At 47.5% G+C, this 72089-nt stretch overlaps 3 protein-coding genes across 9 annotated transcripts in view; all 3 read right to left on the bottom strand.

Moving 5' to 3' along the window:
• The window catches only part of tnfsf11 (TNF superfamily member 11), a 17292-nt gene extending 11919 nt beyond the window's left edge, over positions 1 to 5373 (bottom strand). The window contains exons 1-2 of the mRNA XM_083922051.1: positions 4946 to 5373; positions 637 to 672 (exon numbers count right to left, since the gene is read on the bottom strand). Of these exons, the coding sequence (XP_083778177.1) occupies positions 637 to 672; positions 4946 to 5146 (237 nt within the window). The 5' untranslated portion in view covers positions 5147 to 5373. The remainder of the gene's footprint in view (positions 1 to 636; positions 673 to 4945) is intronic.
• Positions 5374 to 28850: 23477 nt separating this feature from the next.
• akap11 (A kinase (PRKA) anchor protein 11) lies at positions 28851 to 57628 on the bottom strand. 4 transcript variants are annotated; one of them, XM_083921974.1, is made up of 12 exons: positions 57549 to 57628; positions 54074 to 54162; positions 52410 to 52520; positions 52185 to 52238; positions 50545 to 50676; positions 47794 to 48058; positions 43160 to 47552; positions 42501 to 42641; positions 37878 to 37964; positions 35638 to 35684; positions 34034 to 34233; positions 28851 to 33031 (listed from the first exon to the last, which is right to left on the bottom strand). In XM_083921974.1, exons 2-12 carry the CDS (start codon positions 54134 to 54136, stop codon positions 32846 to 32848), a joined length of 5679 nt encoding a protein of 1892 aa, XP_083778100.1. In that variant the 5' UTR covers positions 54137 to 54162; positions 57549 to 57628; the 3' UTR covers positions 28851 to 32845. The 4 variants fall into 4 exon arrangements, with proteins under 4 accessions (XP_083778100.1, XP_083778103.1, XP_083778101.1 ...); XM_083921977.1 differs by having other exon boundaries at positions 37878 to 37961; XM_083921975.1 differs by having other exon boundaries at positions 57529 to 57616.
• Positions 57629 to 64714: 7086 nt separating this feature from the next.
• dgkh (diacylglycerol kinase, eta) overlaps positions 64715 to 72089 on the bottom strand; it is a gene marked incomplete at its 5' end in the record, with an annotated part of 70257 nt that continues 62882 nt past the window's right edge. For 3 of the 4 annotated variants that reach the window (XM_083922010.1, XM_083922009.1, XM_083922012.1), the window contains 2 exons: positions 64715 to 65449; positions 70224 to 70354. In XM_083922010.1, the coding sequence (XP_083778136.1) occupies positions 65363 to 65449; positions 70224 to 70354 (218 nt within the window). In that variant the 3' untranslated portion in view covers positions 64715 to 65362. The remainder of the gene's footprint in view (positions 65450 to 70223; positions 70355 to 72089) is intronic. The other variant, XM_083922011.1, reaches the window with a different exon arrangement.

Here is a 72089-nt window from a genome sequence, read left to right as displayed (position 1 = left end):
TCCAGGGACCGGAGGCTGCGATCCGACTGTTTCCATTCCACATAGATTGACCAATAAGAGGGGAGCGGTCTGATAATGGATTCAGAGATAAACAGACACCAGTGAGAGGTTCTGTGTGTGGAGAGTGAGACCAGTGTGTGAGAGAGTACGATGCACAGGGATGTGTGAGGGGTTTACAGCCAGTTATGGATCTCAGGGCCCCGTGATATGAGTGAGCAGAGGCATTTATATATATACACAACATTAAACTACAACTATTAAATTGTTCAGCAACTAATAATAACCGATTATTCAGTTTGAGTCATTTTTAAGAAGAACACATTTGTCTTTGAGACATTTTAGGACGTCATTTTCACATTTTTCACTATTTTATCATATTTTCTAAACCAAACAACTCCAGAAAACAATCAAATGATGGACATTTGCAGCCCTGCATCACTGACAACCAGTCCTGATGATTAATAATGAATATCCATGTTTTCTGCAGCAGCAGGCGTCTGGCTCTTACTGTAGAGACCTGCAGGTATGTGCATAATGTCATAGCAGGAAGGACACATGTTCGAATGCCGTCTGTGTGAGTGCACGGTGCTCCAGTGGGCGTGTCGGTGCTCGGGGTTAACCGGGGGTCAAACTCACCTCAATGGGCCGGTGCGGAGCCGAGGACAAATCCACCTGGAGACACAAACACAAAGAGGAGGCGAGGTTAGAGAGGTCGGCGAGGAAAACACCAGCGCGTGCAAAGGTTCCTCTGACAGGTGTGGGCGGGAGGAACGTTTACCAAAACTAACAGACGTGTGTGTGTGTGTGTGTGTGTGTGTGTGTGTGGGAGGTTAAGTTATTTTCCACATGCCACTCTGCATTCCACCGCAGAGCGAAAGTCAAAGTGATTTGAAACCTGAGCGCTGGCTCTTGTTCGCAGAGCTGTTGTCTCTGAATAATTTCATATCTGCTGCATTTCAAGTCTCCCGTCCGCTCGAAAAACGTGTTTTTCTTCGTTTTTTTGTCCTCGAACAATGTCTGACATCGACTGTACTGACTTGGATCTGAGCAAAGTGAAGAAAGAGGTGTTTTCAAGAGAGATTAGGGATTTTTTAGGGCCGTTGCCGATACAGACTGATGATTTTCTTTAGCAGATTCTGATTTTTCTGCCTCAGTTTACATCATAAAGGCGTCTGCAGCAACACGGAGCTGCCTGTGGACGCCTGTCTGTGGATAATGACGGGAAAATACTATCAGAGAACACAGAAGCAGGAACAGATGCACCGAAAAATGTGAGAAAATGCCAATAAATATAAAATAAAGCAACACAATCCATGATATTTGTGCCGGGAATTAGTGTTTACTGCCCTGGTGAGAAATAAGGGTATACAGTCGCCTGAGTTTAAAGCAAAATTTGATTTCCTGTCCGAGCCGCGTGTTTCTCCTCAGTGTCGTGTTCCCGTTGTTTGAACAGATGTGAGTTTTTAAGTCATCATAATTGACCTTTGACCTCTTTCTTCTGAATGAAAAAGAGTCAAACTAAGCAAAGAGCGTTGTTTCTGTTTTGTTTCAACGGAGCGTTTGGACCCGGAAATCTTATTTTGAAAGGGTGTTACGTCACTGAAGGTCGATTCAGCTAAACCCCGCCCACAGCTTCCTTCCTGTGTGATCCAATCAGGAAGCTCCGTCAGCATCAGTTCTCTGAGTGTCCACTAGGGGCAGGTTTCATAACAGAGCAGTTTCTCATTGAGCCCCATGTTAAACAGGCCGTTTACACAGCATCATTAAACCTGTTTAAGGACAAAAGAACATTCTAGTCTGTGTGTTTAGCTCAGATCTCCATGACAACACTGAGGGGGAGGGGAGGGGGGGGGGGGGGTTTGCACTGGATCAACACATCCAGTGAGGATTAACTAGCATCACCTCCTGGAGGAGGAGATGTCCGTGCACTTCTCTGAAATCTCCATCAACCAATCAGATGACCCATGAACCAATCAGCTGATCCATGAACCAATCAGATGACCCATGAACCAATCAGCTGATCCATGAACCAATCAGCTGATCCATGAACCAATCAGCTGATCCATGAACCAATCAGCTGATCTATGAACCAATCAGCTGATCCATGAACCAATCAGCTGATCTATGAACCAATCAGCTGATCCATGAACCAATCAGCTGATCCATGAACCAATCAGCTGATCTATGAACCAATCAGCTGTCTGATCTCTGAAACACTACTGGACAGAACGACTTGGACACAACAGCGTCACAGGAAAGGGGAAAAAGCTGCAGCTCAGAGCAAAATGTGAGTACAGAGAGAAACCACACTGACACTTACAAGCTAACATGCTAACAAACAGCAGATGCTAACGACACTTGTACCGTTCTGATGCGTCTGCTGATCCAACGTTTTAGAGACAACACACTCCCCATCTGAGTCTGGGTCTGACGGACACCGGGTCTAACATATAAAACCTTTTCAAAATACCATTTCCGGGTCCAAACGCTTCACGGAACAAATCAAACAACGACGGCCGCACCTGTGAACCTTTGACGCTCACAGACCTGCGGCCGAAGCCAGGCTCGGACCCTGAGACAGCACTTTCAAGGGGCATCACATCACGACTGAAAGGCCGTATAAGTTAGTTGCAGGTCGCCAACGTGAGCTCCACAGTCGCCTCCTGTCTGCAGCTCAAACATGTCGCCCTGTGGCTGATCCTCTCTGATGGGCGGAGTCATCTCAATGACACGTTTGAGCGCCTCTCTGTCACCTCGGGCACGAGCAGAGCCGAAACAGTTATTAGAGTAACTCAATTACAAAAAATCCTCAAAGCAAAATCTCTGCCCGGATGATTCCTTTACCTCCCTGATCAGTCCGCAGAGTTTGGTTTGAGTAAATGTGTCGGTGGACTTTGGTTTGTTGTTACGGTAACAGGAAGAGAGCGACTCCTGATAATAATTTACTCTAATTCATTTATAAATGAACACACACACACACACACACACACACACACACACACACACACACACACACACACACACACACACACACACACACACACACACACACACACACACACACACACACACACACACACACACACACACACACACACACACACACACACACACACACACACACACACACCCAGACAAAATGTATGTTTTGCAAAACAATGCCAAAAATAATACATCTATTATTATTATTATTTATTATTAATAAATTATATATATTTTTGCATTAATTGATGGAATAATCGGTAGAAAAAGAGCGGATAGCTGCAGCCCTGAGCAGCAGCAGCAGCAGCAGCAGCAGCAGCAGTAACAGCAGCAGCAGCAGCAGCAGCAGCAGCAGCAGCAGGGGGGGCGGGGTGAGACCTGATCCAGAGTTTCTCCAGGAGGGAGAGAGAGTCTCTGTGCTTCCTGCTCTGAGTCTGTTTGAACTCTCAGAGCAGGAAAATCACGTTCAACTAAATATTAAATCACTGCAGAGTGTTTCAACAGAAGTGAGGCTGAAAAAAAGGAAAAGTAAAAGGCCACAGGGCTTTCATGCACACACACACACACACACACACACACACACACACACACACACACACAGAGGCACATTCCTCTGCATGCAGACGCGGCGCGGTGCAGATTCCAGCTCTCATCACTGTCTCCAGGGAGTCGTTCAGGTGTTGAGGGGCAGATGATGGTCTGCTGCCAAACTCCTGTCCGCACACACAACTACTGACTCATGCTGAAGGTGCTACCATACGCAGCAGAGCACACTGGATACTGAGAAAAGCTCTGTGTTGGAGGAAGGCTTGTGTGTGGACCCGCATCCCTCTCAGATAAAACCCACAGCCGTGACATTAAAGCCTGAGTGTCTCTCTTTGGTCTGCCTGCTCTTCTATCAGGCCCCTTCCCTTCCCTTCCTTTCCCTCTGACTCACATCCAGTGCAGATCTGGCTACTACCACACTGCTCTGTGTTTACGCCAGAGACAAGCCAAAGAAATGTGACACACAAACACTGAGAAAGAGGCCGAGGCAGAGAGGGAGAGAGAGAGAGAGAGGGAGAGGGAGAGACGGATGCTCCCCAGGTGAACTCCCAGCATCCTGACAGAGCGGACATGTGGTCTGCTCTCTTGGCTTGTTGAAACACGACAATAATTCAACTGCAAAACCACCATAGAGTTACAAAAACAACTGTGGCGGAGCGTAAATGTTATCCTACACGATCACAGGCATGCAGGCGCACAGGATGGCACAGATGAGCTGACAGAGAGCACCGGAGCGTGGAGCAGACGTGTGTTTCCACAGCCCCTCTGGCTCCACTGAGCCTCTGCAGACCTCCACACTGCTCAAGAGTTTACAGCTTATGACATGTATATTACAAATATGACCCCTGATGGCGCGTAAACATGCGCATGGAGAGAAAAACCCTCAAGAGCCTCAAGTGAAAACATCTGGGTTTTTGCAAACAAGACGTGTCGCATGAGCCTGAGATGTTTTCACCGACGCGCTGAGAAAGCTCTCAGGGAAATAACTAAAACTCAGTCACGAGGGTTTTTACAGATGTTATCTGTGCACCGGGTGTTTTTACAGAACTCTTTAACTGCCTGAGTGCCTTCAAAGAGACGCCGAGAGCGCAGAAGTGTCGGCGCGCAGCTCTGCAGCTCCGGCGCGGTGCTCGCTGCTGCTCAGCCTTTTTTCACTTTACACCTCCTTTACTTCTGAGAGCTCACGCCGCCAGCTTTACACACAGCTGGGGAACTTATCAGCCACTTTATGACATTGTAAAAAAAAGAAAAGAAAGGTTGCGCAAATGCTGCTGGACTCTCCTGGAGCCGCGGCAGAGAGCTGTTGACGGTGTGCGCGTAAATATTTGGACGCGGTGTAAACGCGCAGACATGCTGACGGCAGGGAATGACTTTGCACAGTGTCTCAGGGGGAAAATCAAAGTCACATGGCGCCTACCTCTTGCAGATAACCCGTCAGGTGTAATAAGATCGCCACGCTGGAGGCCACCTGAAGCAATCCCATAACAGCGAGGGTCCCGAACAGGAGCGGCCGGTAAGTGGGCTCCGAGCTGTGGCCCGGGTGGAAGCGGTGCTGCCCTGCCTCCATGTCGACGGAGCTCCGCAGGTAGCCTCTGTACTCGCTGTGGGTAGCTGCCATGCTGCGCTCGGTGTGTTTGTGTGTGTGTGTGTTTGTGTGTGTGTGTGTATGTGTGTGTGCGCCAGGTCCCAGACTCACTGCGAAGAAGGAAAGAGAGTGAGCGAGAGTCCCTATAATGAGCGGTGGGTGGGCTGAAGGAGCGCGCTCCTCTGCAGCCAATCACAGGGATCCTCCGCGGCTCTCACACAAACACACACACACACACACACACATACACCGACGGGAGAGACTGAATCCCGACCGACAACCAGTTGGACCCGAGCGCACGACGGGTAAAGCGAGCTCTGTTTGGCTCCACGGGCCCCGCACAGGAACGCAACACACGCGGGATCCACCCCTTCTGCGCGTCCACACCCCCGGTGACACACGGGCTGCAGAAAAGTCAACTCCGTGCACATCAGACTCCAGTTTACAGCCCAGGAACACGGACACGGAGCGCGCTTATCAGCCCGGACAGAAACAAACACACGGAGTAAAGTTCCCTCCTGACGCGAGTGAACCCTCTGCTTCACACATCAGCATTATTCACCCAAAACAACCTGTTTGGGAAGATGATTTTCAGGTTCAGAGCATGAATTCTGTGAAATCTCTCCCATGTTCACGCGCTTTTAGTGCCTCAGAGCATTTGTCCCGTGCAGCAGAAGCAGGTTTATTGTCACAGATTGTGCAGAACACACACATCTGAACTTCCTCTGGGGTGTTTTCACAGCAGGTTGGTTTTCATTTCTCAGGTGATGCATCAGCTCCTTCACGTGCACTGAACATGATCATTTATATTATTTGACCTCCACTCAACACTTGGTTGCAGCCTCTGTCACATGGGTTCATGCTCAGTTTGATGCAGATTATATCAGATTATATAAAGTAAGACATCAGAGACTCAAACCTGATCCTGATGAATTCTCCCTCGGTGTCAAACTCACCGTCGTCACCATCAGAGTATATTTATAATAATAACAATTATAAGAACTTTATTTGTATTGCACCTTTAAAAACAAAGTGTTTTGACAGTTTATGGTCTGGAGGTGTGGGGGAAACATATCAAACTAACACCAAACCATCAGTCTGATCCAAAAAAGGGCAATAGAAGCTGCATATAGGGAACACACAAATACACTTTACATCCGAACAAAAGCCTTGAAATCCAAGACCTTAGTTTACTTTCGAGCGGCACAATTTATGTTTAAAATAAAGAATAATCAGTTCCCCGTTCTGATCCAGAACCTGTTTCAGGAAAGGGAAAGGACCCGTGAGAGGGCGAGACGTGCTAAACAAGCCCAGTGTTAGAACTAAAGTGTGTTTCTGTTGTTGGAGTGAATGTTTGGATGATTTGGCCGTAGATTTAAAAGACTGCAGAACATTAATTTACTTTAAAACTGTTCTCAAGTGGAACATGATTCAAACAGATGTTGATTGTGTTTTGCTGACAGCAGCAATAAATTCATTATTAGACATTTTCTTTTGACCTGTGCAGCAGCTGCCTACGTTTATGTGTTTTTAAGGGTCGGCGTTATAAACTTTAGCTTCTGCCTGTTCACTTTTTTCAGACCTTATACATTTATTTTTTTTGTGTTTGTCTGAAAATAAACTGAACTGATCAGCAAAAATCAAAACACACACAAATATGACTAATAATACTAATAATAGTCAAATCCAGTGAGGTGGAACATGACCATAAATTAAGCATCATTGTGTAAAAGTGTTCAGAGGACAAAGGGAGTTATTAAGAACCTGTTGGTTCATTAATCTCAGGTGTTTGCAAAGAAAGAAGAACAATGAGATAAAAAGATAAACGGACGACATCACAGGAAGAGAAGTCATAAAAACGTGATTTATGGTCCTGACTGTTGGATCAGACCCAGATAACGTCCCTGAAGGCATCACATGTGCCCCTGCTTTGTGTTGTAACCGTGTTACGTCAGAACTGCACGCTGTCGCCCCGAGGCAGCGAAGAGAAGCCCCTTTATTTTATTTTACGCTTCTCTATCAAACATGTGTCTTTAGGTTCAGTCCGTGCAAAACAGTGAAATGCACCGAAGCTTCTGCTCAGACATGCACCTCACTCGTCTTCCTGGGACCTGACACACACACACACACACACACACACACACACACACACACACACACACACACACACACACACACACACACACACACACACACACACACACACACACACACACACACACACACCTGTTTTCACCCTTAAAGGTTGGATCTGTTGAATCTTTATTAAAAGTTATATTTAAAAATAAGAATCCACCCACGGGCTGATTTCATGGCAGCAGCCAATAGCGTTGGGCGTTGCTGGTTGCCAGGGTTGCCTGTTGTTGGGTGCAGCTACTGTAGGCTGGCACTGGGTGAAATGGAGTTAGCCAATCCTGCAGCTGCTTGGGAGCCTCATTGAAGGGGGCGTTCTTTGTCCCAGCAGCTGAGTGAGCGGAGACGGGCAACAACCAGAGTCACTATAGGCCGAGCATTCACTCCATGGACTGAGAGAAAGGAGAGGAACGCCATTCAAACGCACGCCCACATGGCTACGCTGCTCCTGGATGCTAACATCACTTTCATCTGCACTTAGCTGGAACGGCTAATGCTAACGGCTAACGCTAACTGTCAGTCAAACTCCTCTAATCCTTGTTTTGATGCTGTGGTTTTCTGGAGGGGACGGGTTCAAACAGGCTCAAACAGACTCCGGTCTCCTGGAGCTACTGGGCCGGGTCTGACCAACCTGGCAACCCCACTGCTGGACTTCTTTTTTGTTGTTGGGACGACGATCTGGAGACTCTAGACGGAGCCGTATCTGATTATACAAAAGCATGAGAACGGACTGAATGTGTCTGTAAATAATGCAGTGAGGTGTAGAAGCTTTCAACTGTAAACCCATCTGCGTTGAGAGTAGATGCACTAAACTGTGCATAAGGAGGAAGTTTAGGAGGTGGTGGATGGTAACCCGGGTTACCGGAGTCCAGGTTGCCCACACCACACTGGACTCATGGGCTCCTACCACAGCTGTGCAGATGACACCAAACTAAATTTGGTCTGAAGAGTCTCTGCACGTGCGGCTGACATCTCTCAGTGAAGCTCAATCTGGAGCTGACGGCTCCGACTGTGAGGAACCCGGGTGTGACACTGGATGACCCGCTGACCCACTGACCCACTGACCCGCTCCTGCAGGTTCGTGCTCCACAACATCGGGATGATGCGTCCGTTCCTCACATAGAAGGTGACGCAGGTTTTGGTTCAGGCTCTTGTCACCTTACAACTGGACTTGTCAACTTGTCCAGGGTGGACCCGCTTCACGCCCGGCGTCAGCTGGGATCAGCTCCAGACCCCGAGACCCCGACAGGGACAAGAGGCTGAAGATGAATGAATGAAAACTGGGAGCATCTTTCTTCTGACGCCAAAAGGATCCTGACAAAATGTTGGGATGAGAGTTAACATGTTTCCATATCCCGACAACTTTTCATGTGTAGGAACGAACCAAACAAAAGTCCTTCTGCTGCCTGAGGGCAGTGGTCTGCAGCACGGCGTTGGGACACATCCAGAGAATCTGCTGTGTGTGCAGTAATGTGACCCGTCTGCAGCGCCGGAGAACAACAGAGGGACTTTAAGAACGGGTGGAAACAAAGCTGTAAATGTCGATATCACATAATAAAACCAGATCGATCTGTTTGTCACATGATCATCAGAGTCTGCTCCTTTTGTGTAACGCTCAGTAAGTCATCATGTATTAGTCACAACAGGTAAAACCGGGTCAGTGAGCGTGTGATTAGTTTATTTTTAGCCTGTGTGATGATTTCATTTGCCTTTCCTGTTCTTTGGAGCAGTCTGATTAAAACTCAGGTGCTAGAAATAAAGAGTTATTTCTGCACACACAAGCTAAGAAATGTTGTCTCAGTGTGGAGATCTAATCTCTCCACCTGGTCCTGGGTCTTCCCCGAGGCCTCCTCCCAGCTGGACGTGCCTGGAACACCTCCCTAGGGAGGCGCCCAGGGTTCATCCTTACCAGATGATCCTGAACCACCTCAACTGGCTCCTTTCAACGCAAAGGAGCAGCGGCTCTACTCCGAGTTCCTCACGGATGCTGAACTTCTCCCCCTCTCTCTAAGGGAGACTCCAGCCCCCCTCCTGAGGAAACACACTTCACACGCTTGGACCTGGACCTGGTTCTTTGGGTCCTGACCTGGACCTGGTTCTTTGGGTCCTGACCTGGACCTGGTTCTTTGGGTCCTGACCTGGACCTGGTTCTTTGGGTCCTGACCTGGACCTGGTTCTTTGGGTCCTGACCTGGACCTGGTTCTTTGGGTCCTGACCCAGCTTTCATGACCACAGGTGAGGGTAGGAACCAGGACTGAGCGGTAGATCCAGAGCTTTGCCTTTCAACGGTGCGGTAAAGTGTCCTGAGATAACTTTTGACCAGATAAAGACCACACTCTATGACTTATTTATGAATTACAGAGAACCATCACCTTATCGTGGTGCAGAGGTTTGTGTCCCTGTGAACCTGAGGGCTATGTGGTCTGGAGCCTGGTGCTCCTGGTCTCCCATGGCAGAGTGGTCTCAGGCGAGGGGCGGACTAAGAATGGTTAACAAAGACTCAATGGACAAACGAGGAAGAGGAAGAGAGACCCTGCCCGGAGGAAGCCTGCGTCTGGGGCAAGGCTCAGACGGAGGGCTCTCCGGCGAGCGCGTGGTGCCCGGGTTTACCACGGAGCCCAGCCGGGCACAGCCTGAAAAAAGTGACGAGGCCCCTCCCTCCTCTCCATCCTGTCGGCCCACCACTCACAGGAGGACCCTCTGGGGTCGGGGCGCTGCTGCACGGGTGGCAGTGAAGGTGAGGGGCCTCGAGGGTCCAGACCCGGGCAGCAGAGGCTCTGGGGACATGGAGCGTCTCCTCTCTGTGGGGGAAGGAGCTGGAGCTTGTGTGGGAGGTGGAGCGCTACCAGTTAGATCTGGGGGGCTCACCTCCACACACAGTCTGGATCTGGACCCGTGCTCCTGGATAGCGGTTGGACCCTGGTCTTCTCTCTTCAACCATTCAGAACTCCCATATCTCCCGCTCCGGTGCCGCTCACACCATGAGCTCCATCAGTTCAGCAGATATTTCTCTCAGGCCTGCGAGGAGCCCAGTGCACTGGAACCACCTTGGCTTATAAAGCATGCACGGATATCAGCGGTGCAAGGAGGAAACCAGGTCTGAACGCAGAGCGGCTTTGAGTGGAGGAGCCTTCACACGCTCCAACCCTCACTCCTCCACACCAGGACTTTGTCGCTCCTTAAACGACATCTCCTGCCTTCCTCCGGTCCAAATCACTGCACTGACTTACCACTAATAAAATAAATGTTTTATTTCATTAAGATGGTGATCAGAGCTTTTCTCAAAGTGTCGAATGATACAACAACGTACAGGGGAACAGCTGAGAGTCAGTGGACAATGATTCACTTACTTCTCATCATGGTGGAGAAGTCTTTGATTGGTTGACACTGATGTGTGTAACCCGTGAACAATAGCATGATATTTATATTTTAATTGCTTCCATAAGACTTTGGTGAGACATCGTTGTGACAGAGAAGGTGAGAGGAAATGACACGTGTGCTCACGTAGGGAGGGATGTTTGTGGTCACGGACACAATCTGACTCACAGTGACACGCCGGGTCATCGTGTACGGTCAAAGACAGTGGGAATCAAAGTTTGTTTGCACACTGATCCCTTTGATTATGTTACAGAAGCGAGCAGTGCGCATCGTTCATAAAGCTTATCATCTTTTCTGTCAATCGCAATAACGGAGGCAGTCAACCCGCAGCAGCGCTCCACTGTGACCCGTGTGCATGTGTGCGCACTGTTGAACCTGCGCTCCTGCTCTGTAGCGGGTTTGCCAGCGGGTTTATCAGGTACTCTGTTAGAGGAGAACTTTTAACAGCGACAGCCTGGCATCACAAATCACCTGCACATGTATCGAGTGGTAGTTTTGGCGATTGATGAACGAAATCATGAAATCATTCATGGACGGTGCCTTCAGACGCACATGAGTTCAATCAATCGCTCCAACCACAGTTTTTATTGTTTTTATTGTTTTTAAGAATCTGTTTTGATCTGTTCTTAACATGTGACGGCTTCTGCTTAACGACAGCTGAGCTTTGTTCAGTAATTTCAGATCCACAGGCTCAAACGTGCGACACGACCTCAGACCAGACGTGAGATCTGATCGTAGCTCACGTCCAAACTGATAAATGCCGACGTTTGCCAGGAAATGGTCGTACGCACGTTTTTCTGCCGTACGTTCGTTTGATAAGTGACGGCCATTCTGTTTAAGGGCGTACTCACACCGTCCTTCTGCACCGTGACCCGGGCTTTAGGGTACTTGTCCCCCCCTCCCTCTCCCCCCGCGCCCCAGCCCCGTTTGTACTCACACTGCCAGGGCCGGCCAATGCTTCTTGCTGTCCATACGTCATCACGCCGTAACACGTCACACGTCACACGCATTGATCGCGTGTGTGTGGCTTTGTTTACAAATCTTTCCATAGACCTCTGAGTTTTTGTGCGTCTTGTCGACTGTTTTTGAATCTTTTCATCGACCAAATCTGCAGTAAACACTCCACCTCCGCATCACACCAACGTGAACCTTTCGCCGCCATTGTTGTTGTTGTTAAATGTCCGCGCATGGTCCCTCCTTCTATTTACATGTCCGAACGGGCGGACATAACGCTACCGCCGTAGGGCTCGCGCTCGCGCTCGTGCTCGTACACGTGCGCACGCTCGTGCTCGTACATGTGCAAACGGCTCCGCTAAAGCCCACCTCTTTCAAGCGGGCCGCTGGCCGCAGTTATGCGCGGAGCGGGTGCACTCACACTGCTTAAAGGCACTAGGCTTTAGCTGAAAAAACGGTTTTGGCCCCGGCCAGAAGGACAGTGAGTGCGCCCTAAGACACTTGATGAGACAAAGGGGTTGGGGATACATGAGATTCTTTCTTCTTCTCCTTTTCAGGCACAACTTGCATCAAATGTCTCTGTTTTCTGTGCAAATGCTGTCGTAACGAACGTGCCTGAAATAAACGAAGTCAAAAACCTGTAACTAGCTGAGCTGAAGGAAACGAGGCCGAAGTCACTTGAACTCTTGTGTCGCAGCTTCAGCTAAAAAAAGTACAACAACAACAACACCAAACTATTAATTCCTGCACATTTATAACCCGCTTACACACACACACACACACACACACACACACACACACACACACACACACACACTCCCAGAAAAGACATGCACAATAAGGTATTGTCACACGGTCCCGCCTCGTTAAGGGCTGAGTGTCCACAGACGCTGCAGCGGTCGCACAATCGCGGCTGTTGCAGCATCTAAACACGGCAGCGGCTCCCGTTGGCCCAGAGAGTGACCTCCCTCACCCCTCTCCCCCGTCCTCCCGCTGCCAGCGGAGCAACTATTTGAAAGCCCAGCAGAAAAACGAGCCTCCTTTAGAAACACGAGTTATTTTAGGCAGAGGCAGTGACAATGGGGAACGAAGGAGGGGCGGTCGTAGTAGGTCGGGTGAGCTTGCGAAACCTCGGGTGCCAGAGGAGTTCATGGGAGAAAGCTGGCGTTTTATATGTGCCCCCCCCCCCTAAACCTCATGGCGCTACGTGCATTTAATACTCCGTCATTATGGGCGCTTGAACTTCATAAAACCACACACATGATTTCGGTTATGTTGTACAACCACAGCCCCCCCCCACCGCTTCACTCTTACTCTCGTTGTTACCGCGCTTTTACAGAAGTGCCTCTGTTGATGTTGTGCTCCTGAAGTGCAGCACAAGGACTCAAGAGTCAGTCCGCGCTCCACTTGACGACGTCTCAGAGCCTTTTGGGGCTCTTGTCACGGCTCCAGCGACCTCCGCGTGCACTTGGCTGGCCGTGGCGCGGTCTTGGCACCGGGGGAGCGCTGTATGTGGCACCGCGGAGCGCTCTTCTCTCGGTCAGGAGGTCGTTAATACGCCGTGAGAAACTGTGTTCGACTGTGGGTTCACAGCGATTCCCTCACAGAGGCAGGAGCCTGGTGCGGCGGCAGGGGGAAGGAGCGCAGGCCGGTGCCCGGGATCGAACGTGTGTTTGTGTGGGTTGTATCACACTCTTATTCACGGTGGCTGGACTCTCAGGCGTACATGTACGTGCATAGATGGTTTTGGAGAGTGTTTGGAGCGTCTCCAAGCCCCTGTGTTTTGCTACGCGAGGGCTGCCAGGGAGTGGAACCTGATGCTCTCTGGGACGGTGACAGGGAGCCAAAAAGCCCTTCAGCTGCAGAGAGAGGAAAGAAGAGATGAAGCATGAATGAGGGAGGAAGGGTGGAGAGAGGTAAAGGAGAAGGCGGAGAGGGAGAGAGAGCGCTAAAGTGTAAATATAACTGCATGCAAAGATCAAACCCGAGACGCAGTGTTTACCTTTGCCACCGGCCAACTCTCTCATTGTTATGAGCCCTCGATTAGCTCTGGTTCTTAAGAGCATTCCTGGTTCACCGTGCCCTCGCTCTCACCCCGACGCTACACCCGTCGACCCAGCGCACACCCGCAGCACCTTCTGAGGCGTCGGGGTCAAAGGTGAAGGTTCAGGGTTCACAGAGAGACTGCGGAGTCACAGTGAGACCAGGATCCGGTCAGTCTGGTTCTGCCCGTGGCTATTTCAGCTTCAAAGGAAACCAGCAGGATTCCACTGGATTCAGCCCGTTTGGAAACCAGAACCGTAGCGATGCAAAAATCTGAGAGGCCAAATATGAGGAAATGGTCGAGCTGCTGCCCGGCACGCACGTGTGACGGCACGGATCCTGGGAACAGCTGCTGGGTTAGGATCTGTTAAACACAGCACCTCCAAACCATTCAGGCTCGTTCTCTGTTCTCTGTTGGTGCTGTAATTCATCTGTAATCCACGTGTTTATGACTGTGGAGAGGAGCGAAGAAGGAAGTCAGGTGACGTAGCATCAGGGCGCCATAATCCCCGTAGAGAGGAGGGTCCAAAACTCAGGACTGTGACCTGGAGGACCGGGGTTCAAGTCCTGGAAGAACTGAGACAAACCACCTTTATCTGATCTGAACCAAGTTAGAGACTAAACTTAACCTTCACCTTTAGACTAAACTTAACCGTCTCCTTTAGAGACTAAACTTAACCGTCTCCTTTAGAGACTAAACTTAACTGTCTCCTTTAGAGACTAAACTTAACCGTCTCCTTTAGAGACTAAACTTAACAGTCACCTTTAGAGACTAAACTTAACCGTCTCCTTTAGACTAAACTTAACCGTCTCCTTTAGAGACTAAACTTAACCGTCTCCTTTAGAGACTAAACTTAACAGTCACCTTTAGAGACTAAACTTAACCGTCTCCTTTAGACTAAACTTAACCGTCTCCTTTAGACTAAACTTAACCGTCACCTTTAGAGACTAAACTTAACCGTCACCTTTAGAGACTAAACTTAACCGTCTCCTTTAGAGACTAAACTTAACCGTCACCTTTAGAGACTAAACTTAACCGTCACCTTTAGAGACTAAACTTAACCGTCACCTTTAGAGACTAAACTTAACCGTCACCTTTAGAGACTAAACTCAACCGTCACCTTTAGTGACTAAACTTAACGGTCCCCTTTAGAGACTAAACTTAACGGTCCCCTTTAGAGACTAAACTTAACCGTCACCTTTAGTGACTAAACTTAACCGTCTCCTTTAGTGTCTAAACTTAACCGTCTCCTTTAGAGACTAAACTTAACCGTCTCCTTTAGAGACTAAACGGTCATGTTAAATAGGAGTCTTATTCGTTAGAGGTCGTATGAATTGTTCATCAGACGCCCTCAGAAGGTTCCGGGTGCATTAGAGGAACATTTTACGCAGAAGGTAAAGAGCCCAGATTCCTCCCTGTTGGTTGTTTCTCTCTTTTATCTGATTGAGACTCTCGGAGTTCTCTCTCTCTCCACTCCCACATCCTCTGCGGTGAGCGGGTCACTCACAGTCTGCCATAAAACACACACTCGGCCTTTTTCTCGCTCCTCGCTCTGAAACTTCTGACACCGCCGCCTCCATAGCAACCCCGATGTTTACACCCCGCTCCCCTCCGCCTCCCCCGCCCTCCTGTCACATCACACCGGCCTGCGGTTTAATCAAAACTATGCATGTGAGGAGAAAATTGAAGTGATGATCGGCCCGAACAGGGATATTCCAGACCATTAGCGGATCCCGTTTCAGTGGATGTGTGTGGGTGGAGGAGTGTGGGAGAGTCGGGGTGAACGGAGACTATCAGAGCATCTGGACTGTGTGCACGCAAATGACAAGTGACACCAGTAATGAGTACTTATCCCCCTGTTATGGTGTTAACGCCACTCCTTGGATTTCCTCCTGAGTGGCGGGCGGAGGCGGCGCATGACCACGCCTGCCCCGAGGAAGAGGATGCCCTCAGCCCCCCCCTCAGGAAGTGCATCACTGCAGCATCAAGTCATCGTTTATATAAATAAATTAAAGCGATTCTTCCCTTTCTTCGTGTCTCACAGCACTTGGCAACTTCGCCTCCCTCCAGAGTCCTGCCCTCTCCCCCCTGCCTGACCTCTGACCCTCCCACCTCCCCGACACGTGTGGTGAGAAAGTCACAGCTGCAAGTAAACAGTCCCCGGGTCCTACGGTCCCTGGTCACATAAGCCTCTTCGCTGATTTAATTCGGCATTTTGTCAGAGTTAGGGGTCACGGTTAGGGTCAGGGTTAGGGTTAGGGTTAGGGGCTAGTGTTAGGGTCAGGGTTAGGGGGTAGTGTTGGGGTCAGGGTCAGGGTTAGGGTTAGGGTCAGGGTTAGGGGGTAGTGTTGGGGTCAGGGTCAGGGGTCAGGGTTAGGGTCAGGGTTAGGGGGTAGTGTTGGGGTCAGGGTTAGGGTTAGGGGGTAGTGTTGGGGTCAGGGTCAGGGTCAGGGGTCAGGGTTAGGGTCAGGGTTAGGGGTTAGTGTTTGGGTCAGGGTTAGGGTTAGGGGGTAGTGTTTGGGTCAGGGTCAGGTGTCAGGGTTAGGGTCAGGGTTAGGGGTTAGTGTTAGGGTCAGGGTTAGGGTCAGGGTTAGGGTCAGGGTTAGGGGTTAGTGTTAGGGTCAGGGTTAGGGTCAGGGTTAGGGTCAGGGTTAGGGGGTAGTGTTTGGGTCAGGGTTGGGGTCAGGGTTAGGGTCAGGGTTAGGGGTTAGTGTTAGGGTCAGGGTTAGGGTCAGGGTTAGGGGCTAGTGTTAGGGTCAGGGTTAGGGGGTAGTGTTAGGGTCAGGGTTAGGGGGTAGTGATGGGGTCAGGGTTAGGGGGTAGTGTTAGGGTCAGGGTTAGGGGGTAGTGTTAGGGTCAGGGTCAGGGTCAGGGTTAGGGGGTAGTGTTGGGGTCAGGGTCAGGGTTAGGGGGTAGTGTTGGGGTCAGGGTTAGGGGGTAGTGTTAGGGTCAGGGTCAGGGTTAGGGGGTAGTGTTAGGGTCAGGGTTAGGGTTAGGGGGTAGTGTTAGGGTCAGGGTCAGGGTTAGGGGTTAGGGGGTAGTGTTAGGGTCAGGGTTAGGGTCAGGGGTCAGGGTTAGGGGTCAGGGTTAGGGGTCAGGGTTAGGGGGTAGTGTTGGGGTTAGGGGTCAGGGTTAGGGGGTAGTGTTGGGGTCAGGGTTAGGGTTAACGGTTATGGTCAGGGTTAGGGTCAGGTCGCTCTCTCTCACAGACCGCTCTGTCGCTAGGTCGCTCTGTCGCTCTGTCGCTAGGTCGCTCTGTCGCTCTGTCGCTCTGTCGCTAGGTCGCTCTGTCGCTCTCTCGCTCTGCAGGGAGGCGCCACTCGAGCGTTGACAGGAAACAGAACAGACGCTGAGACGTTGACCAAAGGAAGATCGACCAATCGTCTCATTCAGACCGAATCAAACGATCGGTCAGACTTTCATCAGAAACATATGAGAAGTGAACACAACACCTGGTGATATTCTGCTCCATTTTATCGCCGTACGCGTCTCAGGAGACTTTTAAGATTAGAAACGAAAAGACAGGAAGAACTGATTTAATGTGATTTGGCACTTTGAAGAAAATAACTTAAAAACAAATAGATTCTGAATAAAAAGCTGTTTAAAGTCTGCACATCAAACACGTTCACAGTGATTCACATAAAGGGAATTTAAAGACCCACTCCCGCGGTGCTCCTGCGTCCTCCCGCCCTCTGCTCCTTCCTCTTCGCTCCCTCGCTTCTCTTCTTCCTCTCCTCTCTCCATCTTACATCACGTCACAGTCACTGAACTCTGGGACGTTTCCAGTGACGCAGCGAAGCATCTGTGGTCGGAGAAGTTCTGCTCGATGACGACAAAACAACAACAACAGTGAGCTCACGATTATTTAACACGATTAGTCACCGACTCTGGAAACATCACGCAATCACTCTCAACCACAACAGATGATTTAAACATGAGTTAAACTACAACAGAGTTACAGAGTTACATAACCTGCTGAACACTCAAATATCATATGTTCATGTGTGGAAGTGCACCTCTGTGGGCTAGATGCTAGCTAATACCCGCTAGGTGTGTTGACGTCACGTAGCATATACTTAGGATTCAACAGCATGGAACCCGTCAGACACGGGCAGGAATAAGGACTCAGGTGCGGAGGTTCGCGGATCAACACTGAATTTATTAACTTGACGACAGGAACGTGGCGCAGAACAAAAGCCACAAACAAAAAATCACTCCGCACAGGAGGAACAAAACAAAAGTCGTCAGTAATAAAGCAAAGTACAACATAAAGTCGCTTCAACCAGGAGGAAAAAACCAAAGGCAAAGTGAACAAAATAAGTAATTAAACAATGGATACAAGACAATTCAAAAGTGGAAAACTTACTTGGACCAAAACAAGGAATACAAACACCTGAACGTGGAAACAAAGAACTCGAAGGCACGAACAAGACTGTGGAACAAACGCTGGATACATTCGACACAAGGTACGAAATAATCTGGCAAGGGACAACAGGGAAGACACGGACTTTATACACCTGAGGGGAACCACAGGTGGAAACAATCATGGATCAGACCGGTGACACAAGAGGAAGGGCAGTGACCTGGAACCAGAGGAGAGTTACCTTTCAAAATAAAACAGGAAATTCACAAAGACAGAAAACCCAAAGACAGGACAGACGTCACCGCGGCGTGACAGAACTGACTGTTTTAGACTTTTTTACAGCGGGAACTCTCCAATAAAGGCTTTTTAAACAAAAACTACACGATCGAACAAGTTCCAGAAAAATAAAATATGAAAATGGGGAGAAATGAAAAACATCTGCAACCGAGCTGCAGCTTTCCCTGACGTTAGCATGGAGCTAGCTACGTGTAGCAGCGTGTGTAAAATGTGAAACACTGTAGTGACGTCATTTCAGATCACATGGTTCAATCGCTCAGTTGCTCGGTCGCTCTGTTGCTTGGTTGCTAGGTCGCTCTGTCGTTCTGTCGCTTGGTTGCTAGGTCGCTTGGTTGCTAGGTCGCTCTGTCGCTCTGTCGCTTGGTTACTAAGTCGCTCTGTCGCTTGGTTGCTAGGTCGCTCAGTCGCTCTGTCGCTCGGTCGCTCTGTCGCTCGGTTTCTAGGTCGCTCTGTCACGTGGTTGCTAGGTCGCTCGGTCGCTCTGTCGCTCTGTTGCTTGGTCGCTCTGTCGCTTGGTTGCTAGGTCGCTCTGTCGCTCGGTTGCTAGGTCGCTCTGTCGCTCGGTTGCTAGGTCGCTCTGTCGCTCTGCCGCTCGGTCACTCGGTTGCTAGGTCGCTGAAGTGTTTGTACTGAAAAAGCTAAAAAAGTTTTGGCAACTTCCAACTTTCTTCCAGAACTCCAAAGTTTCACTGACGCTCCGAATAAACGCAGAACAGTTTCGTCTCAGGAGGAGGAGGGCGTGGTTTCGTCTCTGCACATGAGCGGCTCACTGAAGCACGCCATGTGAACGTTCAGCCCTCCGAGAGGAAACACGCCGCCGGTTTATCTGCAGTGGAACCGCAGGAGAGGGGAAAACAGCGACTGTGACATCAGCAGGAGATGTCTCTGATTCAGGGTCTCCCAGGCCTGACCTCTGCTTCCTGTCCGCGGTCACATCAAAGCCAGCCGGCCCCGGCCTGAGCACACAGAGCGCACTGTCATCGGCGAGGTGGGCGTGAGTGCGGAGGAAGCGCCCTGAGGTCATCCAGAAACAAGATGTTTCCTCGCTGTGAGCCGCCTGTTACACCCGAGCTCACGCACACACCTGAGTCAGTCGTGGGTGGAGGCAGACAGTCGATGAGCGGAGACACAACAGAGGATGAAGCAACCCCGCCCCGGTGAAACCTGCCGCGGTGCTCCCGCCCGCCCTGCAGGGTGGGGGCACGGAGGCAGGGTGGGGGCACGGAGGCAGGGTGGGGGCACGGAGGCAGGGGGGGGGGGGCACGGAGGCAGGGGCCTCTCACTCTCTGTTCACACCTACGAAAGGAAACGCACTGTTATTCATCTGTAATCCATGTTTTGTTACTATGGAGACGACGGAAGTCAGGTGACAGAGCATCAGAGCGCCACATAGGGTGGAGGTCGGGACCAGTGTTCAAGTCCTGGAAGAACTGAGACAAACCACCTTTATCTGATCTCAACCAAGTCCTTTAGAGACTAAACTTAACCGTCTCCTTCCTGTTTCCTTTGTGCTGCGACGAACGGCCGATCCCACCGAGTCACACGGCCCGGGACATCTCCCTGCTATTGTCTGCTCGTTTCCAGGAGTGACCACACAGTGATGCTGTAGCTGTGTGTGTGTGTGTGTGTGTGTGTGTGTGTGTATGAGTGTGTGTGTGTGTGTGTGTGTGTGTGTAGCACAGATAATAACTCAGAAGTTTCTCTCAGGGCGGCTCATCCTTTGGCACAATGAAAACTATCAGCGTGGGAGAGAGATGTGAAAGAGAGGTGTGTGTGTGTGTGTGTGTGTGTGTGTGTGTGTGTGTGTGTGTGTGTGTGTGTGTGTGTGTGTGTATGTGTGTGTGTGTGTGTGTGTGTGTGTGTGTGTGTGTGTGTGTATGTGTGTGTGTGTGTTGGGGCGGCAGGAGATAAGAGCTCATGTCGGGGGAACAGCTGAATCATGTTTGTGGGCGGAGGAGAAACATCTCTGTTTGGAAACAGCAGAGAGAGCAGAGTTTGGTGTGAACACGGTCAATAATAAATAATATCATAATAATAATAATAATAATATAATAATAATAATAATAAATAATAATAAATATAATAATAATAAATATGTAAATAACATACGGTTTTATCTGTGAACATGAGCCCGACTCACAACAACAACAGGCATCCCTCAGCTGCTGCACAGGATAGGAAATATGAGGTCACCATGACCGTTAAGTTTAGTCTAAAGGTGACGGTTAAGTTTAGTCACTAAAGGTGACGGTTAAGTTTAGTCACTAAAGGTGACGGTTAAGTTTAGTCTAAAGGTGACGGTTAAGTTTAGTCTCTAAAGGAGACGGTTAAGTTTAGTCTCTAAAGGAGACGGTTCAAACTCCTGATTCTGTTTTACTGTGTGTATTGTTGTAAGTGTGTTACGGGCTGTAGGAACAGTGGATGAGGACGGTCTGGACGGTTCGATGACCTCAGCGTTTTGCTTCCCGTCATCAACATCGACGTCCTTTACTGGATTCACTTTGGGATCGCAGCCTTCTGACTACTAAACGTTCATAATGACGCCATTTTGATTCATTTTAGCACCTTTTTTATGTTAGAAATGTGTGAATCAGGTCATTTTCATTGCGAATTAGAAAACGCTCGGTGCGGCGCGATCTGGCCCGATCTGGCCCGCTCTGGCTCGATCTGGCTCGATCTGGCCCGCTCTGGCCCGATCTGGCCCGATCTGGCCCGCTCTGGCCCGCTCTGGCCCGCTCTGGCCCGCTCTGGCTCGATCTGGCCCGCTCTGGCCCGCTCTGGCCCGCTCTGGCCCGCGGGCCATGAGAGCAGGTGGTGGAGTTGTGAAACACTAAATGACTTAAACGCTCCTTCTTTCATAAACCCCGTGGGAACGTTGGAGAACCAACTAAGTGAAAGAGTTTAATTTGTGAAAAGATTTGAATAATTGAATTTTCCGCCTCGTAAACTCAGAATCCCAGTTGGACGCTGACGGGTTTGGACCGCGGCGCTGAAACCAACGCCCCACAGAACTATTCCTCTCAAGCTCCAGGAGAACATGAAGTTTCTTATGTCAGGGACTGTTGGAAGTGCCTCGCCGCTCCGCGTGCTCCGGTACAGTAGGTGACCCGGCGTGACCCCGGGCCCACCTCGGCGCCCCCGTCCCCGGGCGCCTCACACCTCCTCTCACCTTTCAGCTCACGGTGACGCAACAAAGAGCGGGTCAGGAACAAAGGAGGTGTTCTTCACCCCCGGCAACAAAAGCCCAACACAGATGATGTCGCTGGTTTTCCCCTTTCCAGCACAAAGCCGAGTACAGTCGATCATGGATTCCATGCGCTTGAGTCAAACACCCCCCCCCCTCCTCCCCTCTCCTCCACCCCCCCGCTCCGCCAGTGGACTCTCCCAACAACCCGCCGTTTGTTGCTGTTGGGAGGGAAGTGATGTCAGTGACTCACAGATCGACGCGGCGGGGGGAGACGGGCAGCGACCGAGCCAGGACCCAGCCTATCTGAAGTCAGAGTGTGTGTGTGTGTGTGTGTGTGTGTGTGTGTGTGTGTGTGTGTGTGTGTGTGTGTGTGGCTCCTGTCTGTCTTATCTAAGGATCATAAGTGCTGCTACGTCAATGCTACATGATGCATCCTTCATTGTTAAGTTGTGCAATGTGATGTGATTTAAATTGTGACGTGTGTGTGTGTGTGTGTGTGTGTGTGTTTGTGTGTGTGTGTGTGTGTGTGCGTGTGTGTGATAAAAACGTCACAGGTAAAAAGGGCGCGTTAGGGGAGAGCGTGGTGATTTGAGCCCAAAGACTGTGTATAAGAGACAGTGGCGTGCACAGACTTTTTGAAGGGCGAGGGCGAAAAAGGAAACAAAAAGGGTCCTCGCCACTGAAGAAGACACTTTAACACACGTTTATGCTCCTAGAGGACACTTTAGCACACGTTTATGCTCCTAGAGGACACTTTAGCACACGTTTAGGCTCCTAGAGGACACTTTAGCACACGTTTATGCTCCTAGAGGACACTTTAGCACACGTTTATGCTCCTAGAGGACACTTTAGCACACGTTCATGCTCCTAGAGGACACTTTAGCACACGTTTATGCTCCTAGAGGACACTTTAACACATGTTTATGCTCCTAGAGGACACTTTAGCACACGTTCATGCTCCTAGAGGACACTTTAGCACACGTTTATGCTCCTAGAGGACACTTTAACACACGTTTATGCTCCTAGAGGACACTTTAGCACACGTTTATGCTCCTAGAGGACACTTTAGCACACGTTCATGCTCCTAGAGGACACTTTAGCACACGTTTATGCTCCTAGAGGACACTTGAACACACGTTTATGCTCCTAGAGGACACTTTAGCACACGTTTATGCTCCTAGAGGACACTTTAACACACGTTTATGCTCCTAGAGGACACTTTAGCACACGTTTATGCTCCTAGAGGACACTTTAGCACACGTTCATGCTCCTAGAGGACACTTTAGCACACGTTTATGCTCCTAGAGGACACTTTAGCACACGTTTATGCTCCTAGAGGACACTTTAACACACATTTATGCTCCTAGAGGACACTTTAACACACGTTTATGCTCCTAGAGGACACTTTAGCACACGTTTAGGCTCCTAGAGGACACTTTAACACACGTTTACGCTCCTAGAGGACACTTTAACACACGTTTATGCTCCTAGAGGACACTTTAGCACACGTTTATGCTCCTAGAGGACACTTTAACACACGTTTATGCTCCTAGAGGACACTTTAACACACGTTTATGCTCCTAGAGGACACTTTAGCACACGTTTATGCTCCTAGAGGACACTTTAACACACGTTTATGCTCCTAGAGGGCACTTTAGCACACGTTTAGGCTCCTAGAGGACACTTTAGCACACGTTCATGCTCCTAGAGGACACTTTAGCACACGTTTAGGCTCCTAGAGGACACTTTAGCACACGTTAGGCTCCTAGAGGACACTTTAACACACGTTTATGCTCCTAGAGGACACTTTAGCACACGTTTATGCTCCTAGAGGACACTTTAGCGCACGTTAATGCTCCTAGAGGACACTTTAGCACACGTTTATGCTCCTAGAGGACACTTTAACACACGTTTATGCTCCTAGAGGACACTTTAACACACGTTTATGCTCCTAGAGGGCACTTTAACACACGTTTAGGCTCCTAGAGGACACTTTAGCACACGTTTATGCTCCTAGAGGACACTTTAGCACACGTTTATGGTCCTAGAGGACACTTTAACACACGTTTATGCTCCTAGAGGACACTTTAGCACACGTTTATGCTCCTAGAGGACACTTTAGCACACGTTTAACACACGTATATGCTCCTAGAGGACACTTTAACACATGTTTATGCTCCTAGAGGACACTTTAACACACGTTTATGCTCCTAGAGGACACTTTAGCACACGTTTATGCTCCTAGAGGACACTTTAACACACGTGTAGGCTCCTAGAAGACACTTTAGCACATGTTTAGGCTCCTAGAGGACACTTTAACACACGTTTATGCTCCTAGAGGGCACTTTAACACACGTTTAGGCTCCTAGAGGACACTTTAGCACACGTTTATGCTCCTAGAGGACACTTTAGCACACGTTTATGGTCCTAGAGGACACTTTAACACACGTTTATGCTCCTAGAGGACACTTTAGCACACGTTTATGCTCCTAGAGGACACTTTAGCACACGTTTAACACACGTATATGCTCCTAGAGGACACTTTAACACATGTTTATGCTCCTAGAGGACACTTTAACACACGTTTATGCTCCTAGAGGACACTTTAGCACACGTTTATGCTCCTAGAGGACACTTTAACACACGTGTAGGCTCCTAGAAGACACTTTAGCACATGTTTAGGCTCCTAGAGGACACTTTAACACACGTTTATGCTCCTAGAGGACACTTTAACACACGTTTATGCTCCTAGAGGACACTTTAACACACGTTTAGGCTCCTAGAGGACACTTTAACACACGTTTAGGCTCCTAGAGGACACTTTAGCACACGTTTATGCTCCTAGAGGACACTTTAACACACGTGTAGGCTCCTAGAAGACACTTTAGCACATGTTTAGGCTCCTAGAGGACACTTTAACACACGTTTATGCTCCTAGAGGACACTTTAGCACACGTTTATGCTCCTAGAGGACACTTTAACACACGTTTTAGCTCCTAGAGGACACTTTAACACACGTTTATGCTCCTAGAGGACACTTTAACACACGTTTAGGCTCCTAGAGGACACTTTAACGCACGTTTATGCTCCTAGAGGGCACTTTAGCACACGTTTAGGCTCCTAGAGGACACTTTAACACACGTTTATGCTCCTAGAGGACACTTTAGCACACGTTTATGCTCCTAGAGGACACTTTAACACACGTTAAGGCTCCTAGAGGACACTTTAACACACGTTTATGCTCCTAGAGGACACTTTAACACACGTTTAGGCTCCTAGAGGACACTTTAACACACGTTTATGCTCCTAGAGGACACTTAAACACACGTAAAGCATCTGATTTCTCTGTACAGTGAGTCGTCCTGTTGCAGTGTGGTCTTGAACACACACTCTGCTCTAAGTGTCGGCTGACGCACTCGCTCTAAAGTCGTGTCCGTGGTAATAAAACGTTCTCACAATATCCAGGAGAGGACACGAGAGATTACATATCTGCCTCTGCCTCTGCCTCTGCCAGGAGGAGGAGGAGGAGGAAGCTGTTTCATATGAGATCAAATAATAATAACAACCATAAAGATTTGGAGCCAGAATCAGATCATGGAGACGTCTGTATCAGCTCTGAAGGGGAGGGGCCTCGTTCTGCTCCGAACGCATCAACATTGTTTTTTATTTCTTTTAAATGATGAAATCACCAAAACTATTAAGTCCTGCCCCGGTTCGATGTCTGATGTTTGAGGTGGTGTGAGAGCGTGTGATGGCTGTTATTTGGCTCCTTAAAGGGACAGTTTGGGTGTTCGGAGGTGTGGTTGCATGAGGTATTTCTCCACAGTCGGCGTATTTGATAACAGATAACAGTCGAGATATAGAATCATAATAATAAAAGGACTGATGTTGACCTCAACACGAGTTTACTCCACGTGTGATACGACGGAGAGCTCTGGGGCGAGACAGAGAGTTTGGGCTTTGGTTTGAATACTTTGTCAAAGGTTGAGAATTAACTTTTGAACTTTCCCAAGAAATCCCCAAACGCATGAAGTCATAGTTAGTTGTTTGCGTGTTACAAGAGAGTCAGAGGAGGAGAAGCTGGAGCTGTTGTTTCCTCAAACCTGAGCTCAGAGTTTAACACTGGTTTCTATGATAAAGACTTGAAACATGTTAAAGCTGCAGTCTCCTTCACTCAGGGTCAGGACTCATTCCCTACCTGGAGAAAGCAATCCAGCGCTTTCCTGCTGAGAGCCACAGGTCGGGAATGAGTCCTGACCCCGAGTGATGAGTTCAAGGACCTCGGGATCTTGTTCAAGTAGTGAGGGGACGATGGAGCGTGAGTTTGGCCGGAGGATCGGAGCAGCGGGGGCGGAGCTGCAGTCGCTCTGATGACAGACCTGTGCTGAAATCACGATAAATCGAGCAAATAAAAGAATGAAAGATCTAAAAGTGCACGTCGTGAATCCTGAATGAGCCGATGAAGGCTTTTAAACGTTAGCATGAAGCTACATGTAGCTTAGTTAGCAGCACTCTCCACTGTCAAACATCACCAATGATGATAACCGTCTGAACCAAAACCAACAGGAGTCAGATCTGAAAACGTCAACAACCGAGACGCCGCTGCAGCTACACCCAACGTCAACACACGTGCATCTTCTCCCGTCTGTCCTGTCGCTCAGGAACAGGAAACAGGAAACAGGAAACAGGAAACGCCAATCTTGCCATTTCTCTCAATGGGCCTACTCTTCTTTTTCACCAAGAGGGGATCAGCCATCAGCAGAGACCCCCCCCCACGTCTCCCCTGATGTGAAGCCCCCTGGACATGACCTCACTGGGGCAGGTCGCCCACAGGCCGAGCCGACCGCATCCCCGCGTACGGCCTCTTCCTGCCGCTCAGATCAAAGATGTGCTTGTCAGACACATTCCTCGCCTCCTGTATCACTAAACAGCCCGCAATTAGGCTTCCCCACCTCCCCTCCTCCTCCTCCTCCTCCCTTTCTTCTCTTCCCTCGCTCCATGTCAGACAGACACCTCCATTCATCCGCGGCACACATGAGATGACAGGCACCGGCCGTTGTAGCGCACATTACCTAATTATATATATGTGTGTGTGTGTGTGTGTGTGTGTGGTACGGTGTAATCACGCAGCAACAATGGCTGTGTTGTGCAGCTGTATCCAGGCATTAGCCAGAAGCGCAGCACTGTTATTGAGACCGGCTCTAATAGACACACTCTTGTTGCCTTTGGCACCTGCAGGGCGAGTTAACAGGAAAGAGGCGGAGCACGGCGAGCTGGAGAAGTGACGGCCTCGGAAAAAGGTGCGGAGGAATCCCTGCAGTTAGCAGCAGGCTGTTATCAGTGGGAACCCCGGCCTGAAGACGCCCTTGATCCTGGATTAACGAGCAGAAAAGAGACTTTCATGGAGGTTCTGACGTCAGTGACAGTAAAGACTCTGATGTGGTGAAGTTTCTCACACGGTTCATCACAGAGACGCTGAATTCATCGACTCAGATCAGAGCTTTGATGAGCTGAAGCTTGGACGCACAGGAAATAAGGAGCCCTAAGAGCCAATAACTGCTAATGTAGGAGCCTAAATACAGTTGTTTGTTGTTGACAGAATCATTTCAGTTCATTAGAAGGATTAAAAACAAGAATATTGACATAGTGTAAAGTTTATACATATGGTTTTTGCTTATGATGGAGCATTTTGTTCATGCTTTGGTGAATACAGATGTACCTGCACCTTTATGACGTCACTCTCACGAGTGTTTAACTTTGTGGTGAGTGAGGACGAGCGCAGAGTGGAGCCGTAAAGTTCTCTGACCTCTCTGAAGCTCTCTTGCTTCAGTCAAAGTCAAAGTCAAAACTGAGGCGTCCTACACCTCCTTATTTGTTGTTGACAGAATCATTTCAGTCATTAGAAGGATTAAGAATAAGAATATTTACATAGTTTATACATATGGTTTTCTTATACTGGAGCATTTTGTTCATGTTTTGGTACAGATGTACTTTTGTTTTGTGAAGACTGCACCTTTAACACGTCACTTAATACGTGTTTTGGGGGCAACGTGAGCGCGGAGTGGAAGTTCTCTGACCTCTCTTAAGCTCTCTGGCTTCTTTTTCTCACTCATTTTGTGCACAGGACGCCATTCATATTCATTTTGTGACAATTTATTTTCCTGCAGTTTTGAAGTTAAATATTTACAGCTGACCAGTTGGCTCTCGTGGATTATTCGGATGTGGACGAGTGGACGAGTCAAACCGAGGCCTCCTACACCTTTAAAACTCTGCAGCCAGCACACGATGATAAAGACTGACAGCACTAATTTAACCAATCGTCCTAACAATGTGTGTTGCATTCATTCGTAGAGATAGTTTAAATTCTAGATGCTTTTTATTATGTGACAGTTTGAAAAGCATGCACTGACGTTAAAGCACCTTTAAAGCACCTGTATCTGACCGTTTATCCTGGGAACACACACACACACACACACACACACACACACACACACACACACACACACACACACACACACACACACACACACACACACACACACACACACACACACACACACACACACTGAATATTTATCTCATCTCCAGCCTCTGATCCTGGATCAGGTCTCAGGGGCAGCAGCTCCAGCCTCTGATCCTGGATCAGGTCTCAGGGGCAGCAGCTTTAGCAGGGACCCCAAACTTCCCTTTCCCGGGCCACATTAACCAGCTCTAACTGGGGGATCCTGAGGCGTTCCCAGGCCAGTGTGGAGATCTAATCTCTCCACCTGGTCCTGGGTCTTCCCCGAGGCCTCCTCCCAGCTGGACGTGCCTGGAACACCTCCCTAGGGAGGCGCCCAGGGTTCATCCTTACCAGATGATCCTGAACCACCTCAACTGGCTCCTTTCAACACAAAGGAGCAGCGGCTCTACTCCGAGTTCCTCACGGATGCTGAACTTCTCCCCCTCTCTCTAAGGGATAGCTTTCTGTATATTTATATATATATATGAATGTTATGCTGCACAGGCACACAGTTTGTTATTTTACTTATTTTTAAATGAGATGATAGAACGGCACCTCATGATGTCGGACACACAGAGGGAGCACAGAAGGAAAGTCCTTTAAAGTAAATCTTTCCTGTCCAGTTGTTTCCTTCGTCTCTGTTTAAATATAAATTAACATTTGAACCTTTAACTGACTCAGGCTTTTAAAAGTGTTCCAATGACACAGAAAGTCCCGATGTGTCCGTGCCCCTCTTGTTGCGTCACGCCAAACGTCACAAACGCTGATTTAAACCCACGGAGGCGAAGGCCTGAGCGCCCGGGGAGCACAGGGTTGAGCGTGCATCAGTGATCCACACTTTGACAGATGAGGAGAAACAGAGGAGATGAAGAGTGAGAGCACATGAAAAAGCTTTTTATTGTCACACCGAGCTTTAACACAAACAGATTAGGAGCTTTTGACTCAAGCTGAACACGTGTAAACTATCCAGCAACGCCACTAAGGAGAACAGGAAGTGAGCTCACGTATAACTTACATAATTTATTAAATATCTTCGTTTGGCAGGATTTCACAAGGAAGCGGGGGAAATACAGACGCGTGGAGGCGCGGTGCGTGCCCCTCTCTCTCTCTTTAAAATGCTTTTATATATATTTATATGTGTGTGTGTGTGTGTGTTCCTGTCTGTGGTCGGAGAGAGGCAGGAAGTAACACTGGGAGCGACAGGAGCGACAGATTTACAGCATCTTTGCAGCTTCAGCGTTCACAAACACGACGACACGCAGCTGCGGCTCCTTCGGGACGTAAAGGAATGTAAAGTCGACAGAAAGCAAAGAGTCGAAGGGGCTGAGCAACAGAAAGAACCTGGGAACGACGACGCGTTCACACGGGGAGGGGATCTGTACAGGGACGCGCCGTCCTCGTGTCACGTCCACGACTCTTAATACATTCTGTTAAAGTAAACCCAGACCTGCGTCTAATCCCTCTCTCCTCCCGTTAATACTTCTCTTTTTCTCCTGCCGTCACTTCGACAGTGGGCGAAACTTGGGCAACACTTTGGATTCTTTCTTTTTAAATAAAGGATGTTGTGATATTTTCATCTTAGCGTGTAAACAGATCAAACAGGACAAACACCTTTAAGGGTACACGACCGTCGGGCGGCCGGGAGGCGAAGCAGCAGCAGAAGCCGAGAGCATCCCGCGAAGTGGACGCTCACGTTAGCGTAGGCCGAGACGTTAAAGCCGCATCCACGCCGCAACGTTTCCATTCAAAAACGCAGTTTCAGACACGACCTGCAACGACGAGAGTGCTTGAGCTCGCTGTGTGAAATGATCTCAGCATGGAAACACACGGACGGCTGCAGGAACGGATCCTGACGGAGGAGAAAGAGTCTGTTTTTACGCTTCCTGTTCGCTCGTCTCAAAGATGCCGTTTCTATATTAGTAAATACCTCACTCGTGATTATTGAAGGCTGTGTGGGGTCTTAAAAAAGGCGGTTTCTAAATGCTAACGTTAAAGGTTGAATCTGTAGAATCTTTATTAAAGTTAGATTTAAAAATAATAATGCACCCACAGGCGTTTTGAGGGAAACAGAATCAAACTAAAAACTCTCTTTAGTCTGAATGAATCTTTGAAATGTTTGACTTCCTGTCCCGTTGTGTTTCCATGGCATCAGCCAATAGCGTTGGGCGTTGCTGGTTGCCAGGGTTGCCTGTTGTTGGGTGCAGCTACTGTAGGCTGGCACTGGGTGAAATGGAGTTAGCCAATCCTGCAGCTGCTTGGGAGCCTCAGTGAAGGGGGCGTTCTTTGTCCCAGCAGCTGAGTGAGCGGAGACGGGCAACAACCAGAGTCACTATAGGCCGAGCATTCACTCCATGGACTGAGAGAAAGGAGAGGAACGCCATTCAAACGCACGCCCACATGGCTACGCTGCTCCTTGATGCTAACATCACTTTCATCTGCACTTAGCTGGAACGGCTAACGCTAACGGCTAACGCTAACTGTCAATCAAACTCCTCTAATCCTTGTTTTGATGCTGTGGTTTTCTGGAGGGGACGGGTTCAAACAGGCTCAAACAGACTCCGGTCTCCTGGAGCTACTGGGCCGGGTCTGACCAACCTGGCAACCCCACTGCTGGACTTCTTTTTTGTTGTTGAGACGACGATCTGGAGACTCTAGATGGAGCCGTTCTGCTCATTCTACAGATTCCACCTTTAAGGCTAGCTCGCTTTTTATTTCCAATCCAATGGAAACGTCCTGTTAGCTGTTCGTGGAGGGAGCCGGGACGATGCTAACTTGCTAAGTGCGTCACTCTTGCAGCTCTCTACACGTGCACGTGACCTGACTGGCGTGGGTGTCTGCGACATCGTCCACGTTTTCTGCCCGTCCCGACTAAAACACGACCCCGGAGTTTTCACACTAGAACATGCTCGGCAGTACGGCGGACGACAGGCGTGAACGCAGCAACGGTTCAAGCTTATAAACGGAAACACAGCGGCGTGGACGCATCGCCTCAGGAGAACGGCGTCGAGCTTTAAAGCCAGTGAAGACTGAGCCATGCAGGCGAGCACCACCGACAACACTTGGTTTATAATGACGGATGCGAGGCTGTGGTATATTACAGTGTTTCTCACTCAAGAGGGGACGTCCTGACAGGAATGTGAGGACCTCACAGCGTCTCGTCGTCCTTCGGTCCCTCATTAAACAAACTAACAATAAATACTAACATCATAATGTTTCCCCATCTTGCAGTCTTTCTTTGGGGGGGGTCCTGTCCTGTCTATGGGTTCACAGCGGGGGCCCGGAGACGTCTGAGGGCAGGGCTGGAAATGCCCAGTCTCTCCTCGGTCAGTTTCAAAAAAGTGCATCTCAGCATGAAGCTAGCAGTGCTGTGCGTGTGTGCGCACACATGGGGGCTGGTGAGTAACACGGGCGTGTTGGAGGGCTCGGGGCTGTGTGGAGGTTGTGGTATTCAGAGTTCCTTCATTCCAAGGTGACTGTGGCGCGTGGGTGACGCCGTGAGAGTCCAGGGTTGAGCCATGCACACGCTGCTGCTGTGTGGTTTAGAGGTGCAGACAGGAAAGGGTGTTTTTAATTACTGAGAGATCCACGACCTGCGTCACTGGATCTTCCCCCGGTCGCTGTGCTGCTGACGGGAGCGGAGCACAGTCACATCATCACATCATCACGGTATCACCGACATTTGGCAACTCTCATGGCTTCTTTCAGAGCTTTGAGCAGCATTTCATGTCCGGTTAGAGACTATACGTTCAATAATACAGACTTTATAATACAGACTTTATAATACAGACCCAGCAGACGTCATCCACTCTTTGTTTTTACTAAGTTTGACAACCGAAGAGATTGAGGCGAGCAGTGTCACAGTTAGGAGGCAGCAGGAGTCCCCCCGCCTCCGCTGGAGCCCGTGGAGCTTATTTCAGAATAAACACGTATGGCAGTGAACGGGGGCAAGACCTGCGATACATAATAAAGTCTGTCTCTGTGAAACCTGCTCCTCGTCTCTATTCTGCCACATTAACGGCCCATTCTGATCCTCAACGCAAAGAAACAGCGTATACGACTTACTGAAGATTTAGTTTTGTAACTTCAACGGTGTCTCTTCTATCTGCGTGTGCGACAGCACGTTAGTCAGATGTGACGAGTCAGCGTACGGGGATTTAACTCCTTCACAACTCCGGAGAGAAAAACGTCACCGGAGTAACAGAATACTAACTGCTGATGAGTGTTGGATTCCCTCTGATAATACAAGGGTGTGTGTGTGTGTGTGTGTGTGTGAGAGCGCACAGTTGGTCTCTGAACATGTGGAAACACCACGGGTGATGACATCATCCGCCCAGCAGCAGAGGGGGATTCCCTAACAAAGAAACACATCCTGCATGTGTGTGCAGCAGCTGGATGTGTCCGTCCTGTTCCCTCTGCTGCTCGGTGGAGGCGAGGTGTGAGGGCTTCGGTTCACAGGGAGTGTGTGTGTGTGCGTGTGTGGGTGTGTGTGTGTGTGTGTGTGTGTGTGTGTGTGTGTGTGCGTGTGATGATGCGTCGCAGCCCGATAAATAAGAGAAAAAAGTCAGAAAACAACAGAACAGGAGGTGGAAAGAAAAAAGAAAACACAACACAAGTAACGTCGGTCACAGCGTGCGACGCAAACACACGCTGGACACATTCAGAGTGAGTTAGGTCTGTATGGCGCCCTCTAGGGGCTCTGCAAAGCCCTGTCACTGAGGAGAGGAGGAGGAGGAGACAAGGAGAGGAGATGAGAGGAGGAGAGAAGGACAGGAGGAAGAAAAGAGAGGAGACTAGGAGAGGAAACATAGAGAGGAGACAAAAATAGGAGGTGAAAGAAGAGGAGAGAAACAGGGGAGGAGGCGTGAGGAGAGGTCTTAGGCGTGCTCCAGGAGCCACTGGAAGAGGGGTGTGCGTTGAGGTTGTGTGCCCGCCTGCAGGTCCTCTTCCCTGGGCGGAGGCTGCCCGTGCGTCTGACCCTCTTCACAGTAGCGCAGCAGCGTGTGAAGCAGCTCTCCCACCCTCCACTGCCTGTCCCGAAGCCTTTGGACCACGGCCGGGAGCTGAAAGAGCACAAAGGTATCGTTCACTTCAATGAGCCAAAAGGACGCCAGCAGAGCAATCTAAGGGCGCACTCACACTGTTCCTCCGTACCGTGCCCAAACAGGGTTCACGGCTAAAGTCTGGTTCCTTTGACCAGTGTGAGTGCAACCGTACCACGTCTAGGAGCGGCACGCTTGCCGTCCACGGCCCGTTTTGGAGAGGTGGGCTTTTGTAAAGCACGTTTGCACGTGTACGAGCACGAGCGTGCGCACGTGTACGAGCACGAGGCCTACGGCGGTTCTGAGGTCATTTCCTGTGCGCCTGTTGGGACGTAGAAAAAAGAAGGAGGAACCATGCGCGGACATTTCAAACAATGGCGGTGAAAGGTTCACGTTGGTGTGATGCGGAGGTGGAGTGTTTACTGCAGATTTGGTCGATGAAAAGATTCAAAAACAGTCGACAAGACGCACAAAAACTCAGAGGTCTACGGAAAGATCTGGAAACAAAGCCACGCACCGCCATGACGTCATCAATGCGTGTGACGTGTTACGGCGTGATGACGTATAGGCAGCAAGAAGCATTCTCCGAGGCCCAGGTAGTGTGAGTACAAACGGGCCTGGAGGGGGGGACAAGGACCCTAAAGCACGGGGCACGGGACGGAGGCACAGTGGGAGGGCGCCCTTACTCTCAATGAGACTTTTTCCTGGTTAAATAAAAGCATGGAGAGACTGTGGAGGGGCTCAGCTGAAAGGAAATGAAATAATTTGATTTGAGACAAAGAGAAACAGGATGAGAACGCTGCACTACGACAGATTCTGCAACTTGTTTCACTTAATCCTGTTTTTCAGCGGTTCGTCTCCACAGCAAAGCGAACTGTGGTGAGACTTTAACAAACAACACCAACCATCACGGAAAGAACGACTTCCTGCACTGAAGCAGCCGCTCTCAGTTAAGGAAAGAGTTTGATCCTAAACGCCACAGTGACGGGAGGTAATGACCACGGACGGACGGTGGGCGTTCACCTGCTGCAGCTCTCGGTCCGGACTCAGCTGGAGCTGCGGGACGTCGCTCATGGAGGCGGCCGCCCACTGCAGCAGGCTCCTGAGCTGGGGGTCCAGGGCCACATGCTGAGGGCCGGGCCCGGGCTCACGGAGGTCCGAGTTCACTACGACCAGTGCGGCCCTGGGAACCGGCACCTGAGTCCTGTCCACGCAGAGAGTCCCTGCAGCACACACACGCACACACACACACACAACATGAATCGTCATATGTGCAGAGTTTTCATATCACGGATCATACACGTGAATCTTCTGCACATTACCCAGAGGTACCTGTACCAGGGTGCACGTGGAAAGAGGAGCAGAGGAGCTGAACTTACTTAGAAACACTTAAAAAACATTAAATTATGATTTAAATAAAAGATGGTAAAGCATAAACCCTTTCACCTGTTAACATTAAATCAACTGTAACACCTGAAAACTTCATGTTGCAATTATGTAAGAGTGTGAAAACTAGTGAGCAAGTAAGTGTTAATGAGCTTTTTTAAACGTTAGCTAAAATATTGATATGTGTTTTTAAACGTTAGCTAAAAGAATTGCTAAGTATTCTTAAAAGTTAGTGTATCGTGACGATCAAAACCCAAACTCGTCACTGAGAGGGGAACACAGGGTTCTGTCTGAAGCCGTCGCTGCAGTTTGTGTGTGTGTTTATTTATCCTGTCGATGAAAAGTACTTTTGTACGAACAGCTTGAGGACGGACCTGCAGAAACTGACTACATGATGCTAACGAGCTTTAGCGGTCAACAGGAACATGAGCACCCTGCCTCTCTCCACTCTCTGCAATCAGTGACACACACACACACACACATCCTTGACTCTGCCCACACACAGACACACCTCCAGACACACATTACCTCCTAGTGATTAGCAACACATCCATGCTGCTACAGTTAGCTAAAAGAATTGATAGATATTTTAAACGTTAGCTAAAGTATTGAATAAAGGGTCGAAACAGTAAACGGATGAAACCTCGTGCTTCACTATATAAATATATATGTGTATGTGTATGTACAGCCTCATGTGTCTGTGGTGGTACGACGCTGACCAAACCTAAATACTGAGGGTTGGAAATATAATGAACACATTTGAAAAACATACATTAGGAATGAAAGAAGGGGTTTTTGTGGGTTCATGGGACCAAAAACACCGGGACCGCTGCATTATACACACACACACTGTAATAAGCAGCAGCCCTGTTCCCACGCTCCCACGGTGCAACAGGACCAATGAGGAGTCCCCCCGGCTCCCTCACTGGGGGCTACACACACACACACACACACACACACACGTATATAACGCAGAATGGCTGACTATGGAGGGAGTGGGGTGGTTGAATGAGCATTAGTGTGGCTGAACACGGGGGCGGTAAAATCCCCGTCTACGACACACTCAGACAGGCAGGCAGACGCACACAGCAGCCGGAAACAAGGCCGACTGTTGTGAATATCAGGGAGTTACTGATATTACCGCAATTACTCTGCTACGTCAGTGTTTTTGGGGGGGTGTCAAAATCTAAAAGTAAAGCGTAGTTTCCTCGTGATAACAACAGGCAGCAACGTGTCCTTACCGCTGGATTCCTCCCTGACCTCGGTCTCCTTGTCCTCCGTGTTGTCACTGTCGGAGGAGAAATGTCAGAGTTTAGAGAGAAGAAGGGAGAAGCGTCGGGGAGAGATGAGGCTGCGAACGACAGACAGTAAGCATGCTTAAGCTAACGGCCTCTGATGGAAGCCACATGCGCCGTAATCAAAGACGTCTTAAACACACGACGCTGCAGATTTCCCATCAATGCTCTTTCCCTTCTTCCAGTAACACAAGACAAGACAAGACACGGGGACGAAGAGTTCATCCTGATCACTGTGAGAGTTGATTTTTGCATTTTTGAAAAGCTCAATACTCAATATCCATTCTGCCAATTGTGCAAATATTCTCGGTGTGACGTGCCGGCAGGTAAACAGCGATCTTTCCGCTTTATAAGACATTTAATCACAGCGCTGTTGACACGGCCCCCGGCTGCAGACACGGCCCCCGGCTGCAGACACTGAGACTCTGCTCCGTGTCGCAGGAGGAGAACACTCTCTCCAGGACCGTGAAGCAGCGACGACACTGTCAAAGCAGAGGAGCAGAGGAGCAGAGTTCAAACCCACCAGTGTGTGTGTGCTGCAACAAATGTTATTTATCATTTGTTTTTAATAATATTAACATATTTTTAACGGCCGTGTTCAGAAGTGATGAAACCGCAAATGCCTCCCTCCTAATAACAGCACTGAACCTTTCCACCGCTGTTTGCTGATCCTGACGTCGACGATGATGAAGGAGCGTGTAGAATATCCTCTGTTCCTGTGCTGTGCATGTTATTTTACATCATGACGCATCGTCTGAAATCTCCTGGGCGGTTGTTTCCATGGAAATTCACGTGTCGGTATATTCTTAGAAGTGCGTCAATGAATTCTACTTCGATCGTCCATTAAAAAAGCACAAGGAAAGTGTCTGGATATGGTCGATATGCTCCGGTGTGTGTGTGTGTGTGTGTGTGTGTGTGTGTGTGTGTGTGTGTGTGTGCGTGTGTGTGTGTGTAAGCTTGACGTTTTAAAAGTTCTAGCCCATGGGTGTCAAAGTCAAGGCCCGCGGGTCGGATCAGGCCCGCAAATGAATGATCTTGGCTCCCGGGATGATATTTGATTAGTATTAGAATCGGCCCGCACGCCACAGCCGCCTGCTGGTGTTTTTCCTGCACCAAAACTGCATTACCCACAATGCAACGGTAGCCCTTCGGCTTCATTATTCATCAGCATTCAGGGCAGATGTCACTTTCAGCCCCCCCCCCCCCATTAACGGCTAAAGGGAAGGTGGACAATGAGAACAGGGTGTTTGGGTGTTCGCTCGGTGGGAGGCAGAGCTCATGTTCCCAAAGCTGTGTGTCTTTATCTTGATATTAAGGAACATGTTTGATTTTCTTTTTTGCTGTTTGCCTGTTGAAAATGCTTCCTTGAAATAACTAAAGTCATAAGAAAATCTTGCTTTATTCATTTAATGTACAGGACAAGTTTGTTTTTGTCTGTTTTGCCTGGTTCAACAGGTTAAATGCATCATTTTAATATGTTTTAATAAACATTGAACCAGTCCGGCCCTCGGCTCGTAGCTAATTAGTTTTGACTTGATGTGTTTGACTTTGACATCCCTGATCTATTCTTTGATGCTTTTGATGTTCAATGATTTCTGCACTTTAAGGGATTGTGCTGTAAATTTCGTTCTATTCTAACAGCAAACGTTGTTTTATCTCAGTATGTTCTTCGTTTTAGTGAATTACGGCTCATGACTGCAACAACATCTGCACCTGTTGGTGGGTTTGAACCTGGAAACAACATAAATACAACAAGAGCAACAGCCTTCTTGTATTTACGTTACATTTCCTCCTGTTACGCAACAACAATCACATGAAAACAATGCAGAAGCAGCAGAAATGGAAGCAGCACATCGCATGCAGACATCAGCATCAACAGGCACATGCCACGTCACGCCTGTGTGGATCTGGAGCGCTGTGGTCATGCAGGGGGCTGGTGGTTCCTCGTATGAGACAAAGCATCAATCTAAAATAGTGTTGTACGATCTTGTAAAACATTTTCACACGATGAAGCAATTCCCCGTGCTCACACATACTTCTTTCACTGCTTTTGGCTCCACAGTGATTTCAGTGACTCAGTTATTTCTTTGTCCCATTTCCAGAGAACCTCCAGGTCTAACAGGGTGTTTTTTTTCTGTAAGGTCAGCGTGTTAACGTGTCAGCGTGTTAACCAGGTGTGGACCAACCTGTCAGAGGGAGAGAATGACATGCGCTCCTCACACGCCTCCCCCTCCAGGCCCAGACTGCTCCAGCTACTGCTGTTCCCATTGCTGCTGGAGAGAGAAGGAGAGTAAGAAGCTAACCGCTAACTAATCAAATGAATGGTTAGCGGTTAGCGGCACTTATAAAGCGCCTTTCGAGTCTTCTGACTACTCATTCACACATTCACACAGAGATTCACACTGATGCAGTGGACATCTAAAGACCATCTAATATAACCATTCACACCACATTCACACACCCATGGGCAGCACGGGGAGCAATTCGGGGTTCAGTGTCTTGCCCAAGGGCACTTCGACATGTGGACCGGGGGAGGTGGGGATTGAAACGATCTCTCTCGAATGGAGAATGACCCTCACTTTTACTGAGCCACAGTCGCCTCTTGAGAGTTCAGGACGTGATCAGCACTTTCATCTCATCGCGTAGGGAAGATTTTGATATCACATCAAATTTCATCTTATTTGACCTTATGATGGTAATGTTACGCCGTTAAGCCGTGCACTTAGGGCCCCCTCCCACTGTGCCTCCGTCCCGTGCCCCGTGCTTTAGGGTCCTTGTCTCCCCCTCCAGGCCCGTTTGTACTCACACTACCTGGGCCTCGGAGAATGCTTCTTGCTGCCTATACGTCATCACGCCGTAACACGTCACACGCATTGATGACGTCATGGGGATGCGTGGCTTTGTTTCCAGATCTTTCCGTAGACCTCGGAGTTTTTGTGCGTCTTGTCGACTGTTTTTGAATCTTTTCATCGACCAAATCTGCAGTAAACACTCCACCTCCGCATCACACCAACGTGAACCTTTCACCGCCATTGTTTGAAATGTCCGCGCATGGTCCCTCCTTCTTTTTTCTACGTCCCAACAGGCGCACAGGAAATGACCTCAGAACCGCCGTAGGCCTCGTGCTCGTACACGTGCGCACGCTCGTGCTCGTACACATGCGCACGCTCGTGCTCGTACATGTGCAAACGTGCTTTACAAAAGCCCACCTCCCCCAAACGGGCCGTGGACGGCAAGCGTGCCGCTCCTAGACGTGGTACGGTTGCACTCACACTGGTCAAAGGAACCAGACTTTAGCCGTGAAACGCGCTGGGGCACGGTACGGAGGAACAGTAGGAGTGCGGCCTAAACGTCTTGTTTTATCAGTAAAAACCTAGTTTATGATAAAAACACCTGAGAAAAGCAGCAGTTTCTGACACATTTGCATAAAAACTATTTATCGATGAACGTTTCTGTCCATTAACTGATCGATCAGTCGACTTATTGCTGCAGATCCATTTCATACGATTATTAATGAGGGCATTTATTTAACTTAAAATGAAATCTATTTATAGTGTGAACTCCTCATCACAAAACTGCGGTCCATGACTCTTTGTTGCTTTTGGAATAACCCTTTAAACGACAGGTGAGGCTCATTCTCCAAAACGCTGCAGACTTTCCCTCTGAATCATCCGTTTGTTGCTAAAGGCCTCAAATGTGAGATCACGACATTCTTGTTCTCAAATCATGCAGTTAATCCTGTGGGTGAGCGCAGGGCAACCAGCTGGCAACAGAAGCACAACACACACACACACACACACACACTCTCTCTGTAATTAGTCAATGATTAGCCTGCTGGCTGGAACCTGCACACTGTGGCGTGCAGCGGCTGAGGAGAGGAACATTTCTGATTTCTATAAATACCTCTGTTAATGTGCATTACCTCAGCTTTCTCTCTGAGGTTTGAGTGAGTGACACGTGCTGAGAGCTCCTTCATTTAGTCAATCATCACGGTCCTCTTAATTTTGTCCTTCCGTCAGCTCACTTGCGGAGCGGATATGTTCGCAGTGGGCTTTAAAAGAGGGCCTAATGAATTACACATGGTGGACTTTGTTCCTGCGGTAACGCTGCCTGAAGTGATGAGAGCACTCACAGACACACCTTTAGAAAATATTATGATACATTAACTCGGCCCTGATGGCAAAATAACTGGATGCTCACACATTGTGTTGTTTCAGTGTCTTGGGAAAGAATTTCAAATGTTGTCGGTTTTGCTTCCATAGAGACATCGACCTGCGCCACGAGTGTCGACATGTGTGTGGCTGACAGGATCCATCCACGCTTCGTCTGCACTTACATTCATCAAATAAGTCATCGAGAAAGTTTTTTTCGTGTATCGACTATTAACAGAGAAATCCAGGAGAGTCGCTAACAGCCGGACGTGGCTAACAGTGATTAGCTCGGGGCAGCACGGTGAAGTCATTCAAAGGTCTTTTTTAACCACTAATGCTGCTGAAAATAACAGCAAACCTCTGCAGCAGCATGAGAAGAGTCCCTACACACACAACAAAGCAGCAATGGGCTCCTTCCACTGTAATGGACTTTACTATGAGAGGAGCTGGTACAGGGGCCAGTAGGTAAGTCTTTAAAACACTCTTTAATAAACTCTGGCTTCACTAACTATGCTGATGACGCTTTGTTGTGTGGGTAGGGACTCTTCTCATGCTGCTGCAGAGGTTTGCTGTTATTTTCAGCAGCATTAGTGGTTAAAAAAGACCTTTGAATGCCTTCACCGTGCTGCCCAAAGCTAATTAGTTAGCTAACAGCCGCCTACTGCTGGTGTTGTAGCGGGTTTCCTCTTCCTCCTTCGTGATATCACACACTCAAACATTTGCTAGCTGCGACCACACACTGTTTTTAGCATTAACAATAAAGTCCTTCAACACCCGTTGCCGTTGCCATACTCGTTTTTTGTAAACACCATTGTGGCGTGATGTCATCAATGATCACCTGATGATTTTGCTCCAGAATTCCACTTAAAGCATGACCGTGTGTGAAGGCCACTAACGCCGTTTCACTGTTAAACTCCAGGTTGTGTTTCGTGTCTCGTTTGTGAGCGTAGACGTTCGTAACAGAGGACGCAGACGCCCAGGTCACTCAGTCTGATCAGTGAGGTAGGCTGACAGACCTGACTCTGTGGCTGCTCCTTTCCCTTTGCTGTGGCTTCCTCCGAACACGGAGAACGCTCCGTCCACCTCTAATATCTCTGCTCCCACTCTGGGTTTTTATCCTCATGTGTTACCGTCATGAACGGTTCCACCTCATCGTCGCTCCAACACCATAAACCTCTGCTCTGACTTTCCACCATCGCTCTTCTTCCTCTGAAGGATTTTCTGTCTTTGACACGTCCATGATTTTACACCGCACAGGGAACTACACACAATCTGCTTCCTGTTCGGTGTACCTGAATGGTCACATGATCTGTGTTTTCAGGCGTGTTCATAAGGACGCAGAATATTTCTGATATGGGTCCAAAACGCTTGTGTGGACGGAGGTCGTTGCAGCTGCAGACTCACTGGCTCGGTCCGGCTCCCTCCCTCTTCTGTTTGCACACACATGGTGACGATGTCCGTCCAAAAACAGAAGGCCAGCTCTGTCACAACTACCACTTGGCTCTTTTCCCTGCGGTGTGTTTCACAAACATTGGGGGAAGAACTTGGCTGCAGAAACGGCTCCTCAACAACATATCTGTTACAGCTCACATATGCAACACTTGCACAAATCAGACAAAATTGCATTTTGGTGGTGGAGGCTAAATGAGATTCCCAAACCAAACACTGTGCCCTGACCTTAGGAAACCTCCCATCTACTCCTGCTAAACACGGTCCAACACTGGCAACAACAGAGTGTTTCTGTGCTGCTGAGTCAGAGGAGGTGAACTAACTGACAAGGTGCTAACCTCAATCTTTAAGCTGGCGACTGCACTGACACAACTCTAACTGAAATATTAAACCCATTTCCTTATATCCTGTGTTATCTTACCTTACTGCATCTTATCTTAAAATCAGGCGTGGGTGATATGAAGGTGTGATGGTGCACCAGGGCATTTAGGGCGCACTCACACTGTCCTTCCGCACCGGGCCAAAACCGTTTTTTCAGGTCAAGCCTAGTGCGTTTGACCCGTGTGAGTGCACCCACTCCGCGCATAACTGCGGCCAGCTTGCCCGCCACGGCCCGTCTGAGAGAGGTGGGCTTTTGTAAAGCACATTTGCATGTGTACGAGCACGAGCGTGCGCACGTGTACGAGCACGAGCATGACGCCTACGGCGGTTTTGACGTCATTTATGTGCATTTAACAACAACAACAGCGGTGAAAGGTTCACGTTGGTGTGATGCGGAGGTGGAGTGTTTATTGCAGATTTGGTCGATGGAAAGATTCAAAAACAGTCGACAAGACGCACAAAAACTCCGAGGTCTACGGAAACACACCTATACTCAGGTGCAGAATAACAGACTTATGTTCTGTGCGTCCGTCGCTCTATCGACCTTCTTCACTCCCGTTTCAGTTACTAAAGACGCCACAGCACCCGCTCACCCAGCAGGAAATCAACGGAAGAAGGTGACTTATCTCCAATCTATTCATTATTCATGGATCATGAGCACTTATACAAGACTTGTGTCAGTAGGCTCCTTTAATATTAAACACACAGCATGATAGGCTAGAAAATGATCAACTTTGAGCCATTTAGACATTTTGTTTTTGCACGAACGATAGCAGCACTTTGCTCCACAGATAAGTGGATATCTGATGTGTGTGAGGGAGCTCATACCTGTCACTGAGGTGGAAGAAGCTGCTGTTGTCGTCTGGATGCTCGTCCTCAAAGCTCAGGTTAGACCAGCTGCCCAGACTGTCATCTCCGACGCTCAGCTGCTGGGACACCGAGGACTCAGTGGTTTCCCGACCGGGGAAACTAAAAGCACAAAGATGGAAGGAAACATGAGAAAGGGAGAGGGCTTCAAAAGTGACGAGAACACAAACTAACAAATTTCAGATTTCTCTCAATGTATTAAAATGGTAAAGTTAGTTGAGAAGTAAACTTTGTTTCCAGATCTTTCCGTAGACCTCGGAGTTTTTGTGCGTCTTGTCGACTGTTTTTGAATCTTTTCATCGACCAAATCTGCAGTAAACACTCCACCTCCGCATCACACCAACGTGAACCTTTCACCGCCATTGTTTGAAATGTCCGCGCATGGTCCCTCCTTCTTTTTTCTACGTCCCAACAGGCGCACAGGAAATGACCTCAGAACCGCCGTATAAAATATATGATATAAATAAATTCTAATCCTGTTTTGACTTAATTTATTTGTTAAAAATACACATTTTGGTATCGATAAAGACCGAACCCCTGAGGAGTATGGGTAAAATCTTAACCCAACCCTGGTATGACAGGAAAAAAAGGACATGACTGGTGAATGTCGGTGTGGTTACCTGATGTTGCCGGTCTGGCAGATGTTGGACAGCGCTGACGTCATGATCTCAGCAGTGAGGCTTTCAGCGTAGCTGGTTCCATCGTGGCCGATGCCGCTGTCTGCATTAAGGCTTGTGTTGCTCAGCTCGCGTTTAGCTGTCTCCATTGCCATGGAAACCATCCCCTCTGCAAACACCGCCCTGTGGTCCAGGTCGATGTGGATCTTGGGAATCTCCAGGCCGGAGAGGCGCTCGGCCCTTGGTTGACATTCTGACCCTCTTTTCCTCCTCTGTGACACAGGCTGCTGGTGGTGCCTGTTTGGTTTGGTGCAGTACGGGCACTCCTGGACCTGACAGTAACGGCATGTCCTCTCCCCCAGGGCTTGGCTCAGTGACGGCCCCTCAGACAACCTCTGGGTGTGAGAGTGTCTGTCGTGGCCTTGGGTCCTCTGGTGGTCACGGGATGAATGTCCAACTGAAGTGAGGCTCATTTTTAGAGTATCATCAACTATTTTCCTGGCGTAGTGCTCGACGACCTGCATCACCCTGCTCCTGTAACCTCCATCGTACAGGCTCCCTGTGCTGTGGTAATGCCTGCTCTTACCCTCCTTGGACAACAGTGGGCAGGAGTAAGAGTTCCTGATGAGGTTCTCAGCCATGTCTTCAAGTCTCGATTTCTTATAAAGACAGGAGTCAGTGAGAGACTTGGGCAGTCGTACAGAGGAAAGATGCAGCTTACGTGTGACATCGCAGGTGATGTTGTAAGCTAGAGACTCTGCAAAGTTGACCAGATCCATGTACTCCCTCTGACTCTGCTCTTCAGAGTCCCTGCAACAACACTGAGCGCCCTCACCTGAGGGACTAACCACGGACTCCACTCTGTCCTTGGGCAATGAGGGCTCAGAACCAGAAGCTTTCCATTCATCTGGTAGCGACTTGGATGAGTGAAGGCGGGTGCTGGAGGATCTCTGCTTGATCTTACGGCTGGCATGAGCCAAGCCCAGTTTTATGGAGCGGTAGGCCAAACGGCTCGCATACTGGTCCAGCACCAGCTCCCTACTGCCTCCCTCCTTTTTCAGGACCCTGATTAGGTAGCCAGCATATTCATCCGTCACACTTTCACAGCTCGGATACTCTGAGGACAGGCCGGAGCTGGAGCTGGAGACGGTGCTTGAAGTGGAAGTGAAGACAGAGGCTATCACGTCATTGGACCACTGCTCAGCCAGCCTCCCGACCCTCCAGTCTCTGTTCTGGTCCGTACTGGGCTGAGACTGTTGGCGGTGGTGATGCAAACATTCAGACCTAGATCTGTCAAAGCTTCTCCTTCTGAGAGCTCTGTGATGTGGACACTGCTGTCCGGAGCTCACCATCCTCTTCACGTCATTGATGACCTCTCCCGCCACCTCACCAGCATAAACCCACAAGGTGTTCAAGGTCTGCTCTGAGAACTGAGTCACGCTGTCTCTCCGTCTCTCGTTGCTCTTGCTCATTTCTCCCTCTTCCACTCCTAAGGTGTCCATCTCTGTTGCCATGGAGACAATGTGGCAAGCCAACCGCTCGGCATAGTGGAGAGCTTCCTTGTTTGACATTTTGCGAGCGGACGTCTGTTTCAGTTCATGCCGGCCCCCGACCGTCTCTAAACATCTGTTAGTGCCGCCAACAATACCCTCTTCTGACAATTCTTCCTCCTCTTCATCCTCATTGCCATCTGCCTCCTCAGAGAGAGACCTCATGAGTTTGAGCATAAACTCAGCCTTGTCTGCCTCAGGGCTGATTTCCTTTGGCCCTGGGCCCGGCTCAGGCTGATAGTGAGGGGTGGGTGGAGGGGTAGCAGGAGAAAACTCCTTGGCCAGCTTGCTTTTAAGCTTCTTGGAGAACTGTTTTATCTGCTTCTCCTTGGACACCTCACTGGGCTGCTGAGGGGTAGAAGGGGGAGTGCCGGGAGTTCCACCAGACTTTTGGCCAGTGCTCGGAGCAGAGTCTTCCCCAGAAACAGATATCCTCCTCTGTCCATCCATCTCGGTACCCGGCACATTTAGAGTATCCATCATCACAGCATGTGTTTCAGCCACACCTCTGCTCTTGGGGTCTAATTCACAGCTGGATCTCCCTTGGCCCGTCTGAAAGGAAATGTGAGGAACGCTAAGGTCCGCTGCTGGCTCAACAAGGCCGCCCTTCCTAAGATACCCAGAATCTCTACAGTCATATCTAAAGCTAGCCCCCTGCTTTGAAGGTGAATTTGGAGCCTCATAATGAACTGTCTCCTGATTAGAAGAAGAGTCCCTTCTGTTCCCCATTGTCTTTGTAAAGAAGTCAGCACAGTCACCAAAACTCTTCTTCACCTTAGAAGCGGTTATCAGCTCACAAGCCTCAGTTACGATCAGATCCACCATGTTGCCAGAGAAGTTTTGGAATGGGGACTTTGCTTGAGAGGGGTCTTCTCCAGCTATCGGGGTCTGAGTTCCATGACTGTAAAGGTGAGTTTGTGTAGATGTGGTGGTGTCAGAGGAAGATACAGTTACTCTTTTTGGGCTGGCCTGTGGGGTATCTGACAAGCTAGACGCACACCGGCAGGTCTCCTCCGAATCCTGGAGGACGGAGAGGGCTTGGCCTGCCTGGGGCACAGGAATACAACTGGCCATGCCTGACACAGTGAACAGGGCGTTCTTCACAGTGCAGGAAGCATCCTCTCCTGAGAGCCCTGGGACCACTGCAGCTGAGCTGGCACTTACAACCTGCTGGTTAGCAAAGGTACTGCAGGTCTGAGAACTAGTGTTCTCTGCACTGACATAACAGATGTTGTCCAGAGACACACTTATAGCTGCTTGGCTAGTGAAGGCAACATCAGCCTGAGACAGCTCTATGAAGGCCTCTTGGATAACAGACTCAGACAAGTCTGAAGCATAGGAGGACACCACCTCCTCTTCTTCTTCCTCTTCCTCCTCCTCCTGTCCATGGCCAAAGGACCAATCACTGGGAGTGAGAGGGGTTGAGGGGTGAGAGAACTGACACACTTCCATAATGCCTTCAAACACCAGCTCTTCAGCCAGATCAGCGGCAAAACGTGTCACTGTGCTGTGGAAAATCTGTTTTTTCACTGTCAGGAAGTCTTTGAGGGCCCCAGACACAGCCTCTCCAGCCAGGAAGCCAGCTAGGCCGGTGATTGCTCTTTCTTTCAACACATAGGCGCGACGCATGCCTATCTCTTGGAAGGCCATCTGAAACACTGAGGAGGTGAGCCTGGCAGCTAGGTGGCACAAGGTGGTGGTACAGGTTGACACACCTTTCTGGATGTCTCTCAAGGCGCTGCCCAAACTCATTTCCACCAAGTCAGTGGCAAACCTCTGAATGCCATCCTTCAGAGACTGGGACTTCTTCTGCAGCGTGGCCACTGTTACAGTCTCTTGTATTTCTGAGAGCTTCATCAAGTACCCCGAAGAGTTCTTGAATTCCTTGTGGCAGACGCAGCTGAGATTCTTGTTGTTACTGATGTCAACGGCCGACTGGTAGCCACAAACAGATCCCAGAATTTCTTTGGACAGACTGCTGGCAAAGTCTGAGTAGGTCTTATACAGAGAGCAGAGATCCTGGGGTTTACGTAGCTCTGAGCTGTCCCGTCCATTCTCCTCGGCATTCCAGAAGTACTCCAGAGGTCCACTGGAGTCCACCAGGGGGCTGAAGGCCGAGGAGCTGACGGGGCTGAAGAGTGGGCCGCCATTCTCCTCAGAAGGAGTCTGCACCGGTCGAGGGGAGTCGGGCACCTCAGAGTGAAGTGAGTAAGGAGAGCCTGGTTTCAAAGGTGTGGGTTTTTTCACATTGGCTGGGAGAGTGGGCTGATCAAAGCGGTGAGGATTCATACCCTTGGTTGAGCAGCCCCTAGAAACATATTTGGATGCGGACCCACTGGTCTGGTTCTGCGTGGTTTGGGCACTGATGGCGTCCAGAGGCAGAGCAAGAGTGCAGTTATCTGAGCTCAGCTCATCAAGGTCATCGAACTGGTCAAAGCTGTCAAAGAACTCACTGACTTCAGAGTCTGAGTCTTCAACTCGCTCACTGGGCCCCCCTGGTACCTGAGGGATGTCCAGCTTGGCCTGCAGGCTCTTCTGGTATCCCACCTCATCCAGGAAAATGATTGGGCTGGGGCTGGAGCAGTCCGACTCTTCGGATTCACTGACATGACTCAAGGGGGATGGGAGGCGAGCTCCGGGGCTGCAGTAAGTCCATTGGGAGTCCAAGCCTGACGACTTCTGCACTGTGACGGATACATCTGGACCAGACTTGTGTTTGGATGAATTCTTCTTGGAGGAGGAGCTTATGATTATGCGGGAGCCTGATAATTCCTTTCTTCTCTTGTGGGCTGGGATTGTCTGTGATGCCACGTCGCGCTTTTTAAAATGGCGATAGGCAGCTGCAGCTGTGGGGATGGACATGAAGGGGAGGAGAAAAACTGGTTATACATCTTAGCAGTGAACTGACATTTCTGAAAAACATCATGCATAGATTATGAATTGTAGAAAGAAAAGAGGGTTTAAAATTCCAGTGTCCATTGTAGATTTTGCAGACGTGATTATAATCAGTTGATGGGATGACAAGTGTTCGAGAGAGAAGAGACCAGCAGCTACGAAATGCCACTAAGCATTAGACATCAAACCTACAGGGATTGTCTCCAGTGTCGTCCTCCTCCAGATGCTCCAGGGCTGTGACAAAGTCATCTTCGATTGATGAGACCGACTGGTTGGTGTCATCTTCCTCTGGCTGGCTGTGCTCAGCTGTGCCCCTCTGAAGAGCCTGGAGCTCCAGAGCATAGCGTACGCCCGCCACATAGCACCCCAACAAGCCCACCAAAGACGCCACACCGGCCTGAGGGTAGACACCAGAGCTGGGACCGTGCCTCAGCACACATACGGTCTTTAACCAACACTAAAGGCAGAGAGGGGAAGAGAAGAGAAGAAAGGGAAAAGAAATACTGAAAATTAACTTGAGCAGCTCATTTAGAGAAAAGTGACAACATCTGTAACCAACAATCTAAACTGTGGTTCCCACTGTGCTAGAGATCATTCTCCAGGACTTTTCCAGTGATGACTGAGCTGCAAGGACAGACACCAACATGTTCCTCTCTGTGGAAGTCTGATTTAAAAAGATGTGCAGTCTGTGGCTGTAACTTATCTCTTACATCCTCAGACATTACGACACATTTCACTTTATTATAGGTTACAGTGATGCTTTGGGAAACTCTTCCCTCAGCAGTCTTCTCTCTCTTACCGTTTTCTCCCGGCTGAGTAGAAAATGCAGAGCCAGCAGAAGTATCTGGCACCTGCCACACTAAATATTTCTTTAGAAAAATCTGACTGTTTTGATGTGCACCATTCGTCTGTATCATATTGCACACAACATTTTATTTCATTGATTTATTGTGTGTGGGTCTGGTGTCCTCCTGAGTGTGTCATGTATATGTGTTTGTCTTGTCTCTTCTATTTGTATTTTATTTATTTATTTAGTACTATTTGTATTTTTTCAATTTTTTTTTAGCAAGGACTACGGATGCAAATTAGCATCTTTGCTATAATCCAGCACTTTAACAGTGAGATGTTGTTATCGTCGTGCACTGTCCCTAACAAAGAAAGGAGTGATTGATTGATTCTGTGGCTGCGTATTTTTGATAGAGTTGTTTCGATGTATGGGCAAGTATGTGAGTCAATGTACCGATCCCTGATCAGTTCACTTCGCCCAGAAAAAACTACTAAGTAGTTTCACAGATATAAAATGGCCGTTTTCCCATAAATCAAGTCTTCTTCATCGCTCTAAAACAGCAAGTTTCCAGAACACAACAGGCTGTTGGAAAATACTCTGGTCCATAAGCTATCGCTGCCATCTGAACACCACTGAACGTCATCGACACTGAACGTCATCGACACTGAACAGAACTCCAAGCTTTTCAGTTGGACCTCTGAGAAATAGATCACAGTTCATTCTCAGCTCGAGGAAACTCAGAAGTTATTTTCCAGGACAACACAGGATTTTCCAGGACTTTACAACTGTTTTCCAGATTTTTCAGATGAAACAGCTGCAAATGTGACAGATGTTGGTTTTGCAAATTCAGCAGGATTCCCGTGGGAATTTCCTCATTCTAATCTTACAGAGGGGGCATATTGTTATGTCTGTACTGAGTTGATCTGGTGCTTGTCCACTCTGTACTGCAGATAGGTGGGAGGTCCCGCCTTCTCAAACGGACGATAAAACCACAGAGTGAGCTGCAGGGCCTGTGTGTACTCAAACACGGCACACATGACCAGGAAGGACGGACGAGGCTGCAACCGTGGGCTGAAAAAAACAACATCTTTGTCCGTCCATCCCACCTGCACTTCTTCAAAAGCGTGAGAAAGACTTGGTGTGTTTACTGAACATGCAGGGACCGACAAGGCCGTAAATATGGAGAGACCATTTAGTGAACAAATGCAAGAATTTCAGGACTTCATATCAACATGAAACTACTGTCAATTATCATACGTTATCTGAAATGTCCTGTTTAAATATGTAAATGAGGCATTCTCTCATGCTAAAGTTTGGTGAATTAAGCGGAAATCTACAGACACACACAGAAAAGGTGATGTTAAATAAATGTTTACTTTACACTAATGTTTTCAAAACGTTCCAGTGAAGTGTGATGAAGTGAAAAGACATCGTCACAATCACACTTTTTGGAGCCTGGGGTCTCCCCCTGCTGGACATTAGAGAGAATGCAGCTTTAAGTGGAGTCTCCCCCTGCTGGACATTAGAGAGAATGCAGCTTTAAGTGGACTCTCCCCCTGCTGGACATTAGAGAGAATGCAGCTTTAAGTGGAGTCTCCTCCTGCTTGACATTAGAGAGAATGCAGCTTTAAGTGGACTCTCCCCCTGCTGGACATTAGAGAGAATGCAGCTTTAAGTGGAGTCTCCTCCTGCTGGACATTAGAGAGAATGCAGCTTTAAGTGGAGTCTCCCCCTGCTGGACATTAGAGAAAATGCAGCTTTAAGTGGAGTCTCCTCCTGCTGGACATTAGAGAGAATGTAGCTTTAAGTGGAGTCTCCTCCTGCTGGACATTAGAGAGAATGCAGCTTTAAGTGGAGTCTCCTCCTGCTGGACATTAGAGAGAATGCATCTTTAAGTGGAGTCTCCTCCTGCTGGACATTAGAGAGAATGCAGCTTTAAGTGGAGTCTCCCCCTGCTGGACATTAGAGAGAATGCAGCTTTAAGTGGAGTCTCCTCCTGCTGGACATTAGAGAGAATGCAGCTTTAAGCCACTTCACCATTGGAGTTGCATCCCTCTCTGTTCTACAGTCTGTGGTCCAGTGGCTCATTCTAACGTCCCTTTCTTCTGACCAACATAAAGACTGAACACATGCTTTCAGACAGACGCGTCACCGACCTGAGGCCCGGCGTCCCTGTGCTCTGCCGTCCTGCGGGAGTCTTTGAGCAGCAGAACTTCATCATTCTTGAGGCTGTGAACGTGGAGCGATCTCAGGAGCTCACACAGCCCTGCTGGCATGGACAACAGAGCCTGGGGAAGACCAGGACGCAGAAGCATTAGCTCGTCGGTAGAGTAGAGAAAATCTGAAGACAATCTTTAGAAACATCAAACAAATCAGAGCTTTGTGAAGAGCGTCAGGAGGACGAGTGTTATTCCAGCATAAAACCATCCCATTGTCTTTTTTGGCACTTGCATACATCAAATAAGCCATCAAGGCAGTTGACTGGAGAAATCCAGGAGAGATGCTAACAGCCGGACGTGGCTAACAGTGGTTAGCTCGGGGCAGCACGGTGAAGGCATTCAAAGGTCTTTTTTAACCACTAATGCTGCTGAAAATAACAGCAAACCTCTGCAGCAGCATGAGAAGAGTCCCTACACACACAACAAAGCACCAATGGGCTCCTTCCACTGTAATGGACTTTACTATGAGAGGAGCTGGTACAGGGGCCAGTAGGTAAGTCTGTAAAACACTCTTTAATAAACTCTGGCTTCACTAACTACGCTGATGACGCTTTGTTTAGCCACTCTCCTGGATTTCTCCGTTAATAGTTTATACACAAAAAAATTGTCTCGATGGATTATTTGATGTGTGCAGGTGTCGAAAAAGACAATGGGAGGATTTTACGCCGGAATTTCACTTTAAGAAACCGCAGATCATCGTAAAATAAAAAAAAACTACACTTTATTCAAACTGGATGGATGGATGGGTGGGTGGATGGATGGATGGATGGATGGATGGATGGATGGATGGATGGATGGATGGATGGATGGATGGATGGATGGATGGATGGATGGATGGATGGATGGATGGATGGATGGATGGATGGATGGATGGATGGATGGATGGATGGATGGATGGACGGACGGACGGACGGACGGATGGATGGATGGATAGATGGATAGATGGATGGATAGATGGATGGATGGATGGACGGATGATGGATGGATGGATGGAGGGATGGATAGACGGATGATGGATGGATGGATGGATGGATGGATGGATGGATGGATGGATGGATGGATGGATGGATGGATGGATGGATGGATGGATGGATGGATGGATGGATGGATGGATGGATGGATGGATAACTTTATTTATCTCTGAGGGGAAATGAGGTCGTCGTAGCAGTGGTACAAAACAATCAGAAATACTAAAAATAAGATAAAATGTAAAATAAACAATAAGATATAAGTACAGTATTGCAGATAAACACTATATTACAAATGTGCTCTGTGGACTTTAATGTGAAAGAGAGAGAAAGGTGCATTACAGTGAAAGGTCACTTTGAGTAGTATGAGTTTATTAGTCTTTCCACGTTCCAACAATCACAAACTCTGGCTCCTCCAAATAAGTCCGTCACTCACCGAGTCAGAGGTATAAAGATTATAAGCTAATATATATTCAACCAAACTCTAACGTCAGAATATGACCTGATGTCCACCAGTGCCACTCAGGGTCGTGTTTGACAAGTGAAAGTCATTAAGCACGACATTCTTTCAAGAGATTGATGATAATTCGTGTTTTAGTAAGAACGTACCTGTTGGGTGACGTCCTCCCCTTCACACTGAGCGGGCAGACACACAAAATGAATCTGAAAGAGCACAGTCAGCATTAATGCGTGTCATGTTTGAATGTGTGTGTGTGTGTGTGTGTGTGTGTGTGTGTGTGTGTGTGTGTGTGTGTGTGTGTGTGTGTGTGTGTGTGTGTGTGTGTGTGTGTGTGTGTGTGTGTGTGTGTGTGTGTGTGTGTGTGTGAGACAAACCTCTGTCAGTCGTGCCGTGTCTCTGGCCTGCAGCTCGAGGCCGACGCTGCACAGCTCCTTTTTATTCCTAAACAGGCTCTTGACACACTGCGGCCCGCCGTCACGCACAGTCTGCAGACACACAGGAAGCGCTTTAAAGCTCGAGCACATGGTTCAACAACACAATTAGTGGGAAACCAACCAGTATGTATTTGTCCGTCACTGCATGGATCTGCCCGCTTTTACACATGACTTTAATAAAGACGCCGGAAAATCAGATTTTATTGTAACATTAAATAAAATTCCATTTCCAGTGAAAACACCACATAAGAAACTGCAGTTAACGTTTCACAAGCGCACAAAACAGACAGTTTCACTTCGGTGCTGCATCATCACACTCAGCACAAACCGCGTTAACAGCGAGATATGTTGCATTTTAACACGCCGTCGACCACCAGAGGGGAAGGAAACGCAGCAGTCAGTGTTGTGTGAGCGTTATTTTTTTATTTGTCCAGCAGAAATCGAACAATAACGCAAAGAATCTGCGTCTGTCTTCACATATCTGCAGAACCGTTCGTCAGATCTACTCCACACTTGGCAGGTGTTTCGCTGGGGACCCACAGATGTTCATGAACCATTTAATCGGCCGGTCGCAATAAATCAATTAACTGCACGATAACTTTGCCAGTGTGATCATTTCCGTTTGCGTTCTTGTTTGTTTTCCTGGTGTCCCTCTATCACAGAGGTTTCACTGCGGTGCGTCTGTCTCCACTGCGCCTCTCTCTTCCTCCTGTAACGAGGAGATCACCCTCGTCTGGTGTCGTGTCGGTCACTCGTCAGCAGCACGGTCTCTGTGTGTGTGTGTGTGTGTGTGTGTGTGGGGAGGAGGACCCCTGGAGTTACCCAGAGTGCAGCAGGAGAGCCCTGTGAGGAGCAGCTTAGAGGACACGCTAGTTGAGATTTGGAGGAATAGAAACAAAGATGGAGTTGGTTTCAAAGTGAACGCCAAAGCTGCCGTGTGGGAGCTTCAGGTTCAAACCCAACGACCGCGGTGAACCACTTCACCTGAGCCGCTGCCACACTTTGGTTTCAAACAGGAGCAACTAAACACCAACGAGTTCAAACAGATTGAACTTTGATTAAGTATTTTTGATTGTTTATTTATTTTGGATATTTCAAATGTTTTCCAGTTTTAGTGTGAAATATTCTTTAGAAACAAACGTTATTGATCTTTGAAATGGTGGACTTGCATTATTCTGACATTATATCAGTTAAAAATGGTCTCAAAACAGCAAATTTATCACTTATCAAAATTATTTCTGGGACAATTTATTGCCCGGTGAAATTTGTGACAGGCCTAGATTAAGATTAACGCCATTTCCAAAAACCTTTAACCAGCTAAACTAGGTGACAGGAAACAACTACTGTAGGTGTGGTGATGTCTCCAGTCACCGCAGATAACACGGAGATAGTACTTTGAAAGGGCGTGACGTCACCGGTTAAAGACCTGACACTACAGCAAACAGGACACTATAACTTTTAATCTCATCCAGCTGCTTTCCTCATAAAAAAAAAACAACAAAAACCTTCTGATTAACAGCTGATCACAGCACAGAAGGGCGGGAACACACAAGACAGAACACTACAGATACAACAGAGTAAAACGCAGCGTCCAGCAGACTGACCTCTTTCCGGACTGAGCCCCTGGACCTGATGGGGACCCCTCTGATACGAGCACAGGCATCCATGGCACCAGAGCTGCACGGCCGCGCACCTGTCAGCAGAAAGCAAAATAAAGAGTGACAGTTAGTGACGCGGCGAAGACGTTTGGAGAATAAAGTTCAAGCTGCTGAAACAAGGAGACAGGACGGAGACAGGATCATCACTTTGAGTCGGAGGTTCTCTCTCCGGTCGAGAAGGAAAGCTGAAACGCCGCCCTTCACAGGCTGTCGCACCCTCATCCGCAGCAACAATCACATGACGGAGCGACGGCCAGATCTGTGCCGAACAAAGACACACACTATGTCTCCATCGAGCCCCGAGGAGCAGCGCCGGGCCCGGCTCCCGCCCATCCACTCACTCGCACTGGGAAAGAGAATCTCTGAATCAGGGAAGTTTTTAATACTTCACCCTCAAAACGAGCATTTGTGTATCAGTCACTCAGAGTGTTGTCTTGAACCGGTGAAGGTGTCACGCCTCCACGATGACGGAGAATCCGGAACCGTGCCCAAACAGGTTTCACGGCTAAAGTCTGGTTCCTTTGACCAGTGTGAGTGAAACCGTACCGCGTCTAGGAGCGGCACGCTTGCCGTCCACGGCCCGTTTGGGAGAGGTGGGCTTTAGTAAAGCACGTTTGCACGTGTACGAGCACGAGCGTGCACACGTGTACGAACACGAGGCCTACGGCGGTTCTGAGGTCATTTCCTGTGCGCCTGTTGGGACGTAGAAAAAAGAAGGAGGGACCATGCGCGGACATTTCAAACAATGGCGGTGAAAGGTTCACGTTGGTGTGATGCGGAGGTGGAGTGTTTACTGCAGATTTGGTCGATGAAAAGATTCAAAAACAGTCGACAAGACGCACAAAAACTCAGAGGTCTACGGAAAGATCTGGAAACAAAGCCACGCATCGCCATGACGTCATCAATGCGTGTGACGTGTTACGGCGTGATGACGTATAGGCAGCAAGAAGCATTCTCCGAGGCCCAGGTAGTGTGAGTACAAACGGGCCTGGAGGGGGGGACAAGGACCCTAAAGCACGGGGCACGGGACGGAGGCACAGTGGGAGGGCGCCCTGAGTGTCAGTCCAAAGACGAGCAGTTGTGTTCTGCAGCAGCTGCAGGCAGAGCGAGCTCTGGTCCAGACCGACATCTAAAGAATCACAATAATCCAGCCTGGATGATACAAAGGCATGGATGACTCATTAAAAGATAAATAAAGCTTAACTTTGGGTAAAATATGCATTTGATGAAAAGATTCTTTAACCACTGTATTGATTTGTTTCCTAACGGTGAGACGCAGCTCTACGGTCTCTACACGCCAACACACGGAGCGCGATGAGACAAAGCCACAACAAAGAGCTCCGTCACTGCACCTGCGCCTCCGACTAACCCACTAAACCAACAGTCATCAGTGGACTCGGGCCTGTGAAACGGATCACACAGCGTTTGACCACAGGAGGAGGCCCTGCACTGAACCTCCTGGCCCGTGTGTCTGAGGCCGTGCAGCCGACCTCCTGGGCCACGTTCTCTTCAAACCCGTGTGAAAATAACATGAATCAAGCTCTTGAAAGGTGGGCCCGGACTCGCCCCGCTGCCGAGGAGAAGCTTTAGTCGGCTGCTTTGATATTCTTTAAACAGTCGGGCCTTCATCAAAGATCAGAGAGCCGGGGTGTGTGTGTGTGTGTGTGTGTGTGTGTGTGTGTGTGTGTGTGTGTGTGTGTGTGTGTGTGTGTGTGTGTGTGTGTGCAGGGGAAACACACTCGCTAAGCAGCATGAGAGCGCGGGTAAAGGAGGCAAAATATTTACAGTGCACAAGGAAAAAGAAAAGTTTCCCAAGTAATTCAAGCCTCTCCTTTGAGGTTCGGTCCAAAGTTGCTCCGTGAGTCTAGACCCGGGCGGGCGGGCGGTCCGATTGATGGGCCCCTCCTGCACCCTGAGAACCAGAGGGGCAGAGCTGATCCCGGACCTCCTGGCTTCTCATGGGTGCTTTGGTGGGCTGAACAACAACAGCACCAACAGCAGGGCCAGCTGCTGCTGCCTGACCTCAACTATGCCCTCACAGGACGAGTGTTATGGCTACACCCATATCAGCTCATCACGGTCAGCAGCAGCGGCACACACGTCCTCAGGAAAACCTCTTTACTAAACAGATCATGCAGAACACGAGGCTGCAGGTCGTTTACAACGGCTGGGAAGAAGCTATTTTATTTGTATTTGTTTAAATGTCAGCAACAGACTGATACTGAACAGGTTTATTTAGTCATTTATTTTAATTTTATTTATTTAAATAGCTAAAAAATGACTGATATTGAACATGATGCTTACTTAGTTATTATTTCAATTTTTTTATATTTAAATGTTCAGCAACTGACTGATATTGAACATGTTTATTTCGACATTATTTTATTTTAATTTATTTATTATTTAAATGGTCAGCCACGACTGATACTATACATGTTTATTTAGATATTTATTTTAATTTATTATTTAAACAGTCAGAAACAGACTGATACTATACATGTTTACTTTAATAATATTTTTTGTTATTTATCCATTTATTGTTTCTTAATTTCTATTTTCCACTCTATTTTACTTACTTGTTACTTCTTGTTATTTATTTATTTTAAATGCTGAATTAATTTATATTTTTAATACTAAATGTTATCATTTTTTATTAAATTAGATTAAATAAATATGCACATATTTACTGATTTGTTCTTAAATTATTTAATAAAACCATCGATCTATAATTTTAATTATTAAGAGAGTTATTCTTTCATAATTCCCCTTTTTTACTATTTTATGTACTTATTATTTATTTATTTAGATAGTTATTTATTCTTTCCTAATTTCCATTGTTCAACTCAATTTACTTATTTTTTATTGTTTTGAATTAATTTATAATGATGTGTGGGGCTGTCCCCTCGGGTCCCCCCCGCCCCCGGTCCCTCCGCAGCTGCAGGCCGACACAGGAGCCTCTCACTGCGGATGCTGATGTTGATTCACTCCGGTACTCTGCTCCCGGAACAGCCCAACGGTTCTCTAACGTTAACGCTAGCTACATTACACACATTACCCACACACACACACCAGTTCATAATAACAATAATATTAATAATAATAATATTAATAATAGTAATAAGAGGATATGTAAACATCAACATGAAGCACCGTGACAGGCTGTCAATCACCGGGCCTTCAGCGGAACCAGGCCGCGGTCTGTGACGTCCCCTCACTGTCAACAGCTAACAGCTAACAGCTAGCAGCTAACAGCTAACAGCTAGCAGCTAACAGCTAACTGCTAGTAGCTAGCAGCTAACAGCTAGCCCCCACCGAGCTAACGCGAACGCCGATGCGGATTCAAACAGCTCCGTCAGTCCTCGGTCTCCCGGTGTTCACCGTAAACACGTAAACGTATTCACCGGGAGAAAGTCGGTGTTACCTCTCCGCTCGGCTCGGTGTTTGACTCCCGCAGCTCACGGATCCGCTGCTCTCAGAGGAACGATCCGTCCGCTCGGTGCTCGACTGCTCTGACTGCGGATGTTTAAAGCCCACCGTGCTTCACTGTGACCGACGTTACTACCGACGTTAGTACCGACGTTAGTACCGACGTTACTACCGTGGTTACTACCGACGTTACTACCGACGTTATTACCGACGTTACTACCGACGTTAGTACCGACGTTAGTACCGACGTTACTGCCGACGTTATAACCGACGTTACTACCGACGTTAGTACCGACGTTAGTACCGACGTTACTACCGACGTTAGTACCGACGTTAGTACCGTGATTATCACCGACGTGAGTACCGACGTGAGTACCGACGTGAGTACCGACGTTAGTACCGACGTTACTACCGACGTTAGTACCGTGATTATCACCGACGTTAGTACCGACGTTAGTACCGACGTTAGTACCGTGATTATCACCGACGTTAGTACCGACGTTAGTACCGACGTTACTACCGACGTTAGTACCGACGTTAGTACCGTGATTATCACCGACGTTAGTACCGACGTTATTACCGACGTTACTACCGACGTTAGTACCGACGTTAGTACCGACGTTACTGCCGACGTTATAACCGACGTTACTACCGACGTTAGTACCGACGTTAGTACCGACGTTACTACCGACGTTAGTACCGACGTTAGTACCGTGATTATCACCGACGTGAGTACCGACGTGAGTACCGACGTGAGTACCGACGTTAGTACCGACGTTACTACCGACGTTAGTACCGTGATTATCACCGACGTTAGTACCGACGTTAGTACCGACGTTAGTACCGTGATTATCACCGACGCTAGTACCGACGTTAGTACCGTGATTATCACCGACGCTAGTACCGACGTTAGTACCGTGATTATAACGTCAGCAACAGGACAACACTGTTATTACTCTATTTTATTTACCTGTTATTTATTTATTTAGATATTTATCATTTTTCTACTCTCTTTTATTTACCTAATATTAATTAATTAATTAATTTATTTATTTATTAAGATATTTATTCCTTCTATTTTCACTCTCTTTTATTTACCTATTATTTATTTATTTATTAAGATATTTACTATTTCTTTTTTAACTCTTTTAATTATGTATTTTTTATTTTATTTATTTAGTTATTTATTCTTTCTTTTTTCACTCTTTTATTTACTTTAGATTGATATTTTTCTTATTTATTTATTCTTTCTTAATTTCCCCTTTTCACTCTATTTTATTTACTTATTTGTTATATATTTATTTAGAGTTTTATTTATTCTTTCTTAATTTCTCTTTTCAATCTATTTTATTTACCTTTTTATTATTTAATTGTATTTATTTTGATAGTTATTTATTCTTTCTTAATTTCCCTCTTTCACTGTTTTATTGACTAAATATTTATTTATTTATTTATTTTAAATCCTGAATAAATTCATATTTTGAATACTAAAATATATCAATACGTATTTTTTTATTAAATCAATTAAATATGCAAGAAATTATAACATATATTTGAAAGGAAAATATGAAAAATAGATTTTATTATGTAATATTATTTATTATGTAAAAAATGAAAACAACAGTGAGGCATCACCAATCGATCTCCGAGAAGACGAGGCGTGTCCGTGTCGCAGTGACACTGTCGAACACAGAGCAACCGAACCGCAGCAGAGCAGAATAAATAAAATAAAATAAAATAAAAAGATAAATAAATGTTTAGCATCAGCAAGTTATTGACCATCTAAATAAATAATAAATAAAATAAAATAAATAATTAAATAAACATGTTCAGTATCTTAAGTGTAGACCATTTAAATAATAATATATTAAAATAAAACGAATAAAATAACTAAATAAAGATTCAGTCTCAGTCAGTTGCTGACCATTTAAATAATAAATAAATAAAAATAAAATAAATAGCTAAATAAATGTTTAGTATGAGCCTAATTGCTGAACATCTACATAAATAATAAATCAAAAATAAAATAAAAATCTAAAGAAACATCATGTTCAAGTTAATTGCTGACTATTTTAGTCGCTCTACCGCACCGTTGTGACGAAAAGAGAGCTGAGAAAGGTAAAGCTCTGGTTCCTACCCTCACCTGTGGTCATGAAAGCTGGGTCAGGACCCAAAGAACCAGGTCCAGGTCAGGACCCAAAGAACCAGGTCCAGGTCAGGACCCAAAGAACCAGGTCCAGGTCAGGACCCACAGAACCAGGTCCAGGTCCAAGCGTGTGAACTGTGTTTCCTCAGGAGGGGGTCTGGAGTCTCCCTTAGAGAGAGGGGGAGAAGTTCAGCATCCGTGAGGAACTCGGAGTAGAGCCGCTGCTCCTTTGCGTTGAAAGGAGCCAGTTGAGGTGGTTCAAGATCATCTGGTAAGGATGAACCCTGGGCGCCTCCATAGGGAGGTGTTCCAGGCACGTCCAGCTGGGAGGAGGCCTCGGGGAAGACCCAGGACCAGGTGGAGAGATTAGATCTCCACACTGGCCTGGGAACGCCTCAGGATCCCCCAGTTAGAGCTGGTTAATGTGGAGTCCCCTGCTGGAGCTGCTGCCCCTGAGACCTTTCCTGTAAAGCTGTGCTAGGACTTGCTGCTTGTATGGATGTTGCTTTGTAAAGACCTTTGCCTGCAGAGTTGAATCGACCGGATGCAAACAGAAGGAGGCGGAGACTCGCTGCATATGTATTGGGTTTTATTGAAGAAGAGAGATATGAACAGGTAGCCTGTACTTAAGGCACCTTACAAATGTACAACAAAAGCTGAACCATTGATTTATTCAGATACAAAAATACACATCTCAGTGACTCCAAATCGTAATAAATAGTTAACCATGCGTTCTAACCATAAAAAGGCACAGAAAACAGTCACTTAGTAGTCATAGAAAGGATCAACTACTTCACCAAAAATCATCCAGAGAGAAACACGGGTGACGACTGTAACATCATAGTCCAGGTGTGAGAACACAACACACACATCATGTCATTTAACCTTAGGCAATAAATATGCAAATATTGTTTATACCTACATATATGCTCTTAAAAATGAAAACTGTGCCATTGTAAACGTAATGTAAACAAATGAAACTTTCTCCCATCGCCTCAGGAACCAAGTCAAAGACACGCGGGGGGTGTTGTCGTGTCTTTGCGAGATCCTCGCGTGGGTTCGGTCGGTTTTTGGAAACCAGGCAGTTTGCAGCATTATTTACAGACCACTGGGAAACACGGCGAAGGGGGCGAAGGGGGCGAAGGGGGCGGCTGCTAAGGGTCGAGCGTTCTCTGGAGTCAAAGCGTGAGATTTGGAGAAGCCTGCACACGCTCTGGACGCAGATACCAGGCGACGGCGAGCGCTCTGGGACCGCAGCAGCAGAGTCAGTGCCTCCACTTTGGTGCACGGCAAATCATTTCTCTTGGCCGATTATTGATTTGTGCCGATGCATGTCGCCGCAGCAGTGGTGGGATGTGACTACCAACACACATGGACGTTTACTCGAGTACTTCAGCACAAACTTGAGGTACTTGAGTGTTTCTTTATTTGCTTTTTCCATTAAACGCATAAAATCTACCAATGAACGATGATGTCTTAGGGGTGAAGCAATGATTATAACCCAGTGGTGTGATGTTATTCTGCTTAATGAGCGCATACTTTAATGTTTCTGCAGATGTTTACTTCCACCACGGTGCAGCACGCTGAGGGTGAGATGTGATAGATCGCCCCCTGGTGGGATGTTGGAGAAAACACACGACTGATGTGCATTCAGCTGCGGATTCGCTCATTATTCATTATCCTTTGATGAACGATGAGAGGTGAAGCGTTAAGGGAAGTGTCCCCGCTTAAAATGTCAGTATTTAGTTTAAAATCTAAACTAATCCTTAACAGAATTATTATTATTCATCTAAGAAGGGGGAGGCAGAATAAAAGCAACCTAAAATCAACAGATTATCGTTGAATTACATGATAACATTAGTTGGCAATGTAAGTTTACAATTACTGATAAAGTAGGACACGCCACTGTTGCAGCCGAGTCACTCGCACGCACACAAACACACCGTGATTCACGTCAACGCAACAGTCACGTCTGCACATTCACCGACACGGTCCCACGTCAGGGTGTCATCTTGGAAGCACGGAGGAGCAAAAACTACAACGTAGTGAACCGCTGGAAGAAATTTGGAGTCGGTAAGAAAGAAAGAAAGAAAGCAGTCTGTCTACGGGCCGAGCTTTTTAAAATCTAACCCCCGAACCTCGAGGAGGAGGAGGAGGAGGAGGAGGAGGAGGAGGAGGACATGTACAAAATCTATTCCCCCCCACTGAGGAACATCATGTCAGAAAGCTGCAGAGACAGTATCAAAACAAGAGATCAAATATTGCACCATCATCAGAATACGACAGCATCATCATGTACAAGAGATTCAAATCCACACAATTGTTAAGGTGTAATATACACAGTCAAATGTGTAAGCTGCTGACCATGCATGCCATGTCAGCAATCTACAAATGCATTAACCTACAACACGTACAAACATTGTTTGCATACACTGGTATACACAGTGCATATATATATATATTTATATATACAAACCTAGCATCACATATAGAAATATACCCTGTAATGCCACGAGTCTTAAAACAAACTAAAGTCGTGTTCGACCACACTTGTTATCAGAAGAGGAAAGAAGAAGCTGCACTTGAGTGACGCTAAGCAGGCTGCAGATCAACTGCTCTATCGCAAAACCCAGAATCGAACCGCCGGCCTCGTTAGTGTTCAATACTGTGTTAAACCGCCAAGGTTACAAAGTTGAGGTGAGCTGTTAATGCTGTGTAATGATATGAGTGTTTGCACTCGCATGAAGCAAGAGGTAAAAAGTGCCTTTTAAGTGTTCCTTAAAAAAAAAAACCAGACGGCTTCTGTGGTTCGATTCCTTCCTGACGTTCGTCTCTTTCCAACGCAAACTGAATTAAGCTGTTTAAAGAGACGGACTGGCCGTTTGGATCGACGGAGTCATCGGGGGCCTCGTTACACAAACGTCATGAAGGCGTTTAAACACCGGGGGGCGCCAATGAGTCAAGAAATATAAACGCTGATGAAAACGGACGTAGCGTCTCCGTCAGGGTCCGTTCTCTCAACTTGATCCAGTCTTCGCCTACGGGAGTCTCCATCTTGTCTTTGACTCCGCCTCATTTCCTTTGACCAAAAAAGGGCATGTATGTGACGTTGGGGGGAGGGGCGTACGTCCATCTGGCTGACGTTTACCTCCGAGGAGAAGTGAGGGCCAGAGGCTAGCTGTCACTCAAGAGGCCACGCCCCTAATTATTCATAAACTTTAACCTCCAATCAAATAAAAACTAGCCCCTCCCCCTCAGTGTTGTCATGGAGATCTGATCTAAACACACAGACTAGAATGTTCTTTTGTCCTTAAACAGGTTTAATGATGCTGTGTAAACGGCCTGTTTAACATGGGGGTCAATGAGAAACTGCTCTGTTATGAAACCTGCCCCTAGTGGACACTCAGGGAACTGACGCTGACCGAGCTTCCTGATTGGATCAGACAGGAAGTCGCTGTGATGGGCGGGGCTTGGCACGGCTGCACATGCTAGGGCTTTTATTTTGAAAGGTAAGAAGGGAAGTAGTGGATCTGTTACGCGTCGCCTGTGTCGAGGTTTAAAGCAGTAAAGGTTTGACGCCTTGAATCGGACTGAGGGACCTCGTGTGTCGTTCGTGGAGCGTCATCGCAGAAAAATCTGCCTCGTTCTGAACCAATAGGAACGCTTCCTCTCTCTGAAATGACCTGTGATGGGCCGAAGTCTTCCGTCACAGACTAAATCAGGGCCAAGAGGAGGATCACACGTGTAGATTTCTCTCAGAGCACCTGAATTACAATATGATGAAGTATAATTATGGATTTGTTGCCAGTAGTGAACCGCAACCACAGCTTTCAGTCAGAAATGTTCAGGATGAGATTCAGGATTTTTGGTTTTACAGAAACATCCGATCTTATCTTAGGGTGTGAAAACAAAGCAGCAATGGGCTCCTTCCACTGTAATGGACTTTACTATGAGAGGAGCTGGTACAGGGGCCAGTAGGTAAGTCTTTAAAACACTCTTAATAAACTCTGGCTTCACTAACTACGCTGATGCTGCTTTGTTTTGTGGTTACACAAAAACAGCTTAAAGTGACCTGACGACATCACAAATGCCTTCAGATAGTTCTTTATTTTGATTATTGGATATTTGAGATATTTGTTTGGTCTATTATAAAATGTCCCAAAATGGTGAAAAAGGTCTTTAAATGTTTTGTTTTGTCCAAAAATATTCTGTTTAATGTGAAATCCAACAGAGAAAATCAGATATTTCCAGGTTTCAGAGGCTGACAACAACATTTTTCCAAATCTAAAAGAAAAATGACTTCACAGATGAATTCATATGATATTATAGAAACAAAAATGATATTTAATCAGTTAATGGATCCAAATGGGTCCAAAGGAAGTGTTTGAATGGATTGGATTCAACCATTTCCAGCACCTTCCACATCAAACCAAAGTCAATCCCAAAGGAAGGAGCCCATTGCTGCTTTGTTGTGTGTGTAGGGACTCTTCTCATGCTGCTGCAGAGGTTTGCTGTTATTTTCAGCAGCATTAGTGGTTAAAAAAGACCTTTGAATGCCTTCACCGTACTGCCCCGAGTTAATCACTGTTAGCTACGTCCGGCTGTTAGCATCTCTCCTGGATTTCTCCGTTAATAGTTGTTAAACTGTCTCGATGACTTATATGATGAGTGTAAGTGCCGAAACAGACCCTGGGATGATTTTGCGAAGGAATAAACTTTAAAACAGGATGAAGAGTTTGGTGTAACGAGGCCGCAGATGATCACGTTTTCCCAACATTCACTTTGGTTCTGACGTCACGTCCACAGAGAACCCGTCGACTTACACGTATTAACTAACTCCATATATTCATACCTAAAAAAGTTCTTATGACTTCTACCCATAAAGCACGTTTTACACTAAGTGACTGAAAATATGGCACCAATCTTTGACACGTCGTTATCATGCGAGCAAAAATAAATTAAAGCTAAAGAGGAAAGAAGAGTCGGTCACGACCAAAGAAGGGGGGGGGGGTGCTTTCAGTAGTAACATGGCATCGTAATACTTAATCAAAACTTCTTCAAGTGTTATTTTTGCACACACACAAAAAAACCAAGACGCTAATCATGCATTTAAACATATCTAAAGTTGAGCTAGCATAGCATGCGCCAGTATCCCGCTCCAGATCGCCACCGAGACTGAACTTAACCTCCGCGCAGCTACAACACGGACGCCGTTTTGATGCGTCCGCAGCAAACACACGTTCACACACGCTGCCGGACTGAACTGGAGCTCAGCCACACTCTCATGGAAGTCCTGGTTTTGCTACAAGTTTGTTATCACAACTCAAACAAGTCCCCCGTTGACAGTATGGTTCGTTGCATACCTGATTGTGTGCTATGAATGGTAATTAACTTAGAAATGGCTTTTTTTTGTTGTTTTTTTTGGTGAAGATCCGTGACTTCCTTATTCTCGACTCTCATTTTGGCACCGGAGCACAAAAGGACACGCTAACGTTTTGTCGTCAACGGCATCACGAAGGCTTTTTCCCAGCAGCGGAGCGGTGTAATCCTGCGCTCCTCCAATACCTTTCTTCTTCCTGTTAACGGCCCTCGGTGCTCCTGAACTCCTCCGCTGATGGAAGGGGAGTGTGTGTTTCCCCTCTCCCGTAGCTTCGGCTGCCGGGTCAGAGGTCAACCATGGAGGCTTTGGCCAAGTCCTTAGTTCCCTGGAGAATTCTCTTCATATGACCCACTTTCGATATCCCCAGATCCTGAGAAGAAACACAATAAGAGGGTAAATTTAAGACCTTTACCAGTCTAGACTGTCCAACTCTCTCACTCACGCTCCACACCGCTGTCGTCCTGCAACAAGTCACCTCAGGAGCTTTCTGAACGCCACTTCTCCATCTTTCCATAATGTGTTCAGACACTTACATGTATATATAATACCATCTGAGTCTGACGGTGGCAAAAACACACTTTTAGCTGACGTACATCGATGTTTGTAGGGCCCTCGCTCTCACTACTGGACCAGTTTCTGAAAGTGTTGTTACCATTAGACTTAGGGCGCCCTCCCACTGTGCCTCCGTCCCGTGCCCCGTGCTTTAGGGTCCTTGTCCCCCCCTCCAGGCCCGTTTGTACTCACACTACCTGGGCCTCGGAGAATGCGTCTTGCTGCCTATACGTCATCACGCCGTAACACGTCACACGCATTGATGACGTCATGGCGATGTGTGGCTTTGTTTCCAGATCTTTCCGTAGACCTCTGAGTTTTTGTGCGTCTTGTCGACTGTTTTTGAATCTTTTCATCGACCAAATCTGCAGTAAACACTCCACCTCCGCATCACATCAACGTGAACCTTTCACCGCCATTGTTTGAAATGTCCGCGCATGGTCCCTCCTTCTTTTTTCTACGTCCCAACAGGCGCACAGGAAATGACCTCAGAGCCGCCATAGGCCTCGTGCTCGTACACGTGCGCACGCTCGTGCTCGTACACGTGCAAACGTGCTTTACTAAAGCCCACCTCTCCCAAACGGGCCGTGGACGGCAAGCGTACTGCTCCTAGACGTGGTACGGTTGCACTCACACTGGTCAAAGGAACCAGACTTTAGCCGTGACACGTGCTGGGGCACGGTACGGAGGCACAGTGGGAGTTTGCACATCCGATGTGGTCACTACCTGACATAATTATGGATGCAAGTTAAGTAACGTAAAAAACTGTTTTAACTCAAACTGTGATCTTTTCCTAAAGTTAACAATGTGGTTTTGTTGCCTAAACTTAACCAAACTGCGACTAACTACACGTTTGAAACTGTTGCATTCAGTCATGAATGAACGTGTTGATCTGCTGCCCCCGGTGGGAGGGGCTTATTTAGAAAAACACTGCGATGGGCCGTTTGAGAGGGCAGGACGAACGACCTATGCATTAACCTGGAGAGCCGTGGACAGTGTGTACCAAGGTCAATGACATAATGACCTTGGTACACACAAGGATAAATGTTGATGAAGTCGGGATTTCCTAGTTCCCATTCAGGGATCTTGGGGATCTTTTGGAGCTGCGACCTCGCAATCCGACATGGCGGCGGCGCCCTTTATCAACAGTTAGCATGCTCAAACGTGATTGGTCAATACTACAAATGGACAAAGAACGTTTTCACGTCTCAAATCTTATTCAGTTGCTACAGAGTTTACAGAATCCCTTCACAGAGATTACTTGCGAGTTCGCCCGCCCCCCCTGCATCTGATTGGCTCGACCCTTCAAGGCTTCTGCCAAACGCTAACAATAGCCAAACGAAGCTACGATGCTAACGGGCGCTAAGAAGAGCGCCTCGGTCACGGCAGCTCACACTCACAGACCTGGAGTCATAAACGAGAGTCACAAAGACACAAACAAGAACAGATAAATGAAAATAAGAGGATCACATCAAATAAGAAGAACACACAACCAGAATAATAAACTTTATTATGAAACATTAAATATAAAAGAGCAATTAACGACAAAGTGATGAGGTAAAGCAACAGTTTGATTATTAACAGCCAGTCTAGTTTTATAACAGTGTACACAGAATAATATACTTTGGTTAAGTAACAATACTCAGTGTTAATAAAGGCAAAGTATCAATAATATATATATATAATATAATACAGTATATGATGTGTGTAGGAGCTCCATGATCAGGGACGTGTGGACGGTCGGACTCGGGCCGAGGACTGAACGCCATCTTTATTTCCGTTCCTCCGTCTGTAAAGAAACAGAGCTGTTATGAAGTTACGACACTTTGACCTCCAGGTGTGTGTGATTCACTTATTCATCAACTCAAACAGGTGAAACTCACAGTCCTGTTTGCTGTTTTAGTAATATTATTATATATATATATATTATAATAGAAGCTAAGGTCATTATTAAATGTATGAAACTCACACTGGTGAGGCAAACTTAGACATGTGTTGGTAAAATCATTCATTCAGTTGCTGCCATATTTATTTATATGAAGAGAACTTTTCCAAAACGGGATAAAAGCCAAAATAAAATAAATGAGTTTGAGCCTCTTTGCTGTAAACAGAACCTTTTCACTGCTTCATCAGTGTTTCTGCTAAATCGCTTTATTTCCTGTTTAAAATGTTCCTCAAGATGCAGCTCCTTTCAAAAATGACACTAAACGACCAAAACCAAACAAATACCGACTGAAAATGACTGAAAATGACCACAAATAAATGCAAATCAACTAAAAATTGACGTAAAAACACAGATAAAAGTGCAAAATAACTCAAAGTGGATGCAAAACTCTCACAAAAGTATGCAAAATGACTACAAAGACGTGTAGAAAGACCGTAAATAGGTGCAAAATGACCACAAATTGACCCAAAGTCATTACAAACGACTAAAACCAAACAAACAGCGACTACAAATGACTGAAAATGACCACAAATAAATGCGAATCAACTAAAAATCGACGTAAAAACACAGATAAAAGTGCACAAAAACTCAAAGTGGATGCAAAAACACCACAAAAGTATTCAAAATGACTACAAAGACGTGTAGAATGACCCTTAATAGGTGCAAAATGACCACAAATTGACCCAAAGTCATTACAAACAACCAAAACCAAACAAACAGCGACTACAAATGACTGAAAACGACCACAAAGAAAACAGAGCAACTCAAAAAGTTAAAAGTTAAGAGAGTCCCTGTTTAAAATGGTGTCGTCCGTCCGTTCAACACGTTCAGACTGAGCCATTAAAACATTCAGACAAGATGAATGAATATGAACCAAATGTGTAGGTAAAAAATGTGATTTCCCTGAAAACTATTCAAATGTTATAGCGTTTTGGAAAAGAGCCCCTCATATATATTTATATTTTATACATTTATATATTTATATATTTATATAATACACTCGGAACATTTCTATAGTGAAAAATCTGACAATAAAAGAAAACAAGTAGGAAACAAACGGTGACTACGTACCTTAAGATCCATGTTAAAGATGTTCAAAATATAAAAAACTGCTTCTTCTTCTTCTGTGTCCGAGTCCATAGATGCATAAAAGACCTGGATCCAGATCCGCTCCTATAAGAGTCGCTCAGTGGAGCGTGAAGCCAAAGAAAGTACCCGGATGATCAGCACCAGTTTCTCACTGTGACAGAGACGCTACTTCCTGTTTAGCGCTCCGGTTAACTTGAATGTCGATTAATAAACAGACGTAGTGTCTCTGTCGAGGTCCGTTCTCTCACCTTGATCCACCCGTCCTCGCCTACGGGAGTCTCCATCATCTCCGCCTCATTTCCTCTGACCAAAAAAGGGCATGTATGCGACGTTGGGGGGAGGGGCGTACGTCCATCTGGCTGACTCCGAGGAGAAGTGAGGGCCAGAGGCTAGCTGTCACTCAAGAGGCCACGCCCCTAATTATTCATAAACTTTAACCTCCAATAAAATAAAAACTAGCCCCTCCCCCTCAGTGTTGTCATGGAGACATGAGCTAAACACACAGACTAGAATGTTCTTTTGTCCTTAAACAGGTTTAATGATGCTGTGTAAACGGCTGTTTAACATGGGGCTCAATGAGAAACTGCTCTGTTATGAAACCTGCCCCTAGTGGACACTCAGAGAACTGACGCTGACGGAGCTTCCTGATTGGATCAAACAGGAAGGAAGCTGTGGCGGGCGGGGCTTGGTCCAAATCCTTCCGCACTTCCTGTGGGGTTCCGCTTCCTGGGGGTCTGGTCGAGTCGGGGACGTGATTGGCACATGGATGGGTTAGCATCTTTGCCAGGTTAGGCTAGGAGACCCCTTGAGTAGGGGCGGGTCTACCTGCAAGGTATGTGACGTTGTGGGGAGGGGCGTACGTCCATCTGGCTGACGTTTACCTCCGAGGAGAAGTGAGGGCCAGAGGCTAGCTGTCACTCAAGAGGCCACGCCCCTAATTATTCATAAACTTTAACCTCCAATAAAATAAAAAGTAGCCTGGGACAAAAACCACTGTGCAGCGACCGGGCTCCACCTCCAACACTGTGTCCAGTTCTTTTATACATCCACGCCGTCCCGTCTTTCCAAGCGTGTGTAGAACCTACGGCGGCCTCTAGGTAACGGGGAAGTGTCAAAGGTCCTCGCTAGAGACGGGTTTTGGTTTGTCCACTGTAGAAAACACGATGCAACACGCAACTTTTTCTCTTTTGTAGTTAAAAAGAAACGTTTTTCTGAATAAAAAACTTGATTTTTTTACCAAAAACAACTGTTTTTATGGTTCCTCCCTTTAACCTGAAGAGCTGGGTCATAATATAAACGAGGGCTCGACCGAGATCATCGCATTTAAAATGATTTGACACCTAAACACAGTGTCAGTGGGTCACAGCGAGTCTCTTTCACCAAGCAACGGTCGCACAGTAGAAGCCAAGCAGAGCAGTGCAGCGCAGCACGAGAGGCGGCAGAACAGGGAGACGAGACGGGTTAAAGAGGAGAGGAAGTACAGCAGACAGAGAGGAAGAGCTGAGGGTCCACACAGATCCACTGAGGTGTGTGTGTGTGTGTGTGTGTGTGCCGTTACCTTCAGGTCCCTCCTCTCCAGGTGCAGCAGCTCGGAGCCTCGGATGTCGTGTCGGATGAAGGTGTCCCTGTACTCGCCCAGACTCAGCTGTTCCAGCCAGACGCCCACCTCCTCTGGGCCCCATCTCTCCACTGCACACACACGGGCAGAGCAGAGAGAGGCTCAGGGCGCCGCCAAGGCAGCTTTCCCTCCCACGCCAGCACCGTTCACATCCACGTAGGGCTGAGCGATCATTAGATCATTTATCCTCTTGTGATTGAATCAGTCACAACGTCACATTAACTCAAACTTTTTAGGTAGTATCATTTGACGATTGCATATTTGTTTTTATGATCAAACTCGATCAAACGATCAAAATCTAAGGTAAAAAGTACTTTTGTGTTAAAAAACGATTGAATTTGCAATTTAAAACAAGTTTTAGTGCAAATAAATAATCACATTTAAATGTAAAATATTTGCTTTTGCACCAAAAATGTTCCAAAAGACGTTTTTTCACTTTTAAATCCAAATTTTTTGGCTTTTGAATCAAATTGTTTTGAATCCAAACATTTAACTTTTTAATCTTAAAGTTTTGCTTTTAAATAAAAAAATGTTTTGGATCAAAAAAACAACAAAAGCGTGGCAACACGGCGTCAGCTGTCAACACACAGGAAGTTACTGTGAAGTTGAACCGTCTCGCTTCTTAACCGTCTTTGATATTGTTCAAACAATAACAAAAATAATAATAATATATATTGTTTTATATCATTTCCATCGCAGTGTTGAAAAACCAGCAGCTGTCACTATGTGGTTCTCTTGGACGACGTTGTTCTGCTCGGATTCTTGGACCTTCGTCTGTTTTTCCTCCTGTTCGACGGCAGGGATGTGTTTCTGTTCCTGCTCAAAGGTCCTCAGCTCTCTGTGTTCTGTGTATTTTGTCTGTTTTTGTATTTTAAATATCATAAAAGTCTTTCTTTTCTTTCTCTTGTCACAGAAAACACGAGTGTTCCTGCTCTCATCCTGTAAGAGGCAGCGGCGTCGGCACACATGCTGTGCTGTGATCACCTTAATAGTGAGGGAAGCCTGTATCGCCCAGCCCTACGTCATCACACACACACACACACACACACACACACACACACACACACACACACACACACACACCCTCACAAACGGGCACAAAGTGGTGGTGAATCACTGAAAGGTGAAGGGGAAGGTGGAATAAAAATGGAGGGAGAGCACCAGAGAGGAAGAGGAAGAGGAAGAGGAAGAGGGGAGCAGTGGCGGCAGCTGGCGTAGGAGAGAGGAGTTTGAGGTCAAAGGTCGGACAGAACCAGGCAGCGGGTCATGCATCACCGACCGAGATCAGAACAAACACAGTTGGAGGAGGCAGAAGGAAAACAGCCAAACTCATCAGGAACCAGCTCACGATGAGAGGAAGGTCTAACACACCAGAACCAGAACCTGAGCCGACTCATTATTAAATATATAAAAACATGAACCCAGTAAGTGCGCAGCATCGAGTCTGACTGGACTTTTTCAGGGTTCCCACTGTTTCCCAGGACGGCACTTTTACCTCACTGACACATTTGACCCCAGTTTTAAAGCTCGTGTCTCCACCGCACCATCAGAACATCTTATCTTATGTGTTATTCTCCTGTGGCACCAGCTTGATGAACAGTAACGGCTTAAAGTAGCAGTTTCCCATGCGGTTTTACGGTGTCAGCGTCAGAAGAGCGTGCACGTCGCCGACCCTGCTGCAGTTTCGAACGCCCGTGCTGACTGGAGCACAAACACTGGAGTCTGCGTCCGTTCTCTTCAGTCAAAAAGAAGAACGGACGCAGATGAAACCAGAGCAGAGTGAGAAACGAGTGATGTCCTGAGGGT

The sequence above is a fragment of the Echiichthys vipera genome, assembly GCF_963691815.1.
Source record: "Echiichthys vipera genome assembly, chromosome: 10".
Classification (NCBI taxonomy): Eukaryota; Metazoa; Chordata; class Actinopteri; order Perciformes; family Trachinidae; genus Echiichthys; species Echiichthys vipera.
This window is presented reverse-complemented; position numbering and strand designations above follow the sequence as displayed.

Coding starts and splice junctions, on each gene's coding strand:
- akap11 (XM_083921974.1), bottom strand. CDS start 54,136: ATGGATGCCTGTGCTCGTATCAGAGGGGTCCCCATCAGGTCCAGGGGC. Junction 50,677..52,184: donor GGGAGGACGTCACCCAACAG/GTACGTTCTTAC, acceptor GGTCTTCCCCAG/GCTCTGTTGTCCATGCCAGC. Junction 47,553..47,793: donor CGACACTGGAGACAATCCCT/GTAGGTTTGATG, acceptor CCATCCCCACAG/CTGCAGCTGCCTATCGCCAT.